Genomic DNA, 72089 nt, shown 5'->3' with positions numbered 1-72089 from the left:
ACAAATGGCGCCCAACGTGGGGCAAAAATTTCCACCTAAAACCTGAGAAAAAAGATTCTAAACCAGAGCTAAAAACAGCTTCCTAGTTGTCTTTCTTAAGTTAGCGGCAGCCTGCGGGTTTGAGCTACTGTGGCGGGTTCCTGGCGTGTGCGTCTGACCTGCAGTGTGGCAGGAATGAGGAGTCTACAAGCGGCACTTTACTCTGCTGCATGGTAGATTTAGCCTTTGCTAGTTTAAAAAAAAAAAAAAAGGTTTCTGGGCTATGCACTGCTTTGATAGAACTGCTTCTGATAGTTGATGGTACACATGGCTCCAGACCCAGAGCTGGCGGTAAACTGTACCACCGCCATGTTGGAAAGCTGAGGAGGGCGGAGCCAACAGCCACAGCGGTGTTTCAGTCTTACAAAGATGGATATTACACAGAGAATCTGGTTTATGTTGTCTTTGGGATTTTTAACTACAGAAAAAGATTTGATCGTAAAAGCTGTTGAGTTAAACAAATATGTAAATTTTAAAGGTACCTTGACTTCAAAATTTGGATATAAGGATATGTTGCTTTGGAAAGGAGTCTCTGCTTTTGTTTCCACAGAAAGCCAGAGGCTGTGGATTTGTTCCAGATTAATATATATCAGGTTTGATCAGCCAAGACCACCTGAAAGGTCTCCGATGACACCATGGCCCAGATGATCCGACATCCAGAATGGTTTCAAGACAACTGGCTCAGAGGTTCACCCTCATGGATTACTCCATAATCCTAAAATTTTCTTTGTGTCCCCATAAGATACAGCGCCCCCCTCCAGCAGGAAGTAGTAAGAAAAACTACGCCCACATTCCCAAAATTATCAAGTTGGCTTTGGAGATGAAATTGGCTCACTCCTTCTCTAAACCCAGACATATTGCTAAAAGAAAGGGTTAAGAGATTCTTATGTCCCAAATCAGAAGAGCCCTCTGGTGTGAGACAGAGAAAAACCAATATTTTTCTTTAAAGCAGGTTGATTATAAATGTGATCTCTTTCTAAAGAAGAAAAGGGGATATGATACAGATATAATAGGATGAAAGGATAGATTAAGGAACTTACTTCTAAAGAGCAACAACTTGTTTAAAATGTTTTACATTGGTTTAGATTTTAGTCTATTGATACAAACTTAGTTAATTTTGTTATATTGTGTATATATTTCTACTCTTGTTTAAGGTATTATGTTTATATAGCTCATTTAAAATTGTAATGGATAATTAAAAATAGATTGATAATTAGTCATCTATGATAATCATACTTGTAGCCATGTTAGTTAAGTCTTCTAGGTATACATAGACATATTTCAGATAGATAGGTAATCTTCAAATACTTCAAAGACCTACAGAATATGGCATTTAAAATACTTTTAAAATTTAGACTTTCTGGACAGTGAGACATGTCTGCTCCTGGCAGCACCGATTTACTTCAGAGAGGAGGATGGGCATTGAAGACACTTCATATGGAATTTATCTTCACCTTGGCAAAAATAGCCATTTGGGCAAGAAACTGTTCTTGCCTGGACTGCTTGATCAACTGGACATGCAGGACCCATAGAAAGGTGACCACTAAACTTTGTTTGACAAAATGGTCCTTCAGGTTCCTGCTTCGCAGAGGAAACTGCCAGACATTCTACAGGACACTGAGAAAAGTGACCGAGAGACTCTAGACCTGTGGGCTGAAGACAGATGCCCCAACTTTACAAAGGAACATTAGGTGACTGTCCAGGCTGCCAGCTGTCTCTGTCTACTCTTGCAAGACTCCTGAAAAATGCTTACATCCTTCTCCCGGTTTTCAGGTAATATTATATCCTTCTGAGGTCTTTGATGTGGTTGAAGACTAGATAGTTATAATTTCCTCAGTTATGATACAAGATAAGTTAGATATAAAACCTTAGACTCACAAATATAAGATAGATAGGATATCTTCTTTAATATTGTAACTGTAATTCTTGCTTGATAATTGTTATCTGTAATTTTACTATGTGAAAGTTAACCTTCCTTTTTTAACAAAAAAGAAAAGGGGAAGTGCTGTGGATATCGCTCTGTACAAATAAAATGCTGATTGGCCAGTGGCCAGGCAGGAAGTATAGGTGGGACAAGAGAGAAGAGAATTCTGGGAAGTAGAAGGCTGGGGAGAGAGACCGCCAGCCTCCGCCATGAGAAGCAACATGTAAAGACACTGGTAAGCCACAAGCCATGTGGCAAAGTATAGATTAACAGAAATGGGTTAATTTAAGATAGAAAAGGTAGATAACAAGCAGCCTGCCACGGCCATACAGTTTGTAAGCAATATAAGTTTCTGTGTGCTTTCTTGGTTGGGTCTGAGCGACTGTGGGACTGATGGGTGAGAGAGATTTGTCCTGACTGGGCCAGGCAGGGAAACTCTAACTACAGAAGGATTTCCACAGAGGGGCTGGCAGTGTATCACAATGATACAGTATTTGCTTGGCATGTGTGAAGTCCCAGTTTTGAATGTCCCTGGACGTTTCACTGTGTTTACAGAACCTAAATATTTTTGATTCACAACCACACAGATTTTCCTCTCTGTTGTTTGCTGCTGTTTGTTTTTCAAACTGACTGCTACTCCTGGCTCATTAAATGCCCCCTGTCACAGCTGCTTACATCACTACTACCCAGGCTGTGGGAAGCCATCCGAGGTCAGTCCCCTCCTTATAGGGGATAGTCTGAGATGGCATTTTAGAAAACTTCTCAGGTCCCTGTAGCTCTTCATTATTGTTATTATTGTTATTTTAAATTAAAAATGATTTACTGATTTTTACACTTATTTTTTTGTGGATTCTTGTTATTGTGTGATATTTTATTTGTGCTTTAATAAATTAAGTTTGCTTGGAGCTCAGAGGAAATAGCTAGCCATTTTAAGTAAACAAAGAAGTCAGGCAGTGGTAGCACATGCCCTTAATCTTATCACTTAGCAGGCAGGGTCTCTGTGTGTTCGAGGCCACACTAGGGAACAGAGCCAAGAGTGGTGACACACACCTTTAATCTCAGTACCAACCATAGAGACCTGGAGGTCTGTACAGACAGAGAGTGACAGAGCTGTGTAGGAAGAGGAAGTGAGGTTAAAAGTAATTCTTGACTGTATATATTGGAATATAGTTATTGGATATAGTTTTCTTTGTATTAATTATAAGCTTTTTAAAATTTTAGACAAAAAAAAGGAAAATGTGGTGGTGGTATTGTGTTCTCCAAAATATTGCACTCTAATAAACTTATCTGGGGTCAGAGAACAAAACAGCCACAATATTAAACATAGAGGTTAGACAGTGGTAGTACACGTCTTTAGTCCTAGCATTCCAGATCTCTCTGAGTTCAAAGCCACACTGGAAACAGCCAGGGATGGTGACTCATGCCTTTAATCCCCGGAAGTGATGGCAGAAAGCAGAAAGGTATTTAAGGCATGAGGACCAGGAACTATAGCTGGTTAAGCTTTTAGGCTTTTGAGCAGCACAGTTCAGCTGAGAGGCATCCAGTCTGAGGAAACAGGATCAGCTGAGGAATTGGCAAGGTGAGGAATTGGCTGTGGCTTGTTCTACCTCTCTGATCTTCCAGCATTCACCCCAATGCCTGGCCCTGGGTTTGTTTTTATTAATAAGAACTCTTAAGATTCTACATGCTACACGGAGGTAGTTGGGCTAAGAGAGCCAATCAGATGGCAGAACAGCAGGGTAATAAAGGCATGGGTAGACAGGAAGTAACTTGCATTTGGAAGCTGCAGAGTTGGTGAAGTAAGGTTGGCTGGTGGCTTTTCCTATTTCACTGATCTCTCTAAGGCTTTCACCCCTATATCTGGCTTCATGTTTTTTTATTTAACAAGACCATTTAGAAAAATTCGTCTACATGTTATGTCTATGTGAGGGTGTTAGATCCCTTGGAACTGGAGTTACAGACAGTTGTGAGCTACCATGTAGGTGCTGGGAATTGAACCTGGGTACTCTGGAAGAGCAGCCAGTGCTCTTAACTACTTGAGTCATCTCTCCAGCCCCTTACTATTGTTATTATTTTAAACCAAGCACTGAAGGGTACAGGCCAGTTGGATGGACTTGTTTCAGAACCCCAGTGATCTGTTGATTGATGGCAGAGGGGATTTTTCTTTCTAGAGGTGCTATGGGTTTCTTGGAAGCATTAAAACAAAACAAAACAAAACAAAACAAAACAAAACAAAACAAAAAACCTGCAAAAAAAAATTGGAGATCCTCTGATAGTTTGAATAAAAATGGCCCCTATAGGCTTGTATATTTGAACAGTCATCAAAGAGTGGCACTATTTGAGAAGGATGATGAGATGTGGCCTTGTTGGAGGAAGTGTGTCATTGGGGGTGGGCCCTGAGGTTTCTTTCTTTTTTTTGTTTTTTTGGTTTTTTTGAGACAGGGTTTCTCTGTGTAGTTTTGCGCGCCTTTCCTGGAACTCGCTTTGTAGACCAGGCTGGCCTCGAACTCACAGAGATCCACCTGCCTCTTCCTCCCGAGTGCTGGGATTAAAGGTGTGTGCCACCACCGCCCGGTTGAGCCTTGAGGTTTCAAAAGCCCATGCCAGGCCAATCAGTCCCTCTCTCCCTCCCTCCCTCCCTCCCTCTCCCTTCCTGCTTGAGGATCAGGATGTAGCTCTCAGCTACTTCTCCAGCACCACACCTGCCTGTCACCATGCAGCATTGGTTGTGGTGTCTCTTCGCGGCAAAAGACAGAACTTCTGCTGTCTCTTAGTCTTTAGAATTCCCTGATCTTCCCCATGCAGCTGTGACTCAGAGACTGGTCTATCTTGGCTCTGTGGCAGAGTGCTTAGAACATTTATCATATTGCATTGAAATATGTTATATTCCTGTGTTTCTATCCCCCCACCCCCCAAACAAGAGGACCTCCTTGAGGGAAGTCCCAAAGCCTTATGACCCTGTGTCTCTAGGTTCTGAGTTTTTCATAGTGCCTGAGTGGAGTTTTTCTTTTTTTCTCCCTACTCCTCTTTTTGAGGCAGGGTTTCTCTGTGTAGCCCCAGCTGTCCTGGAACTCATTTCATAGACCAGGCTGGTTTCGAACTCAGAGATCTGCCTACTTCTGCCTCCTGGGATTAGAGGCATGCACCACTATGCTCAGCTGTAGGGAGTTTTTCAACCTCAACTTCACGTCAAAATAGTCACTTGGAGTCAGACCCTTGAGTCATGGTGACCCAGCATGATGCAGGGATGGCAGCTGTAGGTCCTCACTCCTTAGGACATCTTTGTGAAGACTCTACCCCTACCCCCATACCCTAATCATCTATTGCCTGATGCTCACTTAGTGGACATGCACACAACGTTTCCCAAGGATGGGCCAAAGTAATTCGTTCTCTAGTGCTCTGTGTTCTGCTGTGGGATGTCTTTCTGTATGCTGTGAGTATGTGTTGCTCCCATTGGTTAATAAATAAAGTGCATCAGCCTATGACAAGGCAGGATAGAGCCAGTTGGGAAATCCAAGAGAGACAGAGAAAGAAGAAGGCAGAGTCAGGGGAAATGCTGCGAGCTGCCACCAGGAGAAGCAAGATGTGAGAGAACAGGTGATGCCACAAAGCCACGTGGCAAAACATAGAGTAATAGGAATGGGTTGAGCTAAGTTGTAAGAGCCACAGAGTTTGTAATTATTATAAGCCTCTGAGTGATTGTTTTATAAGCGGCTGCAGGACCATGGGTGGGAGATATTTGTCTGGAGAAACTTCTGGCTACAGTATTCTTCTACAAAAGCCAAACTTTTTTTTTTTTTTTTTTTTTTTTTTTGGTTTTTTGAGACAGGGTTTCTCTGTGTAGCTTTGTGCCTTTCCTGGAACTCACTCTGTAGACCAGGCTGGCCTCGAACTCACAGAGATCCGCCTGCCTCTGCCTCCCGAGTGCCGGGATTAAAGGCGTGCACCACCACCGCCTGGCAAAAGCCAAACTTTTTGAAGAATATACATGAATTGACAGCTTCCTTGAGTCATGACTTGGGAGAAGTGATTCAAGGACTCAGGCATTTGCTTTTGAAAAACCATCCAATGTTTGGACCACGCCCAGAAGAATGTCTCTTTCATGCATACTATTTGCAGACAAAGCTGAACAAATTTATAATCATCACTTTGGAATTTTGTGCAGAGAGTACCCCTAAATGTTGAAATCAAAATAAGATCCAAGAGACTGGAGAGATGGCTCTGTGGCTAAGAGTGAATATCCCTCCTGCAGATGGTCTGGATTTGGTTTCCAGAACCCATATCTGTCAGCTCATAACTTCCTGGAGCTCAAGCTCCAGGAAGTCAGACACCTTCTTCTGGACTCCATGGGCACCTACACTCATGTGACATACCCATGCACAGACACACATATACATATAATTAAAAATAAATAAAAATAAATGTTTTTCTTTAAAAAGATACTAAACAGGAAATTACTTGCCCTATATTCTATAATATATATTTAAGTGTTGTAATGTTACTGATAATTATGTTTGTTTTCTACGCTATTATTACTGTGTTCATTTAGTGAATAGGATAGTTCTTGGGTCTACTGGCATGCCATAATCTTGTTTCTCACAGGATTATGACCAGAGAAGGGGTTAAGAACTTACAATGCCACTCTGGTTTCCTCTGTAGGCTACTTCTGTAACCAATCTGAAAATACAGACGGGTCTATGAACTTTCATTAAAAATAAATGCTCCCAGCACAGGTGGTTGAATAAAAAAAATAAAATATTAATTTCTAAGGACAAGAACAGAAAAGGCAGCAAGGTGCCGCAGAGAGGAACACAGGTGTGTGGTAAAGGGGGATGAGCGGGCCACTTTGCACGGGGTGGGTGGGGCATCTCAGAGAGGGTGTGTGAGACCTGAAGGGTGAGCTGCCATGCAAAGAGAACTGTTGCTACATCTGAGGGAACGGGCAGAGCACTTAGCAAACTGAGGTATAAAAGGGAGGGAAATACTGTGTTCTATAGTTATAATGGGTCACAAGCTATGTGCCCAAGGCTGCTGGGGTGGAAGCGTTGGGAAGAGACACAGCAGAGGCCTGAGGAAGTTTTATTTTTATTTTTTTTTATTTTTTATTTTTTTTTGAGACAGGGTTTCTCTGTAGCTTTGGAGCTTATCCTGGACTAGCTCTGTAGACCAGGCTAGCCTCGAACTCATAGAGATCCACCTGCCTCTACCTTTCGAGTGCTGGGATTACAGGTGTGTGCCACTACCACCCGGCTGAGGAAGTTTTTTTTTTTTTTTTATAGAGACCTCATCTCAGGTAAAGCTGGATTCTTGATCTCGCTGCTGAAAAGACTTTCAGAATGAGCCAGTGTGAAGTGGAGTTGGAGATTAAAAGGGATTTTCAAGATCATGATGGGGAAACCCACAGAGACAACCAAACCAAACTAGTGGGAACTCATGAAAGTTGGATCAATGGCTGTGGAGCCTGCATGGGACTGGACTAGGCCCTCTGCATAGTGAGACAGTTGTGTAGCTTGATCTGCTTAAGGGACCCCCTGGATCAGAATCCAACCCTGGTGCATGGGCAGGCTTTTTGGAACCCACTACCGATGACGGGACACCTTGCACAGCCTTGAAGCAGGGGAAGGGACTTGGAACTGCCTCTCTTAAATGTACCTCTGCCTTCTTATAGGAGGGAATGTAGGGTGGGTTGGAAGGGGGAGGCTGGAGGGGCGGGAGGAGGGAAGTGGGAGATCTTTGATTGCTATGTAAAATGAATAAAAAAATTTCTTAATAAAAAAAGAAAAAAAGGGATTTTCAACATGGGTTTAAGTGGTGGGGCTAATAGAGAAAGAGGCACCCAGGGAGAGATCAAGATCTACCCAAGCATGGGTATGGGCTCCTCAGAGGAGAACTACATTTCATTGTCTTGACTTTTCAATAGCCATTAGGGAGATGTCCATGAGTTCTGAAGTTACTCTCCTCAAAGGGTGAAGAAATTTCAATGGGATCAGAAGGTAAGTCCTGATTTGTGCAGACAGGATTACAGTTAATAAGGTGAAACTCCACATCACAGAGATGGGGAAGCTTGGGCATCTTTATTGTACCCAGAAGTTAATCTGCTTTGGGAGAGTTTTAGAAAGGGGAAGGAACAAGACCACTCTTGAAGGTCATGCAGGCTTAGGCTTTAAGCAGGCTTCATTGACATCTTAATATTCTTATTCAGAAATATCTTTATGTAAAAGGAATATTGTCTTTATGTAGATAATCTTCACAGCAAATGTTAATTGTGCTGGAATTCTTGACTCTTGACTTGATTGGTGAGAGACTTCAGCCAGAGTCTGGAGTGAGGTACAATGTTTCTCTCCCATATCCCTAGAAGTTTTCTTTCTTTCTGTCCTGCCTCAAGGCCATGGTAAGTGTCCATGTGTTATCTCTTCTCTCAGTGGGCCTTTGATGGGTTCCAGGGACAGCCAGAGCTGGTTTTCATGATAAGGCAAAAACCTTCAATTTAGAAATGATAGATGGAAGAAAGGAAATAAGTCAGGGGACTGCTTTAGACCAGGGTGAGGCAAATAAAATTTAGAATTAGAGGGGCTAAGTGCGATGGGGCCAAGAGACTGGAGTAGGGTTTTATTTTTATTTTGACAAAGTCTTACTATTCAGTCCAGGCTGGACTTGAATTTGTGATCCTCTTGCTTCAGTCTCTCCCTAGCGCCGAGATTTCACGTTTGCACCACCACACCAGCTGAAACTGCATACATTTTGATGGAACACTAGGAAGTCCCTGCCTAAACAAAGAATTCATTTTGTCACTAGGCATGTGGAGAACTTCAGGAGGATTTTTGATAATAGCTTTATTTTGGTATAACTGAGAAACTACACATTCAACCTTTTAGTACATCTATAGAGTTGCCAACTTTATTACAATTAATTACTCTAAAAGAAATGATTTCATTCTTTCAAAAGAAATTCCATATCCTTTAGCAGGATCCTCCACCTTCATTCTTCGTATCTGTCCTCTTCCCTACTCCAAAGCCCAAGCAAACGCTAATGTGGTTTCTATCTCTATTAGAGATGTCTGTGTAAGGATTCTGTTCTTAATTATGTCATCAGTGTGGGACGGCGGCCCAGCCTAAAAAGTGGGCGGGCCCCCTGTGTGTCTCCCTTTTCTCTTTCTGCTCTCTTCCCTCCGCATGGTCTCTCTGTTTCTCTGGTCCGTTGTCTCTCTCTCTCTCTCTCTCTCTCTCTCTCTCCCAATAAAGCTCTAGAAAGGTAACTATGGCTTGTGACTCCAGCACTCTCCTCCATCGGCATGGTCGCCACAAGCCGATTTAACCAACAGTCTGTTTCCTGGTGATTTTAACACGTGGACTCATATCATAACTCAAATTTCATCCACATTGTAGCATGCTATTTCATTTGTTTGTGTTGAAGAACACCACTACATTGTATGGCTACACATTTTAATTTACCCATCCATCACCTGATAGCCTGATTTATCTTAGTCTAGTAAGGTTGCCATTGCAAATATACCATAGCCTGCATGGCTTAACAAGGATCAACTATCTGCTTCTCATAGCTCTGGAGCTACAAGTTGGAGTCCAAGTTCAGTCCTGATTCAGTTTCTGATGAGGGCCGTCTTGCAAAGAACCATCTTCGTGACACGATATAGATGAATTGAGTTTCTCTCTCTCTGTGTATGTTTCTCTGTCTCTCTCATCTTCTTATAAGGAAATTCATTCCATTCAAAAGGGCCCTGTCTTCATGAATGCCAAAGGTTTCCCCTTCCTCCAAATAGGGAATGTATTAGTGACTTTTTGTTGTTGAAATAAAACACCATGCCCCAAAGGGAGCTATGGAAGAATACATTTAATTTGTTTTAGAGTTACAGAGAGAGAATCCATGATGTTGTGAGCGGAAGAGGTATGTCTGCAGGCAGCTGGATCAAGAATCTGAGAAAACTGCATCTTCAGTCACCAACAGGAAACTGAGATGGTAAACAGGAAGTGACGCAAGGCCATAAACTAAGCCCCTCCCTCTCAGTGATGTAATTCCTCTAGCGAGGTTCTTCCTTCAAAAGGTTCCACAGCCTCCTCAAACAGCATCGGCAACTGAAGACCAAGAATTCAGACACATGAGCCTCTAGGGAACATTTTTCATTCAAGCCTCTGCAGGGGATTAGAGCTTTAACTTTCGAGGTTTTGCAAGTCACGAACATTCATTTCCACAGCCGTGTTGTTTCTATGTTTGGTAATTAACAACACCGCTATTATGAACATTAGTGTCATTGTGTTGTCAATTTGACAAAATCCAGAATTAGCTGGGTGTGGTGGGATGAATGAGAACGCCCCCCTCCATGGGCTCATATATTTGCATGCTTGGTCTCCAGTTGATGAGCTGTCAGTTAGGATTGGGAGGTGTGTCCTTGTTGGAGGAGGTGTGCCACTGGGCGTGAGTGGGCTTTGAGGTTTCAAAAGACTGTATCAGGCTCAGTGTGTCTCTCTCTGCCTGCTTCCCGTGGATCAGGGTGTAAAGCTCTCAGCGACTGCTCTAGCACCAGACCTGTCTGCTCCCCACACGCTGATCATGGACTCATCCTTCACTGTAAGAAAGCTCCCAATGAAATGCGTTCTTTTGTAAGCGTTGCCTTAGCCATGGTGTCTCTTCACAGCAATAGAACTAAGACTCTGGGAGATGGCCTCCGGGTGTGCCTGTGGAGTGTTATTTTGATTTTGTTATTGAGGTGGGAAGCTGCTCAGTGTGGGTGGTACCATTTCCTGGTTCAGATTCTGGAGTATAAAAATGGAGACCAGGCAGATCACTCTCTGCCCCCTGGTTGTGGACAGGACATGATGAGCTACTCTGAGCTTTTGCTGCTTCAACTTCCCTGATTGATGGTCTGTGATCCAGATTAGACTTTATTTATTATTTTTTTTTAAGTTACATTTTTCAGGAGAGGAAACTAAGACAATTTGTTTACATGTTTTTGTGTGGATACCCAAGGGTTTTGTTTGAATATTTGGAACTTACAGTGTTTAAAGGATCCAAGGAGGATCCAAGTTGCTGCTCATGGATTCATGTTTTTTTTTTTTTTTTAACAGTGGTCCCGAGTTGGTGATACTGTTTGGGAAGGTTTAGAAGGTGTGGCCCTGTTGGAGGAAGTATGCTAGTGAGAATAGGCATTGGGCTTTCAAAAACCATGCACCATTTCCAGTGAGCTTCTTCTGCTTCTTCTGGGTGGTTTGAGATGTGAGCCCTCAGATCTCAGTTTCCAGCTCCAGTCACCATATCTACCTACTGCCACACTTCCTCGAAGTGATGGTGATGGGCTCTCATCTCTCTGGAACCATAAGCCCCCAATAAAATATTCCTTCTATAAATCGCCTTGGTCATGGTGTTTTATCACAGAAATAGAAAGGTCATTAATACGGGCCTGCTGGATATTTCCCTTGGAACCGTCGTGTGTGAGTTGGCTCACACTGATCTCAGGGGACTCATGGAGATCTTTTGAAGGGAGGGACAAGCCCAACATGCATCATTAGAGATAACATATGTGGGGAGAAAGCTGGGTCAGCTCTGGAGCCCTGGGCTGAATGCCTGCTTTCCTCTTTATAACTCAGGCAAATTGCTTACAGTTTCTGGTGCTCATCTGTTCAAAAATGGCAAATCCCAGTAATATTTATCTCCATAGGCTATTAGGAGTGATTAAAGTCATGCTCATCAGTCTCCTGGAAGAGTCACTTCTCAGAGACTGGGGTTTGTATTAGAGATTGAATATATCTTATATGAAATGCTTGGGACCAGAGGTGTTACAGATTTCTTATTTTTCCTTTGAATTTTTAGAATATTTGCACATATCAAGTATAAACATTAGATTTATTTGTTTCATTACATGTTATACACAGTTTGAAGGTAGCTTGTACTTTTTCCTTTTTCTCTTTTCTCTCTCTCCCTTCCTTTCTTCCTTCCTTCCTTCCTTCCTTCCTCCCTCCCTCCCTCTTTGTTTGTTTGTTTGTTTGTTTGTTTGTTTGTTTCTTTCTTTCTTTCTTTCTTTCTTTCTTTCTTTCTTTCTTTCCTTCCTTCAATTCCAGTTCCAGGGGACCCAACAGCCTCTTTTGGCATCCTTGGGCACCAGGCAAGCACATGGCACACAGATATTTATTCATGTGAAACACCTATGCACATAAAATAAATTTAAAACTGATGTATCTATTCTCATTTTATGTGGATGAATGTTTTTCCTGCATGTATGTTAGTGTACTGTGTGTGTGTGTGTGCCTGGTACCTGAGGAGGCTGGAAGAGGGTGCCAGGTCCCCTGGAACTGGAGTCACGGACAATTGTATGGCACCATGTGGGTGCTGGGAACTGAACCCATGTTCTCTACAAAAACAGCAGATATCTTACCTTCTGAGGCATCTTTCAAGCCCCCACATTTTTTGTTTTTTGTTTTGTTTTGAGAGAAGGTCTTGCTAGGTAATGCAGATTGGCCAAGAACTTTATACTTAGCCGAGGCTAGCTTCAAACTTGAAGATCATTCTTCCTCTATTTATATGGGGTTTATTTTGGGTTATGAATGGTTAATCCATATTTATAAGCATCCAGATCTGCTTGCTGTTTATTTCTCCTTCAATAACACATGAATACTCACATGTACCTCACAGGTTATAGAAATGAAATCAGACATGTATAAAGGACTCAATAGTAAGTATATTACCCGTAAGTGGTAGCTCCCTTCATTTGTTAAAATAGGTCTCTTTTTTGTTAAGCTATATTTCATTTTGTTTTGTGTTTGAGACCAAGTATTCTGCCCAGGTTGGACCCGAACTTGTGAACTCAGGTGGTTCTCTCACCTTAGCCTCCGAAGCAGCTGGCACTGCCGGTAACCCACAGCTGACTAAACGCTGGTCTCTTGGAGCACCTACTGTTCGTTTCTGCTCTAGTCGTGAAAATGAAACAGTCTCTGGCCTTACGGAATCTATATCATTCCTGCCACCACTACTGTAGATCTAGTTTGTGTTATTTTGGTTGTGAACCTAGCCTTACATGTCTGTGTCATCTCTCCAGCCCTAACCTGTGTTACTTTTAAGAAAGGAATCAGGTGTTATTTAAGAATAGACATTGAAGCCAGGCGGTGGTGGCGCACGCCTTTAATCCCAGCACTCAGGAGGCAGAGGCAGGTGGATCTCTGTGAGTTCGAGGCCAGCCTGGTCTACCAAGTGAGTTCCAGGAAAGGTGCAGAGCTACACAGAGAAACCCTGTCTCGAAAAACCAAAAAAAAAAAAAACCCAAAAATCAAAACAAAACAACAAAAAAAGAATAGACATTGAGGGGCCGGAGAGATGGCTCAGAGGTTAAGAGTACTAGCTGCCCTTTCCGAGGTCCTGAGTTCAATTCCCAGTACCCACATGGCAGCTCACAACTGTAACTCCAGTTCCAGGGGATCTGACACCCTCACACAGACATACATGGAAGCAAAACACTAATGCACATAAAATAGAAATAAATACATTATATTAAAAAAAGAATGGACAGTGACATATTTTTGTTTTATCTGGAAAAGCAGACTCACAATCTTAGCTTTGTTTCAGTTCCTCCATAGGAGTAGACAATCAACTCTAAGGATGGTGAAGACCAGAGCCTGCCGACATTCTCTTAGGCCCAGGCTTCCCCCATTTCCAGAGCCTTGCTGTGTTGTTTCCCCACAGCCAATCCAGGCTGCCTGCTCACAGAGTTCAGTGACGGACTCTGCTCTGGGCAGCGTTTTGAGCAGAACTGCCTACATAACCAGAAATTATTATCGATGTTCTCAACTGTTTACTAATGTGGCACTGAGTATGATTTGTGCCTTAATGCTTTTTTCAAAGCCCATTTACTTTGTAAATGTAGTTCTAAACTGACTCCTGAGTAGAAGCTGCTAATGGCAGCCCGGAGGACAGCCCGTCAGAAGATGGCAGCAGAGACTCATGGATACACTTTTTTACTTGTGAGTCTGGATCTGTTTACAAAGGGCTTTTCAACTCCTGCAGTGCTCCAAAACTGAAATGATCCTCCCCCGTCTTCATATAAACATTGCAGACAGGTATACAACCACCTCTGTACGTTTAACAGACCAGGAATTCTCTGCCTTTCCACAGAAGACATGTTTTAAGGGATCAGTCTGGTACCGTGAACAAGATTGCTTGTGGATAGGGTTGTATATCCATCCCTTCACAAATGTCAATCCATTGTTGCTGATTGACCCATGATTAGATTGAGGCTGATTAACAAGAAGGTAAGATGGTTCCTCCCTTGCTGGGGTGATTTTCAGCATATTTGTAGTAGTGTAAACAGTTTACAGAGTGAATTTCATTTCCTTGGCTTGGCTTCTCTTGTTACTGGAATAGAGTCTTCTTGTACAGATAGAAATGAAGCCTCTTTCAACTGTCCCTGTGGTTTCTGTGCAGGGGCTTTTTGAAAATACTGTTTATGCTGTATTACTCTGTGCCCTGCGTGGATGTTTCTGGACTGTTTGACAGGCAAGAAAATTTGCAGGTACTTAGGAATTCATGACATAGTGTATTTTCTGGCTTCAGCTCTCATATAATCCAAAGAAAGGTTTCAAAGACAGCAGGAATATGTGGGTCTGTTCCAGTAAATAGAGGCTGCGCCCAGGCTAGATTGGTTCTGTAAGTTTCAGGGCAGTGTGTGTGTGGGGAGTATGTGAGTGTGTGTGTGTGTGTGTGTGTGTGTGTGTGTGTGTGTGTGAGTGAGAGAGAGAGAGAGAGAGAGAGAGAGAGAGAGAGAGAGAGAGAGAGAGAGAAACAGATCACTTTCCCAAATTATTGGCCCTTCAAGATGGTGACAATAGAGGATTCTATCAAGTCTAAGCTTCTGAGCAGAGTCCCAAGCAACAGCATAGGTTTAAAGCCGTTGACGTCGGCTTTTTCTCCCTCGACCCCCTTTCTCTGCTCATGCGTGTAGAGGGCATCAAGAGAGGTGGGGCGAGAGGGAGGTTTTCTCAAAATATCGTTTTTGTTGTGTAAACTCAAGAGTGGCAGAGCTTCCTAACCTCAGGGTTATCGGCATTCTGGATCCTAAGTCTTCTTCCCAGGCCTTGATCATGTGATGTGTCGTTCAGCGGCATCACCCATGTTCGCTACATTCTAGACGCCACCACGGTTGTGACCATCGAAAATACCTTTAGACCCGGTCGAATATGCTCGTGGGACAGGCTCTCGCTGCTCGATGACCCCTGCCTTAAGGTTGAGAGCACTTCCAAGGGGAAGCTTTAGTGGCTTAGTGATTCCCTCCTTTCTGCTCTCACATAGGAGAATACCCAGGCCTGTGTCCAGTAGGGCCGTATTTCAAAACACCCCCAGGAGGCAGATCCGCGGGGATTTAAGGCGCAGCCTGGGTTCGGTCTGCACATGCTCGGTTTGTCCTGGTTGCCTGGCGCTGCTATACTTTCTACAGTGTTCTTTGAGCTCTGAAAAGGACTCCTTTAATGTTGGGCTCAGAAAACCCCTGGACTGTAGAAGGAGACACCAAAAGCCTTCCAGTGACAGGCGGGGAGAGGGCTGTTTGGATTACTAATTTGCTTTTACTTCCTTAGCCTGTTTTTCCTTCACAGGGCTGTTCCTCAGTAGACCTTGAGTATGAATAATTCCGCGTAGCCCGAGGGGAGAAGCAGGAGGCCGCCTTGTACGGTTGTTTGTACTCTAACGAAATAGAAAGTTGAAAAGCTTAGCGAAGGCTGAGCGCTTGGAAAGGGAGGGAGGTCCAGCGTGCACTTTTAAAAATTACTCAGAAAGCATGACAGCCTCTTGGAGGCGGGGAGAGATGTTGCCTAGTTCACTTCAGGAAATCACCCCCAGGCTGAACAGCCCCCCCGGATATTGAGCCCGAGTGCAGAGAATCCCAACCAATTAAATGCTCTTGGAGATACTTTCTCAGCTCTATTTTTTTGTTTGAGTTATCTACTGGAAGGCCAGAGTAAGCACCAGGATTGTCTAGGAAGTTGCTAGCCAGCCGTTTGAGGGGTCTCAGAGCTGCTATTTTGTGCTCGACTGAGGATAGTTGTTCAAACTAGGCGACAAAGAAGTTCAGGTTCCTAGCGTTGAGTTCACTTGTGGGTCTTTAGTGGTAACTAGTTGGAGGCCAGACATCACCTTCTTGACAACTGCCCTGAAAATGAAGAGGTTTTTAAAGTGCTGCATAGTCACAGTGAATTACAACTACTCGCCCAATAGGGAGGTGGTCCTTTCAAAGGTGTGGCAGCAAATGTTTCAAGTCATGAAAGGAACGGGGGAAAGCCTAGAGTAGGTCAACAGTAACCATCCGCACGAATGGAAAAGCTGGTTGGTAACACATAGATTTAGTCAAATAATAAAAGCAATCCAGAGTGGGGGAAAAGTTTTAGCTCTCCAGTCTTCCCTCTTGTTAAAACAAACAAACAAACAAACAATATTAGTGGCTGGAGAGATGGCTCAGTGGTTCAAAACTTTTGTTTTTGCAGAGGACCTGGGTTTGAGACCCAGCACTCAATGGTGGTTCACAGTCATCTGTAACTCCAGTTCTAGGAGATCTGACACCCTCTTCTGACCACAGAGGGCACCAGGCATGCAAGTGGTACACAGGCATACATGCAGGCAAAACACCCATACACATAAAGATTAAAAGGATTTAAAAATTAGCTGGGTGGGGGTGGTGCATGTCTTTAATCTCCTGTCACTCAGGAGACAGAGACAGGCGGATCTCTGAATTCGAGGCCAGATTGGTCTACAGAGGGAGTTCCAGGACAGCCAGGGCTACACACAGAAACCCTGCCTCAAAAAAAAAAATTATTTTATCAAGTGTCTTCCTTTATTACTGTTGATCATTTCTTGAGATAGGTAGGGTGTCTTCCTGGACCCAGGGCTTGCATTTTCTCAGCTAGACTAGAAGCCCTCAGGTTCCAGTGATCCTTTTGTCTCTGCCTTCCCTTCAGTAGCAGGGTTGTAAGTATTTGCAGGATCCCTGGCTTGTGGCATGGGTGCTGGTCTCCAAACTCTGGTCCTCAAGGTTTCATAGCAAATGTTCCAAGCCATCTCTCTAGATCACCCGTCCCTCCATTTCTTGAGGGGATTTTTTTTTATTTGCTTTTGAAATTAATGCAACACATTGGTATTTCAGTCCGGTGACAATAAAGCAACAGAAAGCCCCCTTTTTCTCTTGACTGTTATCCACCCCGAGAAGTTGCTAAGAAATCAGAGTATTCTCTCCAGCGGGCCCCCCCACCCTCGAAGGAACTGGCTGCAGGGGAATTGCAGTAAGTGAAAATGGATAACGAAAGGAGGAATGGGAAAAGAACAAGGATTGAGTCGGAAGGGAGGCACTGAGAGACTCTGGATTCCTCAGTGAAGAAAGGAAAAGAAACTTTGTACTGTCTCCGGGAGTTTTCAATGTTAAAGAATAGCTTTAAAGGGGCCGGAGAGATGGCTCAGTGGTTAAGAGCACTGGCTGCTCTTGGAAAGGACCTGGGTTTGGTACCTAGCACCATAGTGGCATTTCACATCCACCTCTAACTCACTTCCAGGTGATCCACTGTCCTCTTCTGGTCTCCCGAGGGCACTAGGCATGCACATAGTACACATACATACATGCAGGCAAAACACTCACAACATAAAATAAGTAAATGTAAAAGAATTTTTTTTTCCTTTGAGATAGGGTTTCTCTGTGTAGTTTTGGTGCCTGTCCTGGATTTCACTCTGTAGCCAGGCTGGCCTCAAACTCACAGAGATCCACCTAGTTCCGCCTCCAGAGTGCTGGGGATTAAAGGCACGTGCCACCACTTCCTGGCCTAAAAGAATTTTAAGAAGAATAACTTAAAAGATACAACATAATCGCAAGTCTCAGATGTAAAGGAAACATGTTAGTAAATTTATTTGTCATCAGTTAATAAGGGAATCATGAGATATTACAATGGCCTCACAGGAGAATTCAAACAACCAGCCCATAATTTTGTGGTAAGTTTACAAGTGGGTGTAAAATTGGCTTGCTCCTTAAGCGGGGGGAGGGGCTGTTAGAAATCAATTGTATTTACAGAGGACAAGATTGGTTATTACATATACTCAGGTTTAAGGTGGAAACTCGAGCCATTGGGCACCATTTGTAGCTGGAGACCTTCTCTCAAGCGCCCGCCAAGCCCTGTTAGTCTGACAACCCACTTATAAACTAAACACACAGATGCTTATATTATTTAAACTGCTTGGCCATTAGCTCAGGCCTACCATTGTCTAGCTCTTACTCTTATATTCAGCCCATTTCTATTAATCTATACTTTGCCACGTAGCTCGTGGCTTACTGGTACCTTATATCTTCCTTGTCCTGGCGGCCACTTTCAGTGCCCTCCTGCCTTCCTGTTCTCCCAATTCTCCACTCTCTTAATCCCGCCTATACTTCCAGCCTGGCTACTGACCAATCAGTGTTTTATTTACCAATGAATTATCCACAGCACACACTATACTGCTGGACAGAGGACATGTGTGCAAATCTACATACACTGCAGGGCAGAGGACATGTGTGAAAGCCTCCGCTGTGCAAATGAACAAGTAAGTCCAGGAAATGTGGCATATGGGCTCTATCCTTTGTACGGTGTTGCTGTTTGAGCTTCTTAACCTTGTCTTGCTTTGGCCCACTTCTCCTTTGTTTTATATTTTTTTGCGTGCACCACCAGCACCTGGCCTTTTATTTATTTATTTATTATGTATACAGAAGAGGGCACCAGATCTCATTACAGATGGTTGTGAGCCACCATGTCGGTGCTGGGAATTGAACTCAGGACCTCTGGAAGAGCAGTTGGCTCTCTTAACCTCTGAGCCATCTCTCAGGCTGCCACTTCTCCTTTGGAAGTGGATTGTTTCTTATGACGTAGTCCTTCCTTCTGCTACTATACACATACTTTTGGTCAATGTTTTTGTTCCAGGATGCAAGAACCTGGAACCCCTCCAGAGGTGCCAACCAATCTCCCATATCTACTGAAATCATTAGCAGTTGTCAGTTTGCAACTTAAGAGTTGCAAAATAGTTCAGCCCAGGAAAGACACAGAGGCCTCACAGGATCGAATCACCTGGAAGCCTATACTTAGATGATGCCCTGCTTTCCATTGAAGAGGGTCTTTTAATCTTTTTGGCCCATTTGAGTATTTTACAGTTTCTTTTAAAAAATGCTTCTACGTGTTTGATTGCCTAATGGTAACACTTTATTTTGGACAATAGTCAAAGCTTATAGGAAAAGAAAATGATCTGCAATTTCCATTCCAAGCAGATTCAATAAACAACGATCACTTAGATGTGGGGAAGGAAGAGAAGGAGGCAACTCTGAGGCCATAGGGGATGCATAGGCACGTCTCTGAGGCAATAGTTATGGCTAAATCTCACCTTGTTTAATCTCTGCTTCATCTTTAGCTATAATGTGTGGGTCTATGAAAATCTTTAGAGGTTACAATTCAGCATTTACTCAAGGGCAAAAGCACATCACCCCCACCCCCATTATTTTGGGTTCTTATGTGGAGCTACTTCTTTGCTAGGTGTTAGGGCAGGAAGCAGTACTGTTGGTAGTCCTTGGTGTAATCTGGAAAGTGGGAGGCGCCTTAAGTAAATGAAAGAAGGAGAAGACAGGAGAGGAAGGGCTCAGAAACTCACAGACAGAGCACACTTTCTTTCCTTTTATTAAAATGGTTAGAGGCTGGATGTGGTGGCGCACGCCTTTGATCCCAGCACTCCAAAGGCAGAGACAGGTGGATCTCTGTGAGATCCAGGACAGCAGGATTACACAGAGAGACCCTGTCTCAAAAAACCTAAAAGTTATCATCATCATCATGATCATTATAAAAAAACAGACAAAATGATTAATTTGGAAGGCTCTAATGTAGGCTTGAATTTGTTAGCAATTTGTGGTATAAATGGGTCATAGAGAAAAAAATTTGAGCTTAACTAATGAGAACCATTGACTAATTTCTTTTTCTTTGGGGGAGGAGGGGGTTCTAGACAGGGTTCTCTGTAGCTTTGGAGGCTGTCCTGGAACTCACTTTGTAGACCAGGCTGGCCTCGAACTCACAGAGATCCACCTGCCTCTGCCTCCCGAGTGCTGGGATTACAGGCGTGCGCCACCACTGCCCAGCCTAATTTCTTTTTTTTAATTAAAACAATTTAAAATTCATTTTATATACCAACCACAGATCCCCCTCTCATCCCTCCTCTTCCCCCCAACCTCAGTTTCCCTTCTTCCTACACTGGACCCGTCCCCTCATTGACTGATTTCTAACTAGGCGTTTTCCACTGAAACGATCTAATAAGGCCAATCTCATCTTAGCCAATTGAATATTTTCTTTGCTCTGCTTCTGGGTATACCCTATCAAAATGTTCCCCTAGTACCCTCTTGGTAGAGTACCAGACACCTGCTATCTGGATTGTGACATATTGTTATCTGTTTAGATGAACCATTTAAAATTGCTAATGTGGTTTTATTTTAATATTTTCATTGGAGTGTTCTCATTCAGGTGGGAGAAAAATATCCAAAATTCAGTTTTGATTTTTTTGGGGGGTAATGTGTTTGTTTAAAACTAGGAGAGACACAGGGTTTTTGAAAGATGGAGATATACAGACCCTGCATGCTACAATACTGACATGCCTGGTGAGATGTGCTGAAGTGGCTTAATAGTGGCATGACAGTCATGGAGGTAACCAACCACATTCTAATTGGATATGAGACCTATTCCATAGGAGGAATTCCATCCCTGGTACCAAAGAGCCATGACTGGGAAGATCATAGGCACTAGGAGGAAACCAATTACAGCTAAATTAAATGTGCTATACCTGTCTGTGGGGGCCTGAGGAGCAAGGTGAGTGTCCCACCTTGTCACTCTTTTTACTCCTTTGAGACAGGGCCTCTCAGTGGACCTGGAGCTATGTTGCTAGCCAGCAAGCACCAGTGATCCTCCCCTGTCTGCCTCAGCTCCGAGATTACAGGCCTGTGTGCAACGCCAAATTTTTACATGGATTCTGGGAATGAGAATTCAGATTTTTCTGTAGTAAGTACTCTTACCCACTAAGCCATCTCTCCAGCCTGGCATTTCTAAGTCATGACGCCATGGATACAAATCCATGGGAGTCATATACAAAATTAGCTTCTCGGTTTGAAGTTGAAAAGTTGATCTTTGAGAAGTTTTTATTTTTTTTTATTTTTTTTTAATTTTTTATTATTATTATTATTTTTTAGTGTAGCACCAGCAATTGTTTTGAATTACACAACTCTCATTTCTCTAATTTCTCTCATCTCCTTCCTTCCCTTCAGTAGGCAAACAGAGGTTCCTGTGGTCTCAATGCACTTTAAGTTTTGAAAATCCATTATAAATAATAGTAACAGGTTTTAACACCACAGAACGGAGCAATTTGGCTTGAAGAAAAGTGAGAAAGAAGTCACAAACTTGTCTTTAAAACTCTCCAGACTTAATGTGTTGCTAAACGACGTCTCTGCATTGGCGATAGCTTAAAAGCCAGGCCTGATGTGTGATTGCAACCAATTTTCATAATTTACCTCTAATTCAAAATACCTAATGTTTTGGATTGGTTTGGGATCTTCTTACTGTTGATTCCATGGGGAGGGGGTATAAAACTGGAGACTTGGGCTCTTTTCTAAGCAAACACAGTGACAAAACTATGTCTGAAGCTTGAGAGCATTTGAGAATTTGAATTTTTGTTTTCTTATGGGAGTAGTTAGCAAAATAATAAAGTTAAGTCAATGGAGAATCACTTCTTCTTTCATTGTGTGAATTCCTATCAAGCCCAATATCTCAGTTCAGAATGACCAATTTAAAAAAAAAAATGTTGAATTAATGGAACGTAACACTCCAAATTCTCAGAGGAATTAAATCAACAACTCAGTGAGAGCCCCTGGTAGATACTGATGTCTAGTTTAGATCTCCCAAGCTACTAAGAGAGTGATTACTGAATCGGGGGAGAAGAGCAGAGTTTGACACACGGAGTGATTTATAAGTCCCTGGTCCGTGGGAAAAATCAGGTGAAAATCAATTCAAGTTTTCCTTGTTCTCTTTCAGACTGCACAAGGACTCAGAAATGTCACCGTTTGGGGGTGTAAAGATAGGAATTCGCACGGTATGCTCTGCAGCTTCTCTCCTCTGGTAGGAGAGTCCACAGTGCATGTGCAAGATTGAGCAAGGCAAATGAAGCTGTCTCTTTTTCTTGATGGATGCTGAAGTTAGGAGAGAGTGGATTACTCAGTGCCTCTCAACATTCTAACACTGGCACCCAGAGACTCTGTCAGTTAGGGTTTCTGAGGCGTATTGTTCAGCCTTACCATGCTGACAGAAAGGCTGGGAAGAAAAGCCAGAGCGGAAAAACAGACCTGGAGAACAACCACAATTCCTCAGTGGTCAGCTGCTCACAGGCTACCTGGCAATGGCCTCAGCTGCCTTATGGTCTTCAAGTCCTCTGGTGCTTGTAAAAGTGTTTAAAAGACAAAAGCATTCCCCCGTGAGGTTGCAACATCTATGTCTGCTTGAACTGATACAACTGTAAGGCTGAAATATCCCTGGATGGCTGCTATTCTTATTATAAGAAATTTATCTCCTCTTGACAATGGTGTCTGATGTCAAATCGCCTTTCCAGGGACAGACAGTAGTTAGTGACAAGGACCAGTGGTCCCCGCCTGCGGTCCCCGAATGCCTACCCTTGTCTGTGTTCTGTGTGCTTCCTTTGAGGCGAGGGGAGCCCAGTTTTTGGAGTTCCCTTCCTTGCCTGGGGTGTGAGGTTGACTGTAATGAGGATTCCAGGTCAGAGGAGTTCTCGAAGGAGAGGAGCTGAGATGTCCTCAGTGGGAAGAGATGGAAGGGCTACAGCTGCTGAGCTGCCACAAGCTTGCTGTCCAGGGCCGGGAAGAGTGAGGTTGATTAATCCTGATTTAATGTTACCCACCTCAAGATGCCTTTTCCTGCCGGTGCACAGGGACAAAGCAGGCATGGCTGATGAAGGCCCTTGTTTATATTCCAAGACCCTGGCTTGTAGGACAGGAAAACATTTCAGGGAGTAGTGAAATCGTCCCTTCCGACATCACCTAAGTATAATGAACGGCCATGGTGTGACCTAAGAGGTGTGAATGTAAGGTAATGAATGAGGCTGGCTCTTGGGTGTGGATTGAGTAATTTGTGCCTTCTTCATGGTAACACCTCATTTAAAATTCTGAAAACAGTGGGAGGCCAGAGAAAACCTTTCTTCATCGGTGGCCGCTGGAACATCCAGCTCAGTGCTGCGTTACCCTGACCCTCAAATCTTACAGCAGTTGTGTACGACTGGGTGAAAGGTACTCAAGTGTACCCAAGACTTAAAAAAAAAGGAATCAAAATTATTTTTTTAACTATGGTAATAGGACAGAAATCCTGAAATATGATTGTAGCAGACAAATGTAAGTCACTCTAAAATATGTCTCTTTAGCAGAAGGGCTATTTTGAGCTATGTCTTGGGAAATTGAAGACGCAGGAGATATTTGGAAAACAGACAGGAAGTTTATATATAAGGAAAATTTATATCTATAATAAAATCTCCAGGTACATTTCACTGTGTATGGATATGAATATGTCTATAGGATAAGTTCCTAAAGGAAAGAATTGCCTGGTCAAAGAGTATGCACATTTTAATTTTTTATGAATACTGACAAAGAAGTGCTTCTAAGTAACCCTGGGGGCTCCTTTTTGTTTATCCTCTTAGACTTTATTATTGGGGCTAATAAATCAAATTGATAAAAAGAATGAGTAAGAAATCCAAACGGGCCTGGAGAGACAGCTCAGCTGTTTAAAGCTCCCAACCAAAAATATCAAGAAAACAAAGTTTTCGTTATTTACTATGCACAGGTTTCTTAAAAAGAAAATTTTCAAGGACATGACTAGATGATTGAGTCTTGTGAACATTTTAGTTAAATGAAGGAGAAAAGTCTTGGGACTTTTGGGGAGGTGTTTCCTGTCTGCACAGCAGCAACCATCATGTCGGACTTCTGTTTATTTTTCTCCTGTTAGCCTTTTACTATAGGGAGTTTCAGCTGAGAGCTATGGTGAATGAATAGTAAGGAAGTTATTTTTCTTCTCATACGCTTGCACAGGGGTGGAGATGGGGCTTCAAAGTTAGCACATAAAAATGTAGAGGTCAGGGGATGTTTGGAGAACACGGATGTCTCCCACACAGGTTAAGAGTGTCGTGATAAGAGCTGTCTGGTGAAGAAGACATCTTTACTAGTGGACATTTCCTTCATAAATCTGAATTTACTTTTATGAAAGGAGAGATTTAGCATCTATTTTTAGGCAGATATGGAGAAGTAAATCACCTTTTCTGTTCCTCAGATGTTTTCGGCTCAAAATAATCCACATACCAAAATAGCATGTTTGGAGGTTCCGTGTTCTTCACACTTAACACCAGCAACATCTCAACAGTGATTTTCTCTCACATTTCTGCCAATACAGTTGGCCAGGTTTTCAGATGGAGCTAGAGCTTCCTTCCGTTCCTCTCCCATCCGTTGGAAGTGAAGCCTTTTGTAAGAACAACCACCAGCTTCAAAACGGAGCTGTTGTTACCTGGACCACAAAGCTCTGAATCCTCATGTTTCCTGAAGCAGGGGCATCTTCAGTCTGTAGAGAACGAGAGCCACTGAACCTACTTGGTATGAATGGTTCCAATTCAATTTTGCATCTGATTTTAATTTGATTGAGCGAGTGCCCATGGTGGCTAATCTTGATTATCACCTTGATTGGGCTCAGCGGTGCTTGGGGGGATCAGTAAAGGACACACTTGGCGGTGTCTGCGAGAGACTTTCCAGAAAAGATTGACACCTGGAAGGACAATTAAGCTGGAAAGACTCACCCTGGGCGTTATCAGCACCCCTGTGTCTGCTGGGGAGCTAGGGCAGAGTGTTCTTGTTTGCGGCATGTACAACGCCCCCTACAGGCTCACAAGCTGATGCTTGCTCCCCAGCCGGTGGTGGTATTTGAAGAGGTCGCGAAATCTTTGGGAGAAGGTAGTCACTGTGCTTTTTAAGTTTCTCACTGACTCTAGGTCCCGATGTTACTCTCTGTCTCCTGTCTGCCCCGAGGACAGAAGCACCTCCATCACTCTCCTGTCCCCCAAGCCCTGATATTCGGGACCAACTAACCATGGACTGAATCGTCTGCAACTGTGAGCAGCTCCAGAAGCTGCCAGGCATTTGGGGTCACAGCTGCCTAAAAGCTAATTGTAAAATAATGTCCTAGTCTCACTGCTAAGAATAAGAGGATTTTGTTTTCTTCTAGGCATCTCAAATTGTTTATTAATTAAAAGGAAACCAAGAGAACTGAAAGTTAGTAATGTGCTTTGAAATATTGGTAGGTGAAAAGGCATCTGGAGACACCCCCCCCCCCCTTACATCTCACAGACACCAGCATGCTTGCCTGAGGACCAGATATAATCAGGACATCACAAAACCAGGAATAACCAACCTGCCCTTTTGCTGATGAGATTCAGGGGAGTGAAGAGCAGATTGCAAAGGAACAATGGGAATGGTGTAGTTTGTTTTTTTCAGGAATTTGTGACAGGAGAGGAGAAGAGATTAACACAAAGGACAAACACACAGTGCAGGCGGGGAGTCCATGGTGAGAGGCTGGGCTCCCTCCCAGGCGTGTCTGGCGAAGTTGGAGAGTGCTACTAACAAAGAATGGAGCTGAGACTTTGCATTCCCAGTGAGAGGACAGCTCAGAGGCAGGGAAGAGGAGTCAAAGGAACTCCTACAACAGACAGAGAACAAACCTCGGAGAAGATCCAGGCCTGACCCCAGATCAACCACTACGGTCATGGTCATGATATCTACATGTCTGGGGTCTCCCTGTTAATAAACTGGGAGTATATGGGCTATCTTAACAACTTTGCATGTCAACTGAGGGTTGTGTATGTGACAGTGCCCCATAAAGGGCCTAGAGCAGTTGCTTCTAGTAAACAAGAATGACTTTGAATCCAGAGACTGAGGCGTTGAGGTACAAGAATATGTTTGCTCTCCGAAGCTAGGGGACATAGGACACGGTAGTAAGAGAGAGTGGCGCCGGGAGATGTGGAGGGCTGGGCAACACTTGCAAATAGCCTTTAAAAGAAGACACATCCATGGCATAAAGGGATGTTTGAGTAGAAACTCCTAAGCAGCTAACTTGTTGTTGACTTGTAGTCAACCAGGTCCATATATATGTGTATATGAATGCGGTTGGTTCTTATTTGATAGGCGCTAGGGATGTCTTAGGAAATCTACTGTCAGGGCCCAACTGTAGACACTGAGGTATGTTGGACAGACAACATCCGATGGGTAAATCCTCTTTCAGGAAAGAATGCAAACCTGCACTCTTGGTTTATTTTCTATTTGTGCTAGCATCTTTGGAGACGTTTCCAAGGTGCAGAAGCCCGCATGGTATTATGCGTGGAAGCTGTCAAGGGCAGGATGTGGAATTGCAGAGCACTTTGGGTAGCTGCAAGATGTTTGAAATTCGTTCCTTAAGGTCTGGACTCCATGATGCAATCTGTCTTATCTCAAAAGAGTTGCCTTCATTCCACGTCAGGAGGTGTAGAGAGACGCCAGGTGCAGACATATAAGCATTAGGAGAGGCTTCCTCAGGGAGAGGAGGTGGTTCTTCCCTTTATCCACCCCACCTATTCTCTCAGAACATCAGTTCTCTCCTTTGGTTATCTCTCACTAGATGTGTTTTCCAAGAGACTCAAGTCATTTGATACTGAAGGATCGTTAGATTCTCATGAGAGAATCCCCAAAGGTATCAACGATGTGAGTTTTCCTAATTGTTGATTACTGTTCCTACAATGGATATCAAAACAACTCACATGGCTTGAACTCTTTCTTTGTATTTTATATTGATATGAAAGAGGAACAGAGGTGACATGTGATCATACCTTTGCCATATTTACAGATTTAGGCTGGAAAACACATTATTCTCACAGTAAGAATTTAATACATTTTCAACTTGTAGGAACGCTTCCTAAAAGAAAAATACCAAGGGTCTCTCATCAGGGTTTACAACCATCCTTTAGTATTTGCGAAGGATGGAGGACCGCTATCAGGATTTTGCCACTCCTCTAGCTGACTGACCACACATGCACAGTTCAGTAGCTAAGCAAGGTGTCTTATGTCTTACGTCATCCATGTGCTGCGAGATTAAGTAATGTGCGACATGGTCACACAATTTGCGCACGTGTGGCGTAGCTCTGTAAGTCCACATGCGCATGTGCAGGAAAATCCTTAAAAAGCGGGTCACAGACTCCTCCCCTCGCTTCTGCTCTCCCCTCCTCCCCCCTTTTCTCCCCGTGTGTCTCTTCCACAGGCCTGGCCACTCTCTCTTCTGTCACTCCCTCCCCCCAGTAAAGCTCTGATACTGGGTTTTATCATGCCTCGTGACCTTTCCTTGCAGAATAAAAGCACCGTATTTCAAACCCACAACCACCACGGACCCAACACACGTGAATGTGGGGTCCTTCATACAATGCTGAAGTATTTGTCTATGTCCTATGCATATCCTTTTCTCTAGTTTAGATTTAAAAATTATTTTTATTTATTTATGTGCATTTGTTTGTTCAGGTGTGCATGGGTACCTAGAGAGGCCAGAAGAAGGCATCAGTGTCCCTGAAGCCAGAGTAAGAGGTGGCTGGCTGTGTGCCACCTAACATGGGTGTTGGGAACTGAACTCAGGTCATCTGCAGGGGAACTCTGAACAGCTGAGACATCTCTCCAGCCCTTTCAGTGTAATTTAAATCATCTCCACTTTATTTATAATTCCTGGTGCAATGTATATGCCATGGAAATAGTTATTATACTGAATTGTTTGGGGAGGAAATGATCAGGAAGAAGCCTGTGTATGTCCAGTACAAGCGCAGTGTTTTTCCCCAAAACATTTTTGATTCACAGTTGGTTGAGTCATGGGATGTTTACAGGGGTCTGACTGGTATTCATATCTGTCTTTCAGATGGCTACAGCTTTAAAGCAGCTGAAAATTTGAGACTGCAACCTTCGGCCCGTTACCTTAAAAAATGTTATGGCCATTGACTGAGTGTAATGAAGCCCAGCTGCAGTGGTTTCTCACCACTAGTTCTAGCAGGGGAAATGGAGCTATAAACCAAGGCCTCTCTTGAGGTATGGAGGGAAGAAACTGTCTGGGTCCTCGCTTGACACCTGGACCTCACTGTGGTGCTAAGTGAAACTCAACAACTCAGGTGGCCAAAAGAAGCAGATGTTTCGCACAGCTAAGTGTAAAGCGTTGGGGAAATGACTTTATAGGCCTTTGGCTGAGATGCTCACATTTGAATGTCATACACAGGAAATCATCAGGTAGTGGAATAATATAAACAGACCTTACCTCATGAAGTGATTTATTTTGGAATGGTGGCAGCAGCAGCAGCCTCTAGCACAAAGGAACATAAGGACTTACTTTTTTTTATTTTTTATTTGAGAGATTTTTCCAACTGGTAAGGGCTGCCTGTAATGAAAAAGCGGGGGCATTGCTTCCTTAATTATAGCACGAATTCATCACCGGAGAAACGGTGTTGACTTGTGTCAGTAATAATTCCCAAGGCACTTGCAGCACTATGATTTCTTCAGCCTCTCCAATAATCTGAGAAAGAAGAAGGGGTCATTGTTGGTGGCCAGTCAATATTTGGGGAGACCGAGGCATAACAAACCAGTCAACAAGCATGCTTAAAGTCACAAAGCCAGTGGCTGGAAAGCGCGAAAGTAGTTACAGTTAAGTCTTCTAAGATGGAAGCTCTTTCTACTCAGCGTTTTAATACAGCCAATGGGGAATGAGGTGATTTCAGAGATCAATACAAGAAGACACAGCAGTTTTAGTATTCAGGTTTTGTTTTAGTCAAACTTAAAAGCAGCTAGGTCTAATAGCACAGTGACTAACTCAGCTTGATTCAGATTAAATTTAAGTCCTAGAGTTATCCTACCTAGATTCCATTTCTCACTGCACCACTGCTGTGTGACTATGTCCTTGATGATCTATGCCTCAGTTTCTTAATCTGTGATATGGGGATGATGGGAGTCCTACCTCATTGGGGCAGTTGTGGAAATTCAGTGAGGCAGCATTTGTAAAGTACTCAGAGTAGGGCCTGGTACATTGTAAGAATAAGTTTGTTAGGGACAAAAAAGAGCATATTAATCCTGTTCTTTTGTGGGTATATTAAGGAAGGGTAAAATGAGCACTTATGAAAAAAACAAATGAGAATAATTCTGTCGTGAAATTGGTAACTAATGACATGGTAGAATACAGAGGAAATTGCTGGTAGACTGTGCAATGCTGACTCTTCTGAAGAGAAAGGTGTGGGAGTCATTAGTCAGTAAGATGTCTGTATCCATCTCACCTCTACTTTTAAACAGAAAGCTGTCTTTTCAGTTCTTTAAGCCCAGAGTGTAGGTATGAACACTCCCTTTAACAAGAGGGACAGGCACAGTCAGCTTGCCCAACCCCAGGACCAGAAAGCCACCTTGGTTTCTCGCTCTGTTTACTTCAGCCAGGGTGTCAGAGCAGAAAGATAGAAACCAGCTCTGACCAAGCGTGTTGGAGGTAAGGGATATGGGGAATCTGGGACAAGGTGGGGAATGATCAATTCAAAAAACCAGACACCATGACCATAAAAAGGAGACAGGAGGAGACATGTTTTAAAGTGATTCATCCTGTTCTGACACCAGACAGTTACCTCAGTGAGATGGAGAGGAACAAGGTTTGCTGATAGGGTCATCGCTATCCATCAACTGGCTGGAGGAAATGAAAATGCCATTTGTAGGACTTCTTCTTGGAGGGACGCTCATTATACTCTGCTCCTCACTGGATTGCAGTCTTTGTTCTGGTAAACAAAACAAAACAAAACAAAACAAAAGCAACAACAAAAAAACGAAACAAAACATAAAATCATATCGGGATAGAATCCTGGTGTTTATCTGAGTCCATGCTCCCTGCTCCCTGATAAGCTGTTTCACTCCACATAAACGTATATTCTGGCCACAGTCTGTCCTGAAGTCACTAATAAACACAGAGGCTGAGAATCACAGCACAAGTTAGTGGAGTAATGTGGCCTCTTCCTTGACAACGTGGGGGTCATAGGCCCTGGGCTAGAAGCCACATGAGCCCCAGGTCCCTTGTTATTCTGGGTCAGCAGGAAGCTTCAAGCTCTCCTGTGGCTGCTTTAGATAGCCTAGACTAAGGAGTGGTCTGGGAACCGGTTTGACTCACATTGCCGGTCTCCTGTAATTCCCCCTCTAGCCGCTCTGTGGTTACTAGAGTCCCTAAGTGCCAGTAGAAAGGGGTTCTGGTCAACCTAAGCAAAGTTTCAATTGGTGAAATATTTAGTAGTAGCTGAGACAACTGAAGAAATAACCAAGCCATCTTGTCTTGGAAGGGAGAACGTCTAGGCAGTTTCAGAAGTCTACAGCAAGAACATCTGCCATTTAGACTATTACTATCTCTACTTGTTCTAAACTCTGGACAAAATCTATTTCATCACCTTGGAATGATGATGTGAGACAGTTGCCATTATTATCTTGCGGGTAGAAGAGGTAACCAAATCAAATTCCCCTGACATATGACAATTTGACCTCTGAAAACTGCGTAACTGTTACTATGGAAGCCAGGCATGATGATATTGTCAACCCTGGTGCTAGGCAACACTGCTTATGGTGAGTTTGACCCCTGACTGCAAATTGTTTCTAGACTAGGAGCTCATGAATCTGCATTAGTAAGTTACATTTTGGGCTTTTTAAAAAAACTCTTGCAACTGGCATAGAAGCTATGCCTTATGGACTACCACTAGCTCATCGGGAAGAATAGAAGGCCTGAGATTTCTTACACCACAAGAATTCTCAGGTGATGTAGATTTGAACTCTTTAAACTTGGATCCTACTGTGTTGATCATGGCAAGGACTCCTGAATTGGAGGATACCCTATAAGCTTCTAAATAAACGGATGCCCAAGATGGGCTCTATTGCGGTCTTGTTGATTTGAATACGGATTTGAACCTGAGAGGCCACCGGTGAATATTGGATATTGTTTTTAACTGAGACTGGGTGAAGAAACCTTAAGTAACTCATGGTCATGCAGATGACAAATGATAGAGCTGTGTTCAGTCTTGGGCAAGTTGCCTCTTAAACGATTCACCAGTCTCCACAGGGCATTAGCTCCCTGGAGGAATTTGCCCCAGTTATTTCGACTCATGGTCTCTCAGCTCAAGCTTAAAATTCCTGGGGCCTCAAAAAACAATGAACGTCACTGTGGCTGAGGTCTGACAGGGCTTTGAGACAGATGACGGATAGACAAAACCTCTCGATGCATTTCCTGTTTTGACTGCTGTTGGTATTATCAGATATTTATCACTAACGGGAACCACCAGGTGGTCAGATCTCACAAATCCCCCTGCCAGATGTTAAAACCTTCATTCATTCATTCCCTCTCCAGATACTAAAACATCCATCCATCCATCCATTCATCTTCCAGATGCTAAAACCTTCATTTATTCATTCCCTCTCTCCACCCACCCATTTAACAGCATTTTGAGGCATGGGCCACAAAATGACTTGGCAGTATGTCATGTGACATCCGTCCATCAGTAAAGGTGGCCCTGGGTGTGACTAGGAAGTAATTGAAGTCTTCTGTGGCTGAAGATGCAGGGGAACAATTAGAGACAGCTGGAGGAACAATGGGGCTCTCAGAGGGCAAAAACTTTGGAGAAGCAAAACTTTGCTGGGCTGTAGAAACAGATGCGTTGGTCATGAAGCAGGCTCTGGTCTCCACTAGGCAGGTAGGCATGGAGTAGGTGAAATCTGGCACAAGAGACAGAGCCAGGTAACGGAACAGGCTGGAGGTGGGGAGGATTTAGAATCAGATCTTGAGCCCCAGGTGGGATTGGTTGGAGAGAGACGAAGCTGAGTTTGCTGGATCAGGAGTATTTGCTGAGGACTTCAGGAGAAAAACACATCAATCTGAAAAACAACTCTGGGATCAACTGGATAGATAGTAACAGTTTGGGGATTCTGGGATGGCTGTGCAGTTCAAATTCTGTTACTCTGAGGGCTGGGGCCTGAGCAGAGGGTCTAACACTGAGTATATTTGATTCTGCCTCTTCCTCATACACTATCTCTTTATTTTGTTGGACATTCTCTCTGGGTCTTTCTTCCTGATCACCTTAGACTTGGGAATCTTTTCTCCTTTACCCTCAATTCCAAATATCCAAAAGTATCACTTGTTGCCTGGCTAGCTAATGAGAAACAAATTCACAGAACACCAACATCAGATATTGATGGAGATATTCACCTGTTTCAGATAATATATTTTTGTTTTGTTTTGTTTTTCCCAAGACAGGGGTTTTCTGTGTATCCCTGGCTGTCCTGGAACTCACTCTGTAGATCAAGCTCAAACTCACAGAGATCTGCCTGCCTCTGCCTTCCAAGTGCTGGGGTTAAAGGTATGCACCACCACTGCCTGGCTAGTAGCCTCCTTCTGAAAATGAAGTTTTCTGTGGCATCTTAAGGGAGGAAATGACCAGTGCTTTAGAATCCACAGTTTTTCTTTTCTTTTTTCTTTTCTTTTTGCCTTTCCTGTCTGCTAAAGAATCCTATTTTGTTCATTAGAGTGTAGGCTCTCCTGCATACAGCAAAGAAACTCAGGCTGGGGATGAGCGGGAGGGGACTTTCAGTCAACAGTGGAGGTACAGGACTGGGTTGAGCTCCACTGTGGGGAACCAAGGCATACCAGACGCTGAGTCGGGGTGGATGAGCCACACAGGCTGGACATCATGGAAAGTCTTTGGTTTGTCTGTAAGTGTAGGAGGGAGAGGGAGCACTCAGGAAGCAGCTGTGATCTGGGTGAAGGATATTGAGTCTGGCAGAAATTGGCAGTAACTGATTTTTAAACGATAACTTGGTGTATATTAAACATGCACTCTACCCCTTGGGCTCTTCTTTAGAGACTGGGTATAGATTTGAATTACTTCTGATTATATGTATTTTTTTTTTTTTTTTTGATGGACAGCTGTTTCTTTGAATGTGATTTCACATTGAGATTGGACCATAAGGTGTCTAGCCATCACAGAGAAGAAGTAAAATACAGAATAGGTGATGGGAAATTACTCGTGAAGGCAGAATGGGTATCCTGGAGTCCCACTGATTTGCCTTTGTCTCCTGAGATGCTGGCTCTGACCTCCGGGAATGAAGTGGCATTTGAGATGACTTTCTAGATGCACACCATTTGGTGTCTTCCAACTCTGGAAGTCATGCAACTCCAGCTTTGCTTCATTTTTACTCGGAGTCACTGACTATGGGGAAAGTACACTCTTTCAGGTTTTACACCGAGTTGCTACATTTTGGAAAAGGTGCCAGTGGCCTGGTGCCACTCCCTACTCCGGGCCATCGGGTGTGGTTTTTGTGAATGGGACCTAGTGTGGTTCTGGTGAGTCTGGGTAACATGACCCAGTCTCTGCCTTGCCTCAGAGTGAATGTCTACTTACATACTACAAGCAGCCTCTGGAAGAGTCTGCTCTAATTACCCAATATTTTCCCCTTGTCTCCAGACATGACTTCTCATAAATCCCTCTGCAGTAACCAGCTGGAACTGGGTTTGAGGGTTGAAACCAGCTTGTTCATTGGGGTTCTGGAAATCAGGCAAACAAGGAATCATTTGAAATGATTGGAGTAGCCTTGGGCTCGGCAGACAGACATGCCGAATATGCTGTGCACAGAGCAGACACTTGTTCCGTAGAGGTGAGAGGAAGAAGGGAGTCCCAGGTGTAGAGCCCCTTTGGGATACACACATCTGGCGTCTGGGATGTTGTGGCATCCCTTCCAACAGCTGGATGGGATTCATGTTTCCATGCTTCCTGGAACAAGCTGGGATGGCCTCTTGCTGGGTAGTTCCATGGCTGGTCCAAGAAGCCTAGTTTTATCTTCTAATACAGAAATCTTAATAACAACAACAACAAGCCTCAGGATTGATTTTCTTTAAATCATAAAAGCTACACGTGATATTTTGTCACATTTATAAAATTAAGAAGCCCTTGAATTTAACTGCATCTAGCTTTCTCTATGATCTACCGCCTACCTCCCCATGCCTGTTAAATTAGTGTGTACCTTTCAGGGTGTTTTCAATGAGACCCTAATCTTCTGTTTTACCAGAAAGATGCAAAGCATGGGTGCTACTGTATTAGATTTGGGGAGACAAGCAGGGTTTGAGTGATTTGGGCTGGTTAAGTCCTGGTGAGATACCTGAGCCAAAGTTTATCTCTTGCTTTGAGCCAATGATTTTTCCAGCAAAACTCCTGTCTTGTGAGCTAGGTTTATGCATATGTATTGTTTTTTTAATGTAGTTTTAATAGCTCAGGCCTATGATGATTTATATGCCTTTCCAACAGGTAGCAATAGACTCATGGGTTATGTCTGGGGCCTGCTGCAAAGCCCTAGCCAAAAGGCTCAACTTCCCAGACATGTCCTCATTTAGAGTGCTTAGAGTTTCTGAAAACTGGATGACCTGGATGCAGAGTGATAGGAAAAGGCAAATCTGGGCAACATCTCTTTTCTCCTGTAGGAATTCCCAGGACTTCTGGAGGGAACGTTCCAGCTTTCCTGTTGGACGCTAGGGGATGTAGGGCTACAACTGGCTGTGAGGTTGGGACTTGTCAGTTAAAGGCCCTCTTTCTGGAAACTTTGTGAGGCTAGGGCAATGCTGTGTTTATGACAAGCACAGTACCTGTGTAGCGACCATCAGAGAAGAGGGTCTTTCTTCCCCTCTTTAGCTCTCCCTCATTAATTACCACACACTTACTAATGACTGGCAACATACATTCAGCCAACCACCATTATGACCTGCCTACTGTGTGCCAGGTATGCTCGAAGGAACTTGGCACACACAGGTGGGCATATATTCCTTTCTGTAACATTTACCTAAATTGTGCTAGTATTAATAAAAACTTGAGAGTCAGAAATTGGGATTAAAAACCTGATAAACCCAAGGAACAGCAGATGGGGCAGTTGGCTGACCCTACTCTTCACGTTTTCCTGATCCAGAAGCACTGGAAGTCCCCCTCATTCCCTCCTCTCTTCCTGTCCCTCTCTATCCGACCTCCTCAGTCCTCCAACAACTCTATGGCTAATCCTGATCAGCTGATAGCTGACTCCATCTTTGATTCAAGGTGGCTTTATTGTCACTGCTGAGGGGCAGTTTGAACAATTCTCCCATGACACCTTCCCATAAAGCTTAGAGTCTTCTCAGGAGAAACACAGCCTTTAATTGGGGGAAAAATAGGTAAGTAGATTTCATAGTATGTTTGTTTTATTTTAAAATAGGGTTTCTCTGTGTAGCCCTGGCTGTCTTGAAATGATCTCTGTGGACCAGGCTGGCCTCGAACTCAGAGATCTGCCTGCCTCTGCGTCCCAAAAGGCATGTGCCACCACACGCAACTGATTTTATTCAATGGTGATAAATGTTATGACTTGGAGATAGGATAAAAAAAAATGAGCATGGGCAAGAGTGAGAAGTATCATTTCTAATAAAATTGTTCTGGTCATTTTTTGGTTTCTGCTCTTAGATAGCATGTGATATTTAATATGAGAAAGAACATTGGATTGAAGTCAAAACCAGTTTGGTGATGTCTTAGTTTGCTTCTCTGAATATGCATTGCAGGGGAGGGTAGGAGAGAGACAGAAAAGGGAGACACTGGTACTGCTGGCGTGAGACTCCCCTCCCTTATTACCTGATTTTTTGCATGCAAGGCAAGAGCAAGTTCAACCCACCCCCACCCCCATGCTGAACCAGTCCTGATTGCTAGAAGTGCAGCCACCCAAGGACTAACGGGAAGAGGGTGATTGAATCCTTTCAGCTCTGCTCCTCAGTTTCCTCTTCTGGCTGCTCCAGATTTCAGGCAGTTTCCCCACACAGTTCTACAAGGAAAGAACTTGATCAAGAATCTTGCAAACAATTGTGTGTCCTGAAGACAATTGATTCCAGGAGTTGATCACTTTTTTTTTTTTTTTTTGACTACCTCCCCTGTCCCCCATTGGGGGTTGGTTTGTCTCTTGATTGCTTAATATTTGTCTCCCCTCTACTTCTTAAAGATCTGTGTTAGTAGGACTAGGAAGAAGGTAGCTGTTGGTTAAGAGAGACATCAAGATATTGAACCTTTTCTGCAAAGAGGGGGATAAGGAATTGTGGGAGCTAGAGAGTTGAGGACACTGGGAGAGCATGGCCCTAGAATCAACTAAGTAGAGCTCATGGGCAATCACTGAGCCTGCATGGGTCTCCTGCACCTATGTTACTGTTGCTGGCTTGGTGTTTTTGTGGGACTCCTAACAGTGGGAGCGGGGAGTGGGGTGGGGTGGGTGGGTGGGTGGGGTGTCTCTGACTCCGTTGCCTGCTCTTAGGACTCCTTCCCCCCTACTGGGTTGCCTCACCCAGCCTTGATGTGGGAGTTTATGCCTGGTATTACGTATCTTCTTGTGCCATATTGGGTTGATGTCACTGGGGGGCTGCTCTTTTCCAGGGGGAGACATGGGGGCAGGAGTGGATCTGGGTGAGAGAGGAGGAGTGGAGGGAGAACTGGGAGGAGAGGAGGGAGGGGAGCTGCCATCAGGATGTATTGTATGGGAGAATAATAATAATAAAACAGAAAGATATTAAACCAGTCTCACTATTTAACCAGTTTGGGATCTTGATTGCTTTTGTATTTTTTTACACACATTACAAATGTATGAGTTCTGGGGACTTGAACTCAGGTCCTTATACTTGTATGATGAACATTTTACCCACTTAGCCATCTTCCCAGCCCTGTTTTTAAAAACAAAAGGAGGTGAGAAAAGAAAACATGTGAGTGAGGAGAATTCCCATGACAAGGAAACATGAGGGCCAACTGAATACCTGATACTGTTACAGAATTTCCTTCAACTTTTGGGGAGGGGGGTCTGTTATTGTGTGTGGTGTGATTGTATCTTAACAACATAATTTTTGTTGACTATAAATATATCCTGAAATATTTACATATAAAATTGTATCAATGACATGTCATGTATAGGATTTGCTTTAAAATAATCATAAATAAATAAAAAGTAAATTAAAATGATCAAAAATAAAACTTGTCATAATCCTATGATAATAAAATTTCATGATGGTTACCTTGCAGGTCAATATATTACTTGTATGTTTTTGAATATATTGGTATATTTTTCTTAAAATTTTAAAGGGTTAAATCTCCAATACACTCACATCCGATGTATTTTATTTTCTGTAAATTCCTTTAAAAATGTATGCATACTTTTATTGGTTTGGTTTCTGTAGGTATCTCTTTATTCTAATTATTTATTAAAAAACATTTACTTAGTATCCCCAAGTGTGGGCTTAAATTGAACAAAATTTACAAATCACCAAAGTGTAGACGAGAAACCATACTAAGTTAGTTAGGGAAAAATTAATTTAATAGAGTCATTTTATAAGCCTGGAGACATTGGCATTTTAAATGAAATGCCTAATTAGGAACCACAAACAGTCCCCAACAATAAGCAATCAGAATTTCTTTTAAAGTCCCAAGCCTTTGCAAGAGGAACTGCTGCTATGTAGCATTATATAGGTCCACATGGAGAACGTCTTAAAAACATCTGGAGTCCAAGTACATCTGCCACAGGTGAACAAACAAAGCCTCCATAAAGCCACGGAACAGATCAAACAAGCTGATTGACCAGAGGGGCGCTTCTGTGAATAGCCCATTAGAAAGAATGATAGACAGTGCATCTCCAGTAGAGGAAGCCACACAGAAGCACAATCAGGCATCAGCCAAAACCATTCCCTTGCTTTTGGTGTGAAATCCTCTTTCCTGATTCAGACAGACAGCAAATATTTAACAAGACAAGGAGAGGAGCAGGTGCAGTATTTGAGCAAGCGGTAGGCAATGACTCCTTACACTATTCTGAGTCACCAGTGGGACTTTGGATGAGTGACCTCAGAGACAGTCAGTGGCTTTGATCTTTATTAAAAGGAAGAGGCATTCTAAGAGGGGATCTATTCCTGGTTACTGGGTCCCAGAGTTCTGACCGCACGCACGCACGCACGCACGCACGCACGCACGCACACACGCACGCGGCAAAGTTGATAGTGAGAAACTTTAGCCACTAGCCAAAGTGAAACACAAGGACACTGAAAAGGGTCCTGCAGCCAGATCCATGAGGTGTTGATTTTGGGGGTCTCCTGATTTCCAAGTGGTTTTAAACCAAGGCTATTGGAAATATGGCCTCATACTATCAGCACAAGAACTACCCAGAACTGTGCTTAGATACAGACCTCATAAGACAGAATGTTGTGTGTGATTTTGTTGTTGTTGTTATTTGATAGTTCTGGAGACTGAACCCAGAGCTTAGCACATGCTAGGCAAACCCTCTACAACTGTTCCTCATGCCCAGTAGGAATCTGCATTACCAAGAAGCTCCCTACCTGATATTTGTTCACACTAAAACTTGACAACCAAGACTGAACAGAGAATTTTATAACCCATCTTAAAATATCAAAGGGCAGAATCAAATGCTTATTAATGTTGCTTATGTAATGCAGTGGTTTGAATGAAAATCCCCCCCCCCCATAGGCCATTAGGGAGTGGCATTATTAGGAGATGTGATCTTGTTGGAATAGGTGTGCCTTTGTTGAAGGGAGACTGTCACTGGGGGTGGGCTTTGTGGTCTCAGATGCTCAAGCCAGGCCCAGTGTCTCTCTCTCTTTCTGCTGCCTACCTATCTGGATGTAGAATTCTCAGATACCTCTTCAGTACCATGTCTGCCTATGTGCCACCATGCTTTCTGACATGACGATAATGTACTAAACCTCTGAATTGTAAGCCAGCCCCAATTAAATGTTCCATTGTAAGAGTTGCTGTGGTCATGGTGTCTCTTCACAGCAGTAGAAACCCTAAGTCATGGAACATATGTGTGAAATTATTTCCTAATCCCATTGATATCTACAAAAGCTAGTGTGAGGGGGACAGAATGGTTGAGAGATATTCAAGGTTAGGGATTCTGCCCTTGGCCTCTGCTTAGCTTTCTACTTTTTGAGCCATCTAAATTAAGTGTTGAGATAGATTATATATATATAATATATACATACACATATATATCAAGATCTATCTATTATCTATCTATCTATCAATCATCTATCTATCTATCTATCTATCTATCTATCTATCTATCTATCTATCCATCTCTCTATTATCTATCTAAGCTTTAGCTTCATGGAGTCAAAGACAAGGTGAGGATTTAAACAAATTTTTGGGGCAGAACATTAACATTTAGACATACTGTATATTAAAGACAGCTTTTTGAACCAAAATTGAGGCTAAATTATTATTACCCATTTGCCTAACATCACTCTTTTACATAGCCACTCTGTGTGTCTAAGGCATTTGGATGAGTGACCTCAGAGGCAGTCAGTGTCTATGATCTTTATATGAACTTATGGCTGGTGGGCCCTGGTACTTTACTACTTGAATAGACCAAACATAATAGTGTTTATGTTTGTGGTTTGTTGTTGTTGAATGAGTTGTGCTGCTTGTCATAGTTTATATTTTGCTGATACCACCCATCCTCATGATTATGTTAAATAGATTGGATCTACCCTACGTTGGTTCTGATAATTCCAACAGGAAGTTAGCATTCAGATTAAAACATTTTTGTGTGTAGTTGTGTAATGCGTGAGGAGTGTGGGCCTATGTGCCCTGACATGTCTGTGAAGGTCAGAGGACTGGTTTGTCATGTGGGTTCTGGGTATCGAACTCAGGTTATCAGGCTTCTGTGCCAAATGCCTTTACCCACCGAGTTCTTTTTTTTTTTTTTTTCCAAGGCAGGGTTTCTCTGTGTAGCTTTGTACCTTTCCTTGAAATCACTTTGTAGACCAGGTTGGCCTCAAACTCACAGAGATCCACCTGCCTCTGCCTCCTGAGTGCTGGGATTAAAGTTGTACACCACCACCTCCTGATTTAGAATCCTAGTTCTTACTAACAGTGGCTGCTCATTTGTTTATCCCATACCACATGAAAAGAACGATCACAGAACAGCAAGTCTAAGACTACAAGCGCTGTGATGATTAAAGCTATTTTGTATATTTTTTTCTTTTCACTTCTATTGATTCTTTGTGGATTTCACATCATACATCCCAAGCCCACTTATCTCCCTGTCTCCTCCCACGTGCCTTCTGCCCTTGCAATCTCTTTCCCAAATCAAAACCAATTGGAAAAGAAAAAACAAAAACCAAAGAACCAAAACAAAAACAAAAGAAGAAAAGGAGGAGGAGGAGAAGAATAAGAGGAGGAGGAGGAGGAGGAGGAAGCAGCAGCAGCATCTTGTGGCAGCTGTAGTGTGGCCTGTTGAGTCATGCAGTTTACCCTTTAGTCCATTCATCTTGCAAGTGTTCATTGCCACAAGTCACTGGTCTAGCTTGAGGCCTCTGGTTTCTGCTGCACCATCAATAATGAGCTCTCACTGGGGCTCCTCTCGGATGTCCTGTTGTTGTGCTGTGTCATGGAGACCCTGCTGTTTTGGGTTTGTAGTTTCATCCCCTTCGCCTGCTCCAACAGTTCATAGATTCAGTGGATGTTGAGGTGGGCCACTTCGTAGTCCTGGTTCTGGGTCTGGGTGGTAGCTGGATTGGTCAGCTTGCTATTTTGCATAATTTTGTTTTGTAATTCTTTCTGCCTCTTAGGCCTGTATAGCTAAATACAGGAGTGTTTTGATAAAGGTTTAATCATTATTATTCCAAATACAAACATAAATGATAACCAAACCGAAGTAGACAAGAGTTTGCTGTGTAGCATTTTCAGAGTTCCATGATGTATACTCCTTACTGTGGCTTTTTTCAAGCCACCACTGGACCTCATGCAATGCAGCCAAGACAGAAGAGACACACATATTCCTAATGAGGGCCAGGGCTGGGTAGCTCTGCACAATGGGGAAGGGCCTGTTTTGAAGTCACTTGAAAGGGTTTGGGACTGTTTGACTGTGCCACCATCGGAAACACAGTTAGGTTCGTTTGTTTCCTTTCTCTTTAAAGTTTTAGGGGTTACTTTGTGAATTGATGTTTTTCATAATTATGCAAAACACGTATGTGATTTCAAATCAAACCTGCGTTATTCAACAAAGCCCAATTTTCATCCTTATTATTGTCACCCTACACTGTCCCCTCCCCATAGGTGTTTAATTTATGGTTGAAGGTTTTAAACTTTTTTATTTTTAAACATTATAGAAACTTTCATTGCCTTTCTTTTTCCTTTTTCTTAAATTAAATTATTATTATCATTATTTGTGTGTATGTGTGCACATGCTCTGACACTTTTTGATGGTCAGAGGACAGCTTGGTGGAGTTGGTTCTCTACTTCCCCCTTTATGTGGGTTCTGAGGTCTCAGCTCAGACTGCCAATCTTTACCATTTTTACCCACTGAGCCATCTTGCTTACCCTTTGCTTTTTGAAACAGGGTCTCATGTGACCCAGGCTGGCTTTAAACTTGCTGTATAGTTGGTGTTGGTTTGAAACTTCAGATCCCCCTGTCTCTACCTCCTTAAATGCTAGGATAGACAGGTAAGAAAGTATCTTAATGTCATTCTGCCTTGCCGTCTCCCTCCCTTCCTTCCTTCCTTCCTTCCTTCCTTCCTTCCTCCCTCCCTTCCTCTGTTTAGACTAATCTATTTTTATGTACATTAGTGTTTTACCTGCATATGAGGGTGTCAGATCCCCCTGGAATTGGAGTTACAGTCTTGAGCTGCCATGTGGTGCTGGGAACTGAACCCAGGTCCTCTGGAAGAGCAGCCAGTGCTCTTAACCCCTGAGCCATCCCTTCGGTCCCCTTTCACTGTTGTCTTATAAAGTGTATGTATGTGAGGGCTTGGGATGTAGCTCAGTGGTAGAGTTTACCTATATGCATGAGGCCCTGTGTTTAATCCTTAATGACCCCCCACCCTCACCATCTAAATGAACTAAGCACATTTTCTACAAATTGATTTTTCTTTTAATAATAAATCCTGGAGATCATTTCACAATGGTGTTTAGGACACACACACACACACACACACACACACACACACACACACACATTTTATATTTTTTAACTGAATATGACTTCAATTTTTAGACAAACCATAGATTACTTAATTGATTTACTTTGGTGGACGTTTATTTGCACTAACAACCTTAACTAATTTTTTGTTGTTGTTGTTGACAGAAAGGACACTCAGTAATTAAAAATCCAGATAATGTAAACAGTATCCTGCTGTGGATATCGCTCTGTGTAAATAAAGTTCTGATTGGCCAGTGGCCAGGCAGGAAGTATAGGCGGGACAAGAGAGAAGAGAATTCTGGGAAGTAGAAGGTTGGGGGGAGACACCGCCAGCCGCCGCCATGAAAAGCAACATGTAAAGACACTGGTAAGCCACAAGCCACATGGCAAAGTATAGACTAACAGAAATGGGTTAATTCAAGATAGAAGAAGCAGATAACAAGAAGCCTGCCATGGCCATACAGTTTGTAAACAATGTAAATCTCTGTGTGCTTTCTTGGTTGGGTCTGAGCGACTGTGGGACTGGCGGGTAAGAGAGATTTGTCCTGACTGGGGCCAGGCAGGAAAACTCCAACTACAGTATCCAGTGATAACAGCTTTCTCATCTCTTTCTCCCAGATTTCTACCTGCAGAAGCAGTCTGGCGGTTTGTGTGTGTCTAGGATGTGGACACTCCTATCACTGTTTGCAAGGGTGGAACCATTCTTATCAGTCTCTGTCTCTGTCTCTCTCTGTCTCTCTCTGTCTCTGTGTATGTGTGTGTGTGTGCGCACCTGTGTACTGGGGGGGGCACTACTAAAGTAAATAGGAAGTAGTGTGTGCAAATGTTTCAATCAAGTTCAGTCAAATCACATGAGAATTTTAACTTCTAGACTGTGGCTGTTTTTTCTATCCTGTGCATACATATTTCTTTTTTAGCCTTCCAAGTCAGAATTATTAGTTACTAAGGCCTTATTTGCTAAATTACATTTGTCTGGATTGAAATCAGTTAGTAGCAATTTAGAGGAGTAATGACTTCCAACATTATCCCCCTCATCATCAAATGATGAACTTCCTCTAATGTGTTTCCATGTGAACAAAGATGGCGGCATGCTGAGAGTCACGTTGACAATTGACATGAACCGTCATGAATGGTTTCTTGTCTAATTGGCTTTTCTGACTCATGTATTCATCTTTACATCCAACAGAGAGTGATTGAACACCATGTATTAGGGCAAAGGACCCTAGGAATTAGCCTTCCTGCGGAAAATACTATGTTGGGGCTGGGGGATGGCCAGCCTAGAGTGAACGTGGCATGTCCCAAAGGAACTAGACCCTGGCAACAGAAGGCTAATTCCCAGTCCTGGTAATGTGGGCCCCTGGATAAATCTACATATGCCCTTTCCTGACTTTTGGTTAATGTTTTTTATAAGTTACAACACTCTCATTAGTTACAAGGAGACAGGTTGAGAATTTCTCTCTGCCCAATTTTTGACTAAACCTGAGGAAAAATTGGTTTTCCTATACATACATACATACATACATACATACATACATACATACATATATATACATATACATATACACACACACACACACATATATATATATATATATATATATATATATATATATATATATATATATATCACATTATCAATTTTCTCTTAATGCAGGCCTATGGTTAGAGGCCAGGCCTGTGGTTAGGGCTCTGGTGACAGATGACATATAGCAGATCTGCCAGGTGCTCAGAAAACAGTTGAGACCAAAAGATGCTTTTGGTGTTTGTCTGATATTATGGTGCAGTGAAGGATACTGACATTACCCAAAAGATAAAGACACACGAATGCAGTATATTTAAATAGGTATAATTGCCAAGCAGAAGTACAACACACAGAGAAATAATGCTCTAGTTTAGTGGTTCTCAACCTTCCTAATGCTGTGACCCTTTAATACAGTTCCTCATGTTGTGGTGACCCTCCCCCCATCAAAACTATTTTCATTTCTACTTCATAACTGTAATTTTGCTACTGTTATGAATCATAATGTAAATACCTGTGTTTTCTGAAGGACTTAGGTAACCTCTGTGAAAGAGTCATTCGATCCCAAGGGTTGTGACTCATAGGTTGAGAACCACTGCCCTAGATTATATTGATGGGCCAAAAGAGGGTGGATCTTTTTGTTGTTACCGTCTATATGATGTAGGACCTAGGTGAAGTCCAGGGACCAACATATTCCAGGCAAAGGGCTCAGCATGTGCTAAGATCCTGAGGTGAGAAAATCATTGGCATATCAGGCACTCAAAGGTAGCGTCTCTGTAGATCAATATACCCAGGGAGGTATTGGACTGGGTGAGGGGTCAGCCAGAGAAGGGACTGGGGTCAGATGTAAGCTTAAGATAGGACACATTGGGTCTGGAGAGATGGCTCAGTGGTTAAGAGCACTGGCTGCACTTCCAGAGGTCCTGAGTTCAATCCCCAGAGACCACATGGTGGCTCACAACCATCTGTAATGAGATCTGGTGCTCTCTTCTGGCTTGTAGACATACATGCAAACAGAACACGTGTATGTATATATAACAAATAAATAAACCTTTTTTAAAAAAAAGGACACATTGTGCTTGCTTTGGCAGTACATATACTAAAATTGGGAAGATCCAGGGAAGATTAGCATGGCCCCTGCACAAGGATGACATGCAAATTTGTGAAGCATTCTGGGCCTTTGCTGTTAATAAATAGTTTATGTACCTGTAGGGCAGGGGGTAAGATAGGATGCATTGTGTGGGTTTCCTTTTCAGAGCACAGGGATACCTCTGAGAGATTTTCGTTTTCTGATTTGCATTTCAAGATGATCCAACTGTTGTGTGGGGGAAGGTAGAGAGAGTAAGAATGGATGAGAGGCACAAGGAGGTCCCTTGTATGTCCCCAGCTGATGTGGTGGTGTGGTGTTGTGAACTTGGGTGGGAAGAAAGGTTTAAGATGGCTAGAGCGATTTGGGTCTTGATAATTGATTGAAAATGAAGTCAAAGAGATTCGTAGAGAAGTGAGGGGCTGGGGAAATGGCTCAGGTGGTAAGAATGCATGTTGTGCAAGCATGAGGACCTGAGCTCAAGTCCTTAGCAGGCACTGCACATGCCTGTAACCCTGGTGTCGGGCAAAGGGAGACAAGCGGACCTCAGGAGCCTGATGGCCAATCAGCTGAGCCAGAATTGTGGGCTTTAGGCTCAGTGAGAAACACTGTCTTAAAGAAGCAAATAGGTGTTAGAGATACTCCCTCATGTACACATGAGCATTCACTACACAGACATGCAGATACATAAACACACACACATGCATATACATAAACACACACAAACAACAACAACAACAACAACAACAACAACAACAACAACAACAAAGCCAACCAAAAAACCAAGAACCCAAAACACTCAACACCAACAAATGATGTCTATAGAGAAATGAGTACTAGTGTGAGTCAAAATGACATCTACGAAGATGGGAAAGGCTAGAAGAACTGATTTGGCTGGCATATCAGTAATTCACTTTTATATTGCATGAGTCAAGCTAAGAGAATGTGGCCATTCTTGGGAAAAAATTTTTCTTATACCTGGGCTCTAGTTCCCATGTAACTAGCTGCTTACAAATGTCATCAACCAACTGTTATCTACCAGTTAGTTTTTCTGTCAACTTGATACAAGCTTGGGCCATTTGAGAAGAGGGAACCTCAACTGAGAAAATGACCTCTATCAAATTGGACTATAGGCAAGTTGGTGGAGCATTTCCTGAATTAATGATTAATGTAGGAGGCCCAGCCCAATGTAGGCAATATTATCTCTGGGAAGGTTGACTTGGGTTGCATAAAAAAAGCAAGCTGAGTGAGCCAGGGATAGCCAGTAAGCAGCATTCTGGGATCGGCACTTTGTTCCTGTCTTCAGATTCCTGCCTTGAGTTCCTGTCCTGACTTCCCCCAGTGATGGACTATGACCTGGAAGTATGAGATACAAACTCTTTCCTCCCTAAGTAGATTCTGGTTAGTGTTTTAACACAGCAACAGGGAAGCCACCGACCATAACCACCTCTCATTCTTGCCTTTCACAAGTGATCTTACATTTTGGGGATCTCAAAGTGTATATAAAAAACAAAAAACCATGTTACTAGTTAAAAGAGCTCTTGCCAGAAAACCATGGGTTTAATTAGTTGCTGCTAACCACATTAGAGCAGTCACCTGGAGGTCTCCTTTGAAGAAAATGCCCCCATACCTTTTTTCTCCGTTACTGCCAAGGGGTAGGGTATTTTCTTCTTCAAAGGTCATCTGTTTGCTATAAAAAGCTTCAGAGCTTATTCTTCCTTGGCATGCTGTCTCAGGATGTTTATAGTGTAAAACACACTTAATTGGCTGAGGACAATTACTATATGCAAATTATAGGTAGATAGATCACTTACTAGTATGTTTAATTATCTCAATGTTGATCCAAAGAGATGGACCTTCAGAATATAAGGTCTTCAGAATATAAGGTATTGATTTATGTGATATTTGTCTACCAGACACTCTAAGGGGTACAAGGATATAAATATAATTCTCTAAGTTATACAGATGGGTAAAGATAGGCCTTATGTTTTAAGAGATATGAAAATAATATGTAAAATATTAAAACTCAAAATAAAGACTGGACTCTTGGTGGTGTTTTGGCTATTTAATTGTTCTCCACATGGCCCTTAGAATGGAATTTTCTGACCAGCAGAAAATTAGTTTCTAAGGGATTTTTCTTCATTGACTTCATCTTGCCAGTGGGATTCTCTCGCCATTTATATGTTCTTGACTTATGGCTATCAGCTACGAAGAAGCGTGAGCTCCTTAGTCTCAGGCCTCAGGAGCAGGGGTCGGAGCCCTGGCCTCAGCATGCAGAGTCAGCTGCCTGGAGGCCAACTCTCTGATAATAAATCGCCGTTGGATTCCCTTCCTAGGTGGCTTGGGCAGTCTAAAGAGAAATGCCACCATCTTCTACTAAGTGTCCAATGTGAAGGGCTCCGCTCCTGTTTGTGTAGGAACTTTCAGACCCAGCTTCTCTTGAAGCTAGGTCATTAGGTAGGCACATGTGAGTCCCTTCTGCTGTAGTGACCAGCAAGGTAGCTAATAGGTAGTCAATCCCACTTCTCTCTGAAGCTTCATTTAGAATTATTCAGAGGTGGCCACATCATGCCCTGCAGAGATCAGAAGAGCCACCAGGTCCCCTGGAGTTACACATGATGATGTGCTGCAGTGTGTGTGCTGGGAATTGAACCTGGTTCCTCTTGAAGAACAACCAGTGCTTTTGACCACCAAGCTGTCTATCCAGACTCCAACCTCCTACAGGTTTTTGAATGAGAAGTGTGTTCTTGGAAGGTTCACTGGGACCAGAAGCCTTGGGGTGTTACAGAGGTGAGGATGACTGAACTCTCAGTCCATTCCATGCTCTGTTTGGCTTTATAGACTCACAAGACCCCAGATCTGAACAGAGGTTTATCCCATTGCAAAGCTATAGCAATGGTCTCTGTAAAAGATATGAAGTGAAATGGTTAATAAGGATATAGGAGTCCTGGCTTATCTAAAATATGTATCATGATGGTAGGGGCTGGGAAAGGAAGCATGGAACCTATTAAGGGTCAGTTTTACATTTACGTTGCTGCTTTTAAAAATCCATAGACAGTTATCTCTGGCATCCTGGAATGTCCAGGACTCAGTTTAGACTGGCAAAGAGAGGGTCTATTCTCTCCCACACAGTCTTTCTCCCTTCTGTTCTCACCAAAGAAGGGACTTGTTTTACAGCTCTGAGGCCTCTGTGGAGTATTCAGCTTCATGAATCAGATGAGTGAGAGAGAGAGATGGAGAGAGAGATATAGAGATAGATAGATAGATAGATAGATAGAGAGAGAGAGAGAGAGAGAGAGAGAGAGAGAGGGAGAGAGAGAGAGAGAGAGGACAACTGACTATTTCAGATGAACAACTGGGGACATGTCTGAGTGTTTCTGGCACAGATGGGGAAGAAGTCCTACTGTGTTACAACCCAATACATTGGTTATACATACCCCAAATTACACAAATGTGGCAGCTCAAACAGGGAAAGGCAACCCTCAAGCATCTTAAGATTTCTGGGTTATGTAATTACGTATCCAGAAGGTACCATATCCAGCAAAACAGTAGATCCAAAATTATAATCAGTGTTCTTAAGCATGTAAGTGGCATATTAGACTGTCATGAACATTGACAGTTTAGTCCTTAAAATTAAGCATATATCCTGGTAACAGAGAGAGTTCGGGTTTTCAGTGTTTACCTGGGAGCCCTACTCCTCAGTAAAAGGAGACCTTAAAACTAATCACACAAAGTTTCTCTCTCACACCGCTTTCAACAAGAAGCTCAAACTGCCCTTTCCAATGTGACTCCATGTGGCACCCTCAGGTCTGAGTAGGGAAGGAGAGGAGGATAGTTTGGTTGTTCTGTTGAAAAGGTGAACCAAGCATGTTCACCACTGCAATCCTTTGCTGCATCTGAAAGAATCTTGTACATGACTCTTCAAGGCATCAAGGTTAATATCCTTATGCTTTCTTATAGCACTGATGCCAGAGATCTTTTTTCTTCTTCTTTTTTTTTTAATTCCATCATCTATTTAGAAGTAATTTTGCCTTATAGCCAAGGGTAATCTCATCTCTGAGCAATGCTTCTATTTATATATGTCGTCTCCCAGCCTATCTATATCTTGAATAAATCCCCGATGTAGGAAGCAGGATATAAAATTGAATACCATCATGTAATATCCCCACAGGGACTTGTTTAGCGTTTTCTTATCCAGTTAGCCGTAGCTACAGGGAAAGATTTTTTTTTCAGAATTCAATACAAATTATGTTAGCTTGTTTTTCTTCTTGATGCCCTCAAGTCTTCTTTGATCACAGTAGATTTTAGAGGAAAGAAAAAAAATTCCTTTAGATCTCTCAGTGTCAAGGGGCACCCTAATCCTTATTCCACAGCCCTTCCACAGAGCTGTTAATTGTATGGAAGGATGGAGATACTTCAGAGTCAGCCTCCTGAGACCTCAGTAAAAGCCCTTGGCTCTGCTCAGCACTGGAAGATCTTGGGCGTTAGCCAAAAGGATTTAATTATTGAAGGATTTTATTATGAGGTTGTTTTTATCTGAAAAACAATTCTGTTTGTCATGTCACCTATCAAGTATCAATGAATCACCAGGTATTTAATTATTGAGAGACTGTTATGTTCTGTACACTTCAACCTCTTCCAAACAGCAACATCTGTCAGAAGCCTGGCCTTTACTGGGTTCAATGAAGTGCGGTCATCCTATAAAGAGCCAGGGACTCGAGAATCTGAAGGCAGGGCTGAAAATAGCACCCTCACGGTTCATTGGTCTGTGGAATTCCCAATTCTTACCGTGGGCATTAAAATGCAGTTAATATGAAAGAATATGAGCTCTAACTTATTTTAATTTCCCTAAAGAAATTTTGTAACAGAAGGAGCTAGTCTTTGTACCATTTAGCATGAGAAGGCTGAAAGCGTGGGGAATGTTCGTATTGAACCAGCTGAGGAGTAAGACTCCTCGTAGGGAGCACACCTGGAAAGGTAAGCCACTTTATGATGTCCCCATTGCCACAGTCTGACGGAAGCTATTCAGTACCCTTGGCTATGACTCTGTTGACCACACAGATATGCAAATGCAGTTTGTCCTCACAAGGACAGAGGAGCCACAATACGTCAGGATCTGCCAAAGTCTGCAGAAATTTAGTGCCTATTCTAGAGTACTCTTTGATTTTTTTTTTTTAAATTATCTTAAGTAGAGAATTTCAGTGCATGAGACAGAAATAGATGGAAAGATGTCCTATGCTTTCATACTCCCTGCCAAATGCAGTGTTCAGCTATGAAATACCCATAGTTCATCGCTCCCACTTCAGTTTGTAGGTTTCCTACTGATCTAAGTGTCCGAAGCTTTGCTCTGAGCCTGCTTAAGTTTGAAGGTTTATAACAGAAAGGATGTCTTGAGCCAACAGCTATGTCTTTGCAGGGAATTCTGAGCTGGAGTCCCAGGGTAAATGAGGAATATTGTTTCTCTCCTGGGCCTTTCTCTGGACCAGCAGTTGAAGTCTGCTAATTCTCCACTTCCCTTTGGTTTCCCCCATGGCAAATCTACAGTGCTTCTCATCCAGTGGTCAGCACATCTGGGACCAAATGGTCAGTCTTCTCTAAAACAATTTAGCCAAACGAGGACTTGAAAACAAAGGGAATTCAAGGAGGAATTTGTATGCTGTTCATCTTCATTCTGAGCAAGCATGGAGACATGGTATGGGAAAGCATATGAAACTACAAACTTACATTATTTAAGAACAAGAGTTGTATTAACAACCTTTGTTCTGGGAAGATAAAACCATCTTCAAGGGCTTTGTAAAGGGCAATTTTTGTGTCTTCACTTGGGAAACTGTCTAACTCTTTAGAGAGAAGACACAAGACACTCAGGCAACAGGGGATGCATTTGTCCTTGTCCCTGAGCACATTGTTTTCAAGTGTGTGTTTGTGGCTTCTACTCCTTGAAGAGAATACTGAAGCCTTAACTGCCAAAGTGATGATGCTTGAGGATGAGCTATTTAGGCTAAATTTGTGGTAGAGATTAGTTAAGGACAGGGGGGCCATCGTGATGAGGTGGAGAGTGGGGAGAGCAAGTTCATGTACATTAGAAAGGTCACGTGAGAACACAGTGAGACAGCCGTCGGCAAGCCAGGAAGAAGGCCTTCTATGGCTGATGTGGTGGACTAGAACTTCTTGTGTAAGCATGGATGACTTGCATTTGATCTCCAGAACCCATGGTGAGAGGAGAGAGCTGACTTTCAAAAGTTGTTCTCCCATCTCTCTCTCTCTCTCTCTCACACACACACACTATACACATACAACAATCAGTAAAATAAGATTTAAAAATTTATTTAATTTTTTATACAATGTATTTTGATTATATTCTTTCCCTTGCCCCAACTTCTCCCAGATCCTCCCTATCTCCCCTCCTCAAGCAACTTTATGTTTTTCTCTTTCTCAAAAAAACCAAACAACCCCCAAATAAACAACCCCTTAGTCCCTGAAAACAAAAATCAAAACAAACAAAAAAAGGAAAAAAAAACAAAGAAAGAAAAGAAAATCAACAAGACAACAATAATACCAAAACAAAACAAAGTATTTAAAAAGTGTGGAGTCTATTGGTGTTGGCCAGCTTCTCCTGGACATGGGGCTTGCCCTGGAATGTGGTTGATAGACCCCAGTGACACTCTGGAGAAAACTGATTTTTCCTTTCTCAGGAAGTATCAGTTACAAATAGCGTCTTGGTCATGGGTGGGACCCATGTCCGCTTTGTCTTCACAATTTGAACCTGTGTAGGTCATATGTATGTTGTTACAGTCTCTGTGAGTTCAGTCCTGTTGTGTCTGGAAGACAATGTCTTGGTGTCACTTACCATCTCTAGTACTTAGAATCCTTTCACTTCCTCTTCCACATAGCTATCTGGGCCTTGAGGGGGGATTTGATCTCATTTATGACCGAGTCCTCTAAACTCTTTCACTTTCTGTATATTGTCCAGTTGTGGGTCTTTATGTTACTTACCATCTACTGCAAGAAGAAGCTTCTCTGATGGGGGCTGAATGATGCACTGGTTAATGGGTATAGCAACATGTCCTTAGGAGTAATTTTATTGCTATCTCCCTTTGCCAGAATAATATAGTAGGTTTTCCCCTAGGCCCATGACCTGTCTAGTCTCAGGTTCTCAGCCACTTTAGCAGAAGTATGGATTCCATCTCATGAAGTGGTCCTTAAATCCAATCAAAAAGTGGTTGGTTACCCCATAGCATGTGTACCAATGTTGGATCAAAATTTTTTGTTTAAACCATCTAATCTATGATATTTTGCTAATGCAACTCGAGCTAATATGTCTAAAACAAGCTAATGTGTATAAAAATATTTGTAAAAACATTTTTATTTAGTTAGTGTTACTTGGTCCTCTAGGATCTGCTCACCCACAGACAAATTATAATCTTGTTAAAATCTAGAGATTTAGGCAACAAAGTTAGAGACCAGATAAATAAAGGATGGATTTGTTGGAAAATTCCCCGAGAGACAAATATCCCATGAAATCAACCCTGGGCAGCAGGGTCATATCTTCTGACTTCATGTTTTGTCTTCTCTCTTCTCTTCCTTCTTTCTTTTCTTCTTTCTTTCTAACCCATTCTCTCTTCCCTCTTCCCCCTCCCCACACTTGTAACCACAACAGAAATAGAGGGAACTGGTCATAGAATTAAAACACATGAGGAAACAGTAGTATAAAACCAAATGTCTTACTGTTCACCTTACTTCCCTGCTGGAAGCTTTTCAGTCTGAGACTTTCAGAGGACAGAGAGAGTGGTGAGAGCTGAATCAACCAAGAAATGTATTTGAAATCTTTTTTGTTTTAAAGATGGATGCAAATTTTATTCTCTACTGTTAAATATTGTTATGTTTGTTTTAATTTAAAAAGAATGTTCTTCTCAAATCTTTCCATAAAACTGAACTCTAGTTATTTGTATTTTCCCATAAATTCTGCCTGACACATGTGTGGGTAGACATACAGCTGAGAAATAGGAGCTTCAGTAGTGAGATCTGGACTCTGTAGCATGGTACATAAAGGCTGGACTCCTAAGCTGTCTATTCTTCTCCCCTCCCTCTTTACCTCCCTCCTTCCCTTCTTTCCTTCCTTCTTTCCTGCTTTTCTTCCTCTTCTTTCTTTATCCCTCCTCTTTCTTATTTCTCTGTCTCTGTCTCTTTCTCTCTTGCCCCCCATACTCTACCATTGAAATTTGCTGGAGTTTTTCACAGTTTCTCTTATACCCAAGCCTTCACATGTGCTGTTCTCTTGGTCTGAGGTGTGTCTTTATGGCAGGCACCCACTCCATCTCTGTTGTCCTAAAAGGTACTTGCCTATTCTCAAATACTCAATACACTTGTCTTCCTGGAATACTTTTTTGAGTTTTCCGAGGGTTATTCTATTTTCTTCTGCTAGAACGTAAACTAGATATTCAGTGCTGTTCAGTCTTCTAAGGCAAACTTTTCCTTTAATAGCGAGGCATGTTGGATGCATTCCCCAATCTGCTTATAGTAGGAAGTTCAAGGCTCTTGTGTGTCTCTGTGTGTGTGTTCCACAGGAAGCTTACAACTTCCTGCTCTTTGAGTTTTCAATGATTCACCTTGCTTCCCTGTTTCCATGCTTCTCTGTAGGCATTAACTAGCTTTTATAGTCTTCTAAAATACTATTAACAAAAACACATTGTGTGGACAGTTTCCAGAATAACAGAGGAAGACTGTTGGAGTACTTTGGGCTGATAAAATGGCTTGGTTGGTAAAGTACTTACCATGCAAACATGAGGACTGGATTTCAGGTTTTTAGCAGCCCTCAAAAAAGCTGGGCACCGGGGTGTACTACTCTAATCTCAGGGAAGTGGAAACAGGAGGATTCCTCAGGGCTCACTGGCCAGTTAACATAGCCAAATTAAATTGATGAGCCTGGGTTTCAGTGAAATACTCTGTCTCAAAAACAAATGAAAACCCCAAAACAAACAAAACAAAACAAAACAAAACAAAACAAAACAAAACAAAAGTTAACCAAGGTGGAAAGTGATTGAAGAGGGCACTTCATGTTGACCTCTGGCTTCTGCACACACATGCACATGTACACAAACATGCGTGCACGCCTACACACGAACAACCTAAAATTAAATATTTGATATTTTAGATTCCTGGTCAGTGCCATGGGGCAGCCACTCCCAGGTAATTCATACCTCAGTCGCCCCATGCTGTGGTATTCTTAGGCCTTTCTTCTCTTTCTCTTCTGTGTCCAGAGATTTTTTTTTTTCCACCCTTGACCCTTCAAGCTCTTTAGGAGGACAATCCCAGAGGCCAGCTTCTATGCCCCATGGGACAATTTAGGACTTTTATTTATCTTGCTTTCTCTCCCCCCTCCATTTCATGAGTTTAGAGGCGTCTCTCTTTCATAACCACAGAGGTTGCTCTAACCCAAACAGAGTAGTTTTCTTCTGAATGGCAATTCTTTAACCCTGGAGAGCAGTAGCCTTACATGCACCACGCTCTCTGTGGCCGATGTCGTGATACGCTGCGGGAATGAAAGACTTATTTTCTCAGCTGCTGGGAAGGGCAGAAAGCTGCGAGGTGCCGCTCTTCCCTGGGGATTGTCCTAGCAGAAGAAAGCAGCCTTGTTCAAGGTTTTGACACCTTCCCAGGGGCACCCTCCATCCAGTGCTTGCTCAGCGCCCCTCGGACAGTGCTGAAGACCCGCCCCGGCTTCACTGAGGTCTTTACTGCGTTTGCGGCACAACTCAGCTTCTCCTTTTTCCTCCTGTTGCTTATGTTACTTCCCTTTCTCAGGGGTGGGTCCCAAGAATACTCTACCCCCCATCTCCTGGCATGTTAATCTTCACCCCAGGGTCTGTATCTTCAGTTACGAAACCCCGTGGGACTTTGCCTGATAACTGATTTGCCCCATCTGAGCTTGAGGTTTTGTTTAGAAAATGAGAATTCTAATAGAATTCCTCACATAGAATCAGAATGTGTATTCAAATAGACGGCAGATAGGGTGAGAATATATACTAAGTCCTTGCAAGTATCTGACCTGCGGTTAGTAGTGTGCTTCGGTTTTTCCATCTGTTCCTCCTGCCAAACATGTCCGTTGCACTTACTGTTGAAATTGCTTGGTTGGTTTTGTTCTGGGATATCCAATGAAAAGGATCTTGGATGACCTCCTCCCACCCGCTTCTTTCTGTTGCTCAATGGAGCTTGATCCTTGCTGAACCAAGAATAGACACATTTGTTGAAGGATCCTGGGACCCCTCCCTGAGGAGTTGGGACAAGTCTCTGTCTTTGCTTCGCGATTCAAAGTTAGTCCTATCTGTCCATGCTGACTGGGGGGCCCTGGCAAAGGCCAGTTTGTGGAGGAATAAAGAGATTCCTGAGGTAACCTCACTACTGCCCAGTCATCGTCCCAGACACAACAAGCAAACATCCCTCACCCTTCCGAGCTCACTCCAGGCTGGTAGCAGGCTGGTAAAGGTTCAGGCGAGAACTTCTGTAGCAAAATGGGCCGTCACAACACTTCCGTTCCTTCGGCACAACTGGCTCCACTTTTCATCTGCGGGAACACGGAGCATTAGCGTGTGAGCCTGATTCCATGATACCTGTCAGTTCAATTCAGTGGTGAAGAAAGGTGCGGTCAAAGATACAACCCAAGGTGGGATATGAATTTCATGTCTCTCAACGAGTGTGGTTTCTCTTTGTGTTGAACCGAGCAGCGCCAGCACACAGTAAGGTCTTAAAATTGTTTTCTGAGCTTTCCACCCCTTGAGGGACTCCATCCTCTTTCCTTGTAAAAACCCTCAGAGAAGTCTGGAACCAAACAACTGACTCACACACTCAGGATAAAGACACACACTGATGACAACATACTGGGTTGTTTCCCTTAGATGGGTTCATTTTAAATGCGGACAAATCCATCACAACTGAAGCCTAAAGGAACTGTAATGGTAAATGATCATTATAAACATCCAGACAAGAGCACAGAGATACTGGATATGGCAAGGCCCTCTAGGAAGCTTTCCCTTACATGGCTTAATTATCCCACTGATGTGCCAAAATACAAGCCCCCCTACTTTGAATCAAATTTTACTGTATCTAAAACTGAATTATAAAAATGTTAGGGAGGATTTTGATAAATGATTTTATGAGTAAATAGTGATTTATATCAGTAGAAAACAGCAGACATAATGAGCATTTGAAGAAAAAAAAAAGTACTTGTTTTAGCCGTCTATTGATATGTCCCATAAGGGAGAAAATATTTTTTTCTACCCATGGCAAGGATCATGTCTGAAGCCTCCTATAACAGAAGACACATTAATAGATGGAGAAAAGCATGCACATTTATTTAATCGAAGTTTTACATTAGAGCCTTCAGAAAGGAAGAGCCTGCTGGGCGTGGTGTAACAGGTCTGAGATCCCAGCTACTTGTGAGCTGAGAGCTGAGGATTGCAGGGAGGCCTGCTACACAGAGAGTTCAAGGCTCTAAGGAGCCGTTTCGAAAGAAAAGGGAACAAGAGAGCTGGGGATCAAGCCATATTAAGACACTTGCCTAGCATGTGCGGGGGCTCTAGGGTCAATCCCTGGTACTGCAAAATAATCCACTTCCTAAAACCCTAGCCCTCCTCCAAAAAATGGGAAACACTGTACCTTTTTATAAATCATCCTTGTGTGTGGTTAAGGGACGAAAGGGTACAAGCTCTGTGTCTACATTCTGAACTGACCCTGGAATGAAGGTCTTAGGACTGCTTTTAGAGGAAGGTCGCAAAAGTCTTTGAAGGTCTGTGTCAGGGGACAATGACGGGAGAGCATCAGGGGACTCCTGCTATTTTCTCAAATGTCTTCAGTTTAAAACAAAACTCACTATAGACAAGGTGCCCTAATTTGCAGTAGGAGGTTACACCTCTGTTGCCTCTGTTACAAGACTGCCGTCAAACCCAGCCACCAACACAATTACCTCACAGGTTCTGTCAGAAATCTGGGCGTGGCTTCTTAGCCAGGTGCTCTGTTTCCCCATCTTGCATAAGGCAACCACCAAAGGCTCTCCCAGGGTGGGGTCTTACGGAAAAAACTCAACTAAGCTCGCTTTGTGTGGTTGTTGGTAAGGTTGCTTTGCTTGAGGGCTTTTGGTCCCAAGTCTCCGGGACCCAGCTGGCTGTTGGCCAGTGACCACCTTCAATCTCTTGCACTATAGACCTCTCCAATGTGTCTGGTTGATTCATCAAAGCCAGTGTTAGAGACTGTTTATAAGAAGGAGGGAAGTCGCTGTGTCTGTAGCCTAATTAGGGAAGCGACATCTCAACAGTGCTGCCTTTTGTTGGTTAGAGGCAAGTTACCCAAGTGAAGAGACTACTTGGAAAATACCAAGAGGTGGGGACTCTTGGGGCCATCCTAGAGGATGCTTACTGAAGAAAGTATAGAGAGACCAAGAGAATTAAAAGATGTTAAGGAGACAAATGATTCTAGTCAACAGCATGGTTACTTTGGGAACTGCAACTGCACAGGCATGTTTAATGGAGACATCATTCCTAAATCAAATGAAATTTCCTTAATTAATGTGTCTCTTTATTCTTCAAACATTCGGCAAACTTCCTAATCTTATCTGTTGAATCTTGGAAGCTATTAGTGCATGCTTTCAAACTTTTGCCAAATACTTTCATCCCTTTTATGCCCTCACATAAAGTCTCTTTTCTAGATCATTAAAGAAAAAAAATCTACAGAAAAACTACCGTGAATGTGTGTAATTTTCTTTGAATCATGGACAAGAGATGGTGTTTATACATGAGTATACAGTGGAGGGCTGGCAATCTTATGAAGGAGTCCAGCCTTCACTGATGCTGCCCAGACTCTATTCCATCTGTGGTTCTCAGTGTGGTGGTGGTGGTGGTGCTGTGTGTGTGTGTGTCTGTTGAAGTCTCAAGGAAAGAGTTCTTTATTTTGAAAACATATGGAGCTAGAAATACCCTTGTGTGTGGAGAAGAAAAAGAAAATAGAGTGTGTGCTGAGATGGTTTATTTGGGAAGATTTACAAAAATATGCCTTAAAGCTCACCTTAAACTTCTTAGTTGCCAGCCATGGGATGTGATAAATGTGGGATGGATCCTGTTTTGTGAAATTTTCTCTGGGGTTGTCTTGATTTTCTGTTTTGCAATATGAATGCATTAAAAAAAAAAAAAAAGAATATGAACCTCCGGTTTCTTGCTCTTGAGTTCCTAATAAACACATGGTATCCTTTATATCTATCTCTAGTAAAGATAGAGAAAAAGAGAGAGTGGGTATAACACATAGGTAAAACGGTGAGATCTGTAGTGTCTGATGTTCCACGTCTTCCAAGAAAGATACCATTGTGGGGCTTACTGTTATTTTTGATGGTGTGATTTAAACTACTAGTGAATAGCAGAAACCAAGTAGCAGCATAGTAAGGAAGAATGGTGTGTACCTCACCTAGTTTACAGCTTAGTAGGGAGTTGAGAACTGGAAGAAGTTATCTGCCTGGAGGAATGGTTCAGGTGACCCAGAAAAGAAGCAAGTGAGCCTAAGATGTAAACCTAATCATTTCTCGGTTTGGTCTGTGAATGTGTAGTAGATTTTTTTCTTCCTTCCTTCCTTCCTTCCTTCCTTCCTTCCTTCCTTCCTTCCTTCCTTCCTTCCTTCCTTTCTTTCTTTCTTTCTTTCTTTCTTTCTTTCTACCTACCTGTCATCTATCTAACTACCTTCTATCTATCTATCTATCTATCTATCTATCTATCTATCTATCTATCTATCTATCTATCTATGTGGTGTGTGATGAATGTGTATGTGTGTGTGTGTGTGTGTGTGTGTGTGTACATATGTATGGGGGCCAGAGGTCAATGTCTAGTGTCTTCTCTTCTTGGTCTTTTGAAGTAGGGTCTCTCATGGAACTCGGGGTTACTAGTTTGACAAGACTGGTGGGCCAGCAAGCTCCAGGGATCCTCCTGTCTCTGCCTCCCCTGTAATAGGGTTAGGGGTGTGAACTACCATCCTAGGCTTTTTATATTTGGTTCTGGAGAGTAAAACTCAGGTTCTCATGCATGACAAGCACTTTACTAACAAAGACATCTTCTCGTATCTGCAATCTTTAAAAAATGGTTATACTCATACAGATGTGCTTTGAGCCCCAGTGACTAAAGAATTATTTGAAAGAACCTTCATTAACATTCTAAATGTAGAAATGATGTACCCAAAGGATAGAAAATGTGACTGTGTATGAAACAGAATGTTTGGTGAATGTGCATTTTAAACTGTCCTTTTTTTGGAGATCATTTTGCCCTTAGGAAAATGCTCACTCTTGGTGACTGGATATGGTAGTGTTACAAGCTTGTAGCTGGAGGGGCTTTGATTGGATTCATCATTAGACTGAATGAAAGGCATGTACTCCCCCAAAGTGCTTGACACAGACTTGAAGTTGCTGTGGATCTGGTTTCAGATGCTGAAGGTGGAGGTTATTGTGAGAGATTGGGTGTGTTTTGAGATAGACAGCTATGTACTTGGATGGCTAAATTTTTCTTCTAGACACAGCCTTACTCTCTTTTCAGGATTCACGTGTTCCTCTTCGGAAGATTTTGAGAAAACACTTTTTTCTTTTTCTGAAAGAAATCTATCTTCCCACGGCTTGACATCCTAAGCCATGAAATGGGAGTGCTGAAGACTTGGGTCTGGTAGAGGTTTTCTTACGGTAGAAGCTGAAACTTCCTTGGAATTCATGGTGGAACCTAGAGGAACCTAGAGGTTCTGGATCATGGGCCTCTGTCTCATGGCACATTTCAGAGTGAGGTAGGCACTTAGTAGGCACTCTTTACAGCCGCAAATCCCTCCTCAAACTAACTTTCTTTTTTCTTTTCTTTTCTTTTCTTTTCTTTTCTTTTCTTTTCTTTTCTTCCTTCCTTCCTTCTCTCCCTCCCTCCCTCCCTCCCTCCCTCCCTCCCTCCCTCCTTTCTTTCTTTCTTTCTTTCTTTCTTTCTTTCTTTCTTTCTTTCTTTCTTTCTTTCTTTTCTTTCATGTGGAGCTGAGGATCGAACCCAGGGCCTTGCACTTGCTAGGCAAGCACTCTACCACTGAGTTAAATCCCCAACCCCTCTTTTTTTTTTATTTCCTATTCAAAGTCTTTTTTTTTTATAGTATTTTTATTTTATAATTAACTTAATTTCACATATCAGCTACGGATTCCCCCATCCTTTCTCCTCTCACTCCCCAGACTTCTCCCCCAATCCATTCCCCACTCCCACCTCCTCCAAGGCAGGTCCAGTCCCCTCCTCCCTACACCAAGGCTGAGCAAAGTGTCTCAGCATAGGCCCCAGGCTCCAAAAAGTCTGCCCATGCACCCAGGGCAGCTCCTGGCTCCACTGCAACCACTCCCCACCCGCTTCTTCTTGACAGCCTGGATCAAACTAGCAATCCCTCAGTCTTACCTCAGTCCTCTGGAGTATTGGAATTACAGGTATGAACCATCATAGCTGGCTTTTTCAATCACTTCTAAATATTATTTATTTATTTTATTTCTAGTACCCCAGTCTTAGCTCATCCTTGGATTGAATCTATACTTTGAATGAGAAGTATAAAATAAAATAAAATAAAGGGCAGAAAAACCAACCTAAGTTTCTTGTACAAGAGATCTGTCTCCACTGGTGGTGCTTGGGATGGTCAAGCTTTCCAGTTTCACTCACTATAATGGTGTAAAATAGCATTGCATTACGGCACTAATATACTTTTCTTTATCAACGAGGTTGAATATCTTTCCAGACAATGTAGTAACTATTTACATGTGGGGTAAAATTTTTATATATGTTTCCCTTTTTTTCTGTTGCATTGGTGGTCTTTTCCTGAATAAATCTGTATCTCTTCTCCCTCTCTTCCCTCTCCCCTCCTCCTTCTCCCTCCCCCTCTCCCCTCCCTTTGAGTTATATCTAATTTATCATATATTTTCATATGGTAGTCAGATAGCTTTTCTTCTCTTTTGGAAAAATTTCTAGCTCTTTTTGGCACTTTTTTGTTTTTTTTGAGACAGGGTTTCTCTGTAGCTTTGGAGCCTGTCCTGGACTAGCTCTGTAGACCAGGCTGGCCTTGAGCTCACAGAGATCCACCTGCCTCTGCCTCCTGAGTGCTGTGATTACAGGTGTGCACTGCCCCCCACACCCCGCCTCTTTTTGGCATTTTAATTTTTTCAGTTGAAATGTATTAATACACACACACACACACACACACACACACACACACACACACATACACTCCCGTTCTGAACTAGAGAGGGCATTTGAGATTGTATTGTGTTTACAGATTAGTTTAGGAGCAATTGACATCTCTATAACATAGAGTTTTTTTTCTCTTAGGGCTTAATTTGTCATTCTGTAGAACTTTCACATATCAAATTGGCTGTTTCCTGGAATCTCCTTCCCTCCGTCATTCCAACTTGGAGCTGGTTCCAAGGGAAATATGTGTGAGATTTGGAAGGGAGAGTTGAATCAGCACTCATTGTTTCTAGAGGTTGTCATGGTTAGAGGTGAGGAGAGGCAGACATAGAGATGCCAGTGGGCTCTTCCTCACACTCTGTCCCCTTCTTCTCCTTTTGGCCACACTGATTAGGAACAACCTCAGGACCACAAATAGATATTTGGCAGTAAATCCGCAGAGGCAGTCCTAATGCAGAGGCAACAGATTTCTGTGGCTTGTTTCTTCTTATTGTGGTACCTCCTTCAGCATCTGTTGGTGCCTTTCTTCCAGATTGCCCTGAAAGTTACCTGCGTTAGGACTTAAGAGCTGGTAAGTGAACTCTTGTGATCCTAAAATTCACTGATTTGGGCCTTTGCTTCCTCAATTCCTTCTGCAGGTGAGTCGGTCTGCTACCTTCAGTGATCTGGTGCGTTCTTTTCCATTCATTTAGCTTTTCTTTCATGTATTTCTGCTGTATTGATGCTTTCTTCACAGAGACCCTCTACTCTTATTTCAGTGTTTATTCTCAGGCATGTTATCGTTTTGCTACTTTATTATGAAAGATTGTTCCTTCCACAATCTTCTGATTGGACCCACTTCTGCATCTTTGAGTTTGCTGAAACTTGTATTTGGTACCCTTCCCCAGAAGATGTACTCATGGCTTGCTCCATCATTCCTTTGAAACCTTTACACATCGCCATCTTCCCAGGGAAGTCTTTTTGAGCCAAATCACATAAAATTGTAATAGTTTCTATACAATATACCCTTCTTCCATTTTTTATGCCAACACTGATGATTATTTATCGTGCCATATAGTTTTCTTATTTCTCTTATTTGGTTTTCTTTAATAGATTATAAACTCTATAGAGCAAGGCAGTTTAAAATCTGGCCAATGCTTTAATGTAGCCAATGCTTAAAATGGTGCATGACAAATGGTACTTAATGGATGCTTTCTATGGCTGAATATCTGAAAAGTGATTCACTTAAAAAACAACTGGAACTCACCACATAGGCTAGGTTGTCTGGCCAGCAAGCCCCAGGGACCCACTTGTCCCCACCTCCCCAGCTCTGAGATCATAAGCACATGCAACCATTTCCAGCTTTTTATATGTGGGTTTTGGAACTTACCCTCATGTCCTTTTGCCTGTAAGACAAGCGTTTTTTCTGACTAAGCTGTCTCCCAATCTTCTAGATTTTAATGGTTTGCTGTTATAATCTTTTGGACTAGGACAGTCAATTCTTTACTTGTCCTGTTTGGATGTCCCTTAGTAGAGCTGCTTAAAAAAAACCCTCACCAATTTAATTAATGGTCTATATGCCAAAAAATGTTATTATTAAATCAGTGTGTGGATCCAAGATTGTATTTTTCTATGTAAACAGTGGTGTAATGACTAGGCTTCCCAGCTGACTCATACCCACAATGCTGCTGTTCTATAAAGAGCCAGTAATGCCCAACTCCTCTAATGAAAATTCTTTTATGTGGGCATGGGTGCTCCCCTATTTCGTTGCCATTCTCTTCGTTGTCTGAACCGTCCTCGGAGCCAACATTCCAACACCATGTAAGATGATTTGTGATCAAGGCTGTCCCTCTTACAGGGATTTAGCTTGAGTTCACAAACTTGAGTTCAATTGAATGTGCAGGGGTAGAGCTCATGAATGCTTGGAAGCTGACCAAGTAGGAAGCACACTAGACAGTTGTTGGAGACAGGCATGTATCTGGAGAACTCACAGCTTGCCAAAACTCCACAGATGGCAGCTAATGGGGAATATAGATCCTGCATTAGCAGAAATTCAGATTGCTAACAGTGAATGGGGAAAATGTAGGTTTTTATGAGAACCCTCACAAGTTTGAAAATCTTGGTGGGAGTAGACACATTTAAGACAAGTAATGGACAAATTAAACATATATTTAAAAAGTGGGTGGGGTTGGGGATTTAGCTCAGTGGTAGAGCGCTTGCCTAGCAAGCGTAAGGCCCTGGCTTCCGTTCTCAGCTCTGGGAAAAAAAAAAAAGTGTGAACAGAGTTTCTGTCACTCATTGAGACATTTTCAAGCACACAGGACTCTAACAGCAGAGAATCCTCTCCCTTCTGGCCTTAAGAGGTCCATCTGTGTCTACAGGAGAGGCTGGGAGAGCTTGTACTGAAACATGGCTATGGGAGAAGAGGGTAAGTGGTCACAGCAGCCGACCATTGACTCAAGCATCTTCATCTCCTTTTCTTCTCACCATCTGAGCTCTGTATACTCCTCCACTGGCTTAAACCAAGGGAAGGCAGAGGATGCTATTGCTCCAAAGGTCAGTATCCCAAGCCACTAGGTAAAGTGGAACAGAAGATGATGGTCCTGAAAGTCAAGTGCAGTGTCAACGGCCATTCATTTAGATTAAGTAACACGCTAACACACACAGCAAAGGAAAACAAAACATGTCGCAGGGATGTGGGGACTTTGGGTTGAAGCATTTTGAAGACATCGATGTATATTTATTTGTGTTTTTGTCATTTGACAATATTATAATAGTGTGTACATAGATGAGGTGAATGAAAGTGATTTGAAGACAGAATACAGCATTGCTCAAAGATGTACTGTGTACCCACCCAACGAGATAAAATGAGTTCTCTTGAGGAGGTTGCCCCCACTCAAGATAATGAGTATCTCAATAATGTAATTTATTGGTGAAATTATTAAGGCCACTCCACGTAGTTAAAAGGGAGGTTTATTTTGTGGGGTAACTTACAATGAAGGGGTAGGTTGTAGGGTCCGGCAAAGGTATGGCGCAGTCCGGCGGTGTTCTCTGGAGAACTCTGCTCGGTCTACCTCCAGCGTCCAGGGTCCTGGAACCAAGAGAAGCCTCCTCTCCATCCTGGGTCTTCAGTTTCCTCCCTCAGCCCCGCCTTGTGGGCGTGACCATTACCAAAGTCTCAGTGGGGGTTGGAACTTCCAGGCCAATGCTGGAATGGCTACCCACAACAGTAATTAGTACCATAGACTTTATTGCCAAGATTTCTCAATTATTGTATTCCAACTTACGGTGGCAATTACTGTTATATGGCACATATGATAGCTAATGGATTAAAACATCAATATTTATAACCTCACTTTTTCTAAAGGTCTGGAATCCAGGATGGTTTAGTTGGGTGGCTCTGTTTCCGAGTATGGGTTGTACCATCTTCAGTCTGTCTGAGGCTGGAGGATCCACTTCCAAGAAGGCTTATGTATGTAACTACTGGTTGGAAGCTTCCACTCCTTGCTGAATGGCTTTTTCATGGGGCCAGGTGAATGTCAAGATATGAAAGCTGAGTGTCCTGAGAAAGACAGGGAATAAGAAGGCAACTAATACACACATTGCTTTGTCATATTAGATGGGCCATGGCAATTCTTCTGCCACATCATTCCACTGGCCACACGGTCCAAAACCGGGTACAATGTGGGAGGGGCTATTTTGGAGAATGGTTAAAGTATATTCTATTTTGCTTTTTTTTTTTTTGGTTTTTCGAGACAGGGTTTCCCTGTGTAGCTTTGTGCCTTTCCTGGAACTCACTTGGTAGCCCAGGATGATGGCCTCTAACTCACAGAGATCCACCTGGCTCTGCCTCCCAAGTGTTGGGATTAAAGGCGTGTGCCACCACCGCCCGGCTCTATTTTGATTTTATGTAGCATCTTATGTTCCTAAAGGGGGATTTTTTTTTTTTTTTTTTACATTCTCCAAACTCAAGAGTAGAAGGAGAGCTTCTTTGGAATTAATGTGCACAGGCAATGTCCATGAGCATTAACAAGAGAACCTTGGTCCTCTACTGGAAGGTGACCTTTGGATCCAGTCTTCCTTTCTGTGGAGAGCCTTGGCATACAGCTAACCCAACCAGGAAACAGTCAGGTCTGGTGGCTCATGTCTGTGATCCCAGTACTGCCATCCCTGGGAAACTTGTGCAGGATGATTGCCATGAGTGTGAAAAGAGAGTGGGCTACATAGTGAGTTCCCGGCCAGCTTGGGCTACAGAGTCAAATGCTAGGTGGGGGTAGATAGAGAGGGAAGGATGGATGGACCGAAGGAGGGAAGGAGGGAAGAATGGAGGGAGAGAAGGAGAGAAAGATTCTAAAAGACAGAAGTCAGAGCTTTCCCATTTTTGGGAATCTGCCATAAAGTATCACAAACTCACAGGGTCTGTACTGCCTTTCCTACACAATACACACACACACACACACACACACACACACTCACACACACACACACACACATCACACATACTCACATACACATTCACATTCACACACACTCACACATACTATGATGTGACCGAAAAGGGGGACTTCCAAGGAGAAGAATTATAATTGTGATTCTTACACCTGACACAACCTTAGGACTGCTTTTTGGCTCCAAGATGCCAGGTGTTCTCAGCAACAAACAGAGAAAAGTTCTGATCCCTTTCCGTATCCCCAGGCTGCCCTTATTTGCTCCAGGTGAGGGCTCTGTTATGGATGACAAACTGTTCCTCAGGACCCCAGAACCCAATTTCATATATATATTTTCAGTGTCCCCTCAGTTCCGTGTAAGGAGCATTTTGTTTTATTAAATTCCTCTTTCGGTGAGCAAGTTGCAATGATTCAACGTCCTTGCATGTTTTCTTCTGGCTTTGTCCATGGGCTGAGAATGCTGCATTAACCCTAAGGAATTTCAGGACTCCCAGAACCAAGTGATTGGTGCTCCGAGTGAGATATGAGAGTACACAAAGCTGTTGCTAAGCAGCTATTTACAAATAAAGGCATTTCTCCAAATGAACAGAATCATCAGGCAAATGCTATCATTAAATGGTGCAGAGTTGGGGAGACTACCTTTCCTGCAGATGAATTTACCTTTATTTATAGCGCGGATAATGGTTCCTTGAAAAGGGAGGAAATTGTGTCGAGGGACTTTTATGAGTGGTGAGAAAGAAGTGGGCTGTACGTTGATTTGAAATGATGACCGAATAATGATTTCATTTCACCCTCAGCTTGCAATAAATCTATAACTCTTCTTTCCCCACAACATGGGAAGCTGCAGTGAATCCAAGCTGGCTGGTTCCAGCCACTAATCTTTCTACTCAGTGCCCTGGACCCAGAGGGTCTGCAGGACCAGTTTCTGTATGACTTGGCTCTTAATTTTGACAACTCTTGCTTGTGGTCTACACTCTTGTAGTGCCAGCCCTGGGACACACCTCTCGGTAATTAGCTTAGGAAAAGAAAGGAAGCACTCAGATACCCATGCTGTTTTTAGCCAAAGAATAGAGAAAGCAAAACAAAGCAACCCCCAAACAATTTCAGAGAATAAAAATGCATACAGTGCTCATCCCTTGGATTCTCACTCATTAATTGCTCCTTGACATTGGGCTTTAAAAATTTTTTATTAATTAATTAATTAATTTTTTGAGGCAGAGTTTCTCTGTATAGCCCTGGCTGTCCTGCAACTCACTTTTGTAGACCAGGCTGGCATAGAACTCACAGAGATCCACCTGCCTCTGCCTCCCGAGTGCTGGGATTAAAGGGGTGTGCGACCATGCCCGGCTTAGAATTGGCATCTTAAATGGAGATGACTGAGTTAGACCAATCATCAACTTCCGCCACTCAAACCTCATTTTTTCTTTTTCTCTAAAGACTTCATATTTTGAGAGATTTTTTTTTTTTAATCTAGATGATGATGTTTGTAGTCCTGTGATTCATTTACTTTGCTTCTTAGGCTTATGTTCAAAATTATCCATATTTTGAACAATGTGTAATGATCGACTATTAAAAAACCATATAAATGAAAGCCTGGTTAGTAATTAGCATTTAATGGTACCATCTCCTGATGCTGTTTGCTAGATTTGTGTGCTAAATATTGTGTTTTTTTCACATATGATGCTTTCATGTAGAATGTTCTAGAGTTCTTTTCTTTTTTATTTATTCTTCTCTTATACAATACATCCCGACCTCAGCCTCAGCTTCCTCCACTCCTCCCAGTGTCCCGCTTCCAAACTCACCTCCCTCCCAGATCCATTCATCTGTTTCCCTTCAGAAAAGAGCAGGCCTCCCTGGGATATGAACTGAACATGACCTAACGTGACATAACAAGTTACAATAAGACTAGGCACAAACCCTCATATTAAGACTGGAACCAGGCAACCTAGTAGGAGGAAAAGGGTCCTAAGAGCAAACAAAAGAGTCAGAGACACCCCCACTCCCACTGTTAGGAGTCCTGCAAGAACACCAAGCTATACAACCATCACGTTTATGCAGAGGACCTAGCACAGACCCAGGTAGGCTCCGTAATTGTCACTTCAGTCTTTGGGAGCCTCTATGAACCCTGCTTAGTTGATTCTGTGGGCCATGTTCTCATGGTGTCCTTGGCCCCTCTGGCTCCTACAATCCTTTCCCCCCTCTTCTGAGGGGTCCCCTAAGCTTCATCTAATGTTTGGCTGCAGGTCTCTGCATCTGTTCCCATCAGTTGCTGGATGAAACCTCTCTGATGACATGCTAAATATTGTTAAATGTCACTTTTACCATCTGTACAGAGCTTTGGTCCACAAGAAACTTAAAAAAGGAAAGAAACTACTCTGGGTGGGTAGAATCTAAATGGAGGATGTCAGATCCAAGGATCAAGGTCATGTTTCCTGGGTCATCAATGTGGCCTTCTTCTGTGCTGAGACTACTTTGCTTCTAGATTTGGTGGCAATATCTAGGTTTATGTCTGTAAACTCTGAAGATAACAGAGTGTGAGAATGGACAAAACAAGTAGAAGGTAGCTGCTGGTAGCATTCCTGTTTGACCTATTTCTAGTAGTAAGTGAAGACATACACGTGTGAGTTTTTCAGGAGCCTTTGTACATTTCTTTAGCTTATTAGTTTTAGGTGGAAGTATTGTAAAAACTCTAAGTGTATGGAAAAGCTCCACAATGCCAGGATTCTTGTGGAACATCATGGCACTGCCTTCTTAATGCTGTTGCTTTGTGGATGATCTAAAGCTTTTGTTTGGCTGGCTCAGGATGTTTAAGTACAGGTTACATTGCATGTGTAGCCATAGATTTACCTGTGAATCTCTCCAGCTCACCTGACCAGAGCCTGCTACTTGTCCCACTTTGTACCTTTGACTTATCTTGATTACAGTTTAGGCATGAGCTTTTTAAAAAGGGTTGCTTCTTAGTGTCTTAGATAGCATTAGCTCTGTGTTGCTACTTTAAACAAAGGCCTTCATTTTGTACCTTCTGTTATAATCTGGTATCCCAGAGCTTCAGGAGTGTGATCTTATGCATTAGAGATGGAGTAGATTTTCAATTAGATCAGTAGTGAAGATGCATACCAGCTTGGCAGACAGGGTGTCTGTGGTAGGATAACGGGCCCAGAGATGTACATGTCATTTAAAAAAAGATTTATCTTGTTTTTATTTATATGTATCTGTGCATGTATTTGCACATGTGTGTAAGGATGCCTGCAGAGGACAGAAGAGGACATCTGATCTCCTGGAGCTGGAATCACAGGCAGTTGTGAGCTGCCCAATGTGGGGGCTGGAAATTGAACTCAGGTCTTCTGCAATGACAGTGAATGCTGTTAAATGCTGAGCCATCTCTCCAGCACCATTTAAAAGTTATTATTTATTATTATTTTTCTGTGTGTGGTTTCGTGATGTATGTGTGTGGACATGTGTGTCGCAGTGCACCTGTGGAGGTCAGAGGACAACATTGTGGAGCTGATCCCCTTCTTCTGCCTTCATGTATGTTCCAGGTCTCCAGGCTTGTGTGGCAAGTCTGTGTCTCAGTTCCTGGAAAGTGTGACTATTTTATGTTAAATAGAAGGAAGAAATGAAGGCTGCTGGAGGAATTAAGGTTGCTAACAAGCTGATCTAAAAGCTGATCTGGTGGGTCTGAAGGAATCACAGGTGTTCTCGCAGGTAGAAGTCCTCGTCCTTGTAAGCCAGAAAAGTGACCACAACAGAAGAGGTTGGAGAGGTGATTGATGACTTGGATAGAAGGAGGGGCAGATGAGGAGGCAAGCTATAGAAGCAAGCAGACTCTAGAAGAGGCTAGAAAACTAGCCTTCTAGAAAATTCTGTAGAGCTTCCAGAAAGCAGCCCAGCCCCAAGACCTCTTGATTCTAGCCCCAGGAGACCCCATTTCAGACATTAGCCATCAGAACTATAAGACAATAAATTATAAATTTGTCCTGTTTTCAACCACTAAGCTTGTTGAAATTTATTAGAGTAGCAACAGGAAACTAATAAAGCATCCAATATAATTTACAAGAGAGTGTTCAGGTGAAATCTTCCCAACTATGCACTATTTTCTTATCCCCCTGAGAGTTATTGCCATTTGAAGCATATCAGAAATGAAACTCGATACCCAGTTAGAATAATGAGTCTTCTTTTATCCTTCCAGAATAAATAATGATTTCTTTAACCCAGTGGTTCTCAACCTTCCTAATACTGTGACCCTTTAACACAGTTCCTCAAGTTGTGGTGACCCCCAACCATAAAATTATTTTCATTGTTACTTTGTAACTGTAATTTTGTAACTGTTATGAATTGTAATGTAAATATTTTTGGAGGGGAAGAATTTTTAACTTAAAAAATTATATGCATGTACATGAGGGTACTGGATCCCTCAGAACTAGAATTACAGATAGTTGTGTACTGGGAATTGAACCCAGGTCCATTTGAAAGAGCAGCCAGTGCTCTTAACCACTGAGCCATCTCTCCAGCACAATTGTATGAATTCTTTAAAGGTGATTTGAGGGCAAGAAACCGACTTCCTTAATTTTCTACGTATAATTGAATCCATCTCGATTCTCTTGAGGGTTTTTGCAAAGACATAATTGGTGGGGCTGAAGGGAACTCCTTCTTTGCATTTTAGGTTCTGAGAGACACATGGAAAGTGGGAAAGGTCCTGGTCACTCTGCTATGGTGGTCTGTTCCATAGTGGTTTCTTGGCTAAGCCTCCAGGTCTATTTAAAGGCAGGTGGCTGAGCCAGCAACTCCGTTTCTTGATGACTTGTTGAGCTACAGAAGCCCTTGCTGAGGTTCCCAACACGTGGCACCTGGCATTGCTTTTCTTAGTTACTACTATATCCACCCCTCTCCAAGAACCCACCATTGCAGATGTCCTGCTGTCATGAGCATGTGTTAGGCTCACGCCTTCACTCAATTCCACCTCTGCATCCCGATTCTCTGTTGCACAGGGCCTTTCATACTCAGGGCATTTGGCTACCACCATGTTACTCCCTGTTTCTTGGATGACCATTTAAGCATCTCAGTGTACTTAGACCAGGGGTGGAAAACTGACCCAATGAACCATATTCGTTGTCATGGCCTCTCATTTTTCCTTGGTATTCATGGTTATAGCTTGGATAGAGATTAAAATTGGAATTAGTTGCTACATTTTCAAATGAAGATTCATTTGGATGTGTCTAGGTTTTTATTGAGACTTTTACCCCTCCAGGCAATAGCTGGCTTGGACTGAGCACATGGCTGACATTTGTTCTATACATCTGTATACTCCTCACCATCCTGTTTTCTCTTCACCACTGAGGCCAAGATCAGTTGTTTGTGGTTGTGGACCAGATTTGCTTTGCTTATTTACATACATTTTTCTAGTCTCCACAGATCTGACAATTTAATATAGCATGCTCTAGACTTTTATCATATCTGAAAACATCCCTTTCTCCTCTCTCTCTCTCTCTCTCTCTCTCTCTCTCTCTCTCTTCCCCCTTTCTTCTTTCTTTGTCCTTCTTTCTCCACTCTCATTTGTGTGTGTGTGTGTGTGTGTGTGTGTGTGTGTGTGTGTGTGTGTGTGTGTTTAAACTCAGCCATACAGAAATTCCGCTGAGATATGCAGAGAGCCCAGATACATAAACAAAGAGCTGGCTTCCAGCCTGGTGAAGAATCAGGAGGCAACAGGACAAGGGAGATTGCTGTCTATGGACAGCCTAGCAGTCATAACACAGTCTAGGTGTTCTTGCAGGTGGTCACCATAGTACATGATGCTATCAACAAGTTATTTATTTCACCTGACTGTGACTCCCCTGATGAGGGAGGAAATAGCTAACCCATTGCGTGGCTTGTTGAGACTATAGTCATGTTTGCTGGATGACTAAGTGGGAAGAGAGAGTGAGGCACTTTGGACTGCTCCCTGGTAGAGGAATAAAGATCTTGACCATAGTTAGAAATCATCTGCGAGGCAAAATTAGGTTCAGTTGTACCAAACTGATTCTGAAGTCTATAAAAACAGTCTCAGAGGGTTGTATTATAGCTTATTAAAAATCCCCAAACAAAAACAAAACAGAGTACAGCATGATTTAAATCAATCTGTGAGACTGATAAACCAGAAGTTATTTTTTTTTACATTTATTTGTTTAGTGTGTGTGTGTGTGTGTGTGTGTGTGTGTGTGTGTGTGTGTGTTTAGCAAGTGTGTTATGGCATGTGTGGAGGTCAGAGGACAACTTACAAGAGTTATTTTCTCCTTCCATCATGGGGGTCTTGGGAATCGAACTTAGGTCATCAAGCTTGGCGGCAATACCTGATGAGCCATCTCACTGGTCCCAGAGGAAGTTCCATATGGTGGTACCAATTCTTCCAGCTGTGATTCCATGGGAAAACACTGGCACATTGCTAAGGCAGATCCTCTTGGCAACACTGTTGCCCCAAACTGCCCCGTACAACTGCCCCATACTTACCTTCCACACAGCTTAAACACAGTGTGGAAACTGGCTTGGGAATGTCTTTCCTCTCTAGGATTTTGCATGAACCAGGGGAAGCAGGAAATGGTATGTTTTCTTCTATTGTTTGTGTTAGAGGTGTGAGAAGACACCATGGGCCTTCATTGATTTCAGTTGATCAAAACTTACATTACCTGAAATAGTTCTTTTGGAACCGGCTAGATTTTCCCTGCCTATTACTAAAGCTTAGAGGCAGGTTGGTAAGAAACAGGGCAGGAGAAAACCGGCACAATTAGCAGAACATATCAGGTGAGGTTGGAAATGATGTGATAGATGAGG

At 42.7% G+C, this 72089-nt stretch overlaps 1 non-coding gene across 1 annotated transcript; it reads left to right on the top strand.

Moving 5' to 3' along the window:
- Positions 1–44638: 44638 nt before the first annotated feature.
- On the top strand, positions 44639–44745 carry LOC118573536. The gene has a single exon (XR_004943647.1). It is a non-coding gene; the product is annotated as a U6 spliceosomal RNA (small nuclear RNA).
- Positions 44746–72089: the final 27344 nt, after the last annotated feature.

This window comes from Onychomys torridus, chromosome 23, assembly GCF_903995425.1.
Source record: "Onychomys torridus chromosome 23, mOncTor1.1, whole genome shotgun sequence".
NCBI lineage: Eukaryota > Metazoa > Chordata > Mammalia > Rodentia > Cricetidae > Onychomys > Onychomys torridus.
The sequence above is the reverse complement of the archived record's forward strand: the minus strand, read 5'-3'. Positions and strand labels throughout refer to the sequence as shown.